Source organism: Gossypium arboreum, chromosome 1 (genome assembly GCF_025698485.1).
Source record: "Gossypium arboreum isolate Shixiya-1 chromosome 1, ASM2569848v2, whole genome shotgun sequence".
In the NCBI taxonomy this organism is placed as follows: Eukaryota; Viridiplantae; Streptophyta; class Magnoliopsida; order Malvales; family Malvaceae; genus Gossypium; species Gossypium arboreum.
Genome location: NC_069070.1, coordinates 99102643 through 99174731, shown reverse-complemented (window position 1 = coordinate 99174731; position 72089 = coordinate 99102643). Strand labels below are relative to the sequence as shown.

At 34.8% G+C, this 72089-nt stretch overlaps 1 protein-coding gene and 2 non-coding genes across 3 annotated transcripts; 2 read left to right on the top strand and 1 right to left on the bottom strand.

Moving 5' to 3' along the window:
* Positions 1 to 14265: 14265 nt before the first annotated feature.
* LOC108481965 (thioredoxin H1-like) lies at positions 14266 to 15311 on the top strand. The gene is made up of 3 exons (XM_017785068.2): positions 14266 to 14458; positions 14761 to 14883; positions 14980 to 15311. Exons 1-3 carry the CDS (start codon positions 14372 to 14374, stop codon positions 15127 to 15129), a joined length of 360 nt encoding a protein of 119 aa, XP_017640557.1. The 5' UTR covers positions 14266 to 14371; the 3' UTR covers positions 15130 to 15311.
* A 26989-nt stretch (positions 15312 to 42300) lies between these two features.
* On the top strand, positions 42301 to 42407 carry LOC128281968 (small nucleolar RNA R71). Its single transcript, XR_008272271.1, has one exon. It is a non-coding gene; the product is annotated as a small nucleolar RNA R71 (small nucleolar RNA).
* A 19271-nt stretch (positions 42408 to 61678) lies between these two features.
* Positions 61679 to 61784, bottom strand: LOC128281854 (small nucleolar RNA R71). Its single transcript, XR_008272132.1, has one exon. It is a non-coding gene; the product is annotated as a small nucleolar RNA R71 (small nucleolar RNA).
* Positions 61785 to 72089: the final 10305 nt, after the last annotated feature.

Sequence of the window (72089 nt, the reverse complement as noted above, 5' to 3'; positions counted from 1 at the left end):
TTTAGTGAATTAATTGAATTATGTTAAATTAAATGATTATGGTGCCAAGTTTATGAATTGATTTAAAAATATGTCTATGGTACATGAAGTGCATTGAATTATCATACATAAATGTGATTTCTATGATTATGGATATTATGGGAAATTGTAAGTTCATATGATTTTTAATAAGGCAATGTATAATTTAATGTTATTGCCTTGATATTAAATGAGATGTAAGTTTATATGTAAGTAATACATCAATATTACTTGTATTATGATATTTTATAATAATATTGGAAATATGTTTGTGGATAATTACTTGACTGGTGAAATTGTTGGAAAAGAGAGAAATTCGGTTGAACCTTGGAAAGATTGGATGATACAGATAGTATGTAGCTAGGTCACATGTATGGTGCTAAGTGCACATCATGTGTACAAGAGAGCTACAAGACATTATGATGTAGCTAGGTCGCATGGGTGATCTATGTGTACACCATGTAGACAAGAGAGCTACGGGATATATGTAGCTAGGTCGCATGTGTAGTACTAAGTGCAGGCTACTATGCGTACCCGATAACTTCGATCACGTGTGTAGTACTAAGTGCAGGCTACTACGTGTATTAGATAATTAGGTCACGTGTGTAGTACTAAGTGCAGGCTACTACGTGTACCGGATAATTGGTCGCATGTGTAGTACTAAGTGCAGGCTACTATGCGTACTAGATAGTTTGGCTACATATGTGGCACTTATATGCAAACTTTCCATGTATCTGAATTATATTCCGAAGTGTTCAACGGGAGACTCTCTATGTATTGCTTTGTGAGTGTTGTGATGAATAAGTGCAGGAACTTGGTTATGTGAATGATGTGTTCATTAAGTGACCAGGATGTGGTAAGATATAAACAAGTTATACATGAGGATGATTTTATGGTGATCTTCTAATCATGGGCCTATACTTGTGATGTATGAAATGTGGTGAAAATGATTTGTGATATGTATGTTAAAATGAGGTTAATACAAAGAAAGTGTGAAAGAGTGAATTAGCAATAAAACTGTTTTGGATAGTAACAGTGATGTGGTTTTGAAAAATCACCAAAAATAGTAGAAATTGAATCAGAGACTGAATGAGATATCAAATTAAATCTTAATAAGTCTATTTTCATATAAAAGAAACAGATCAAGAAAAGAAGTTCTATATTTTGATATATTTATGTTTTTTTGAGATTGGTTTAGAATGATTACGTGATCCCCTGTTCTGACTTTGGAAAATCACAAAAATTTGGAGAAAAATAATTAGAGGCTCAAACTTATATTTTTAAAATCCATAATGAGTATATTTTCAAGATAAATTAACAAGAACATTATCCGAGTTCTGTACTGTGAGATAATTAATTTTTAGTGAAGAGAGGTCAGAACTGTCAGAAAGTGAAATAGGGGAAATTTTAATGAATAAACTGTACTAATTGGATAAACCAAAAATTATGAAAATTTTATGGTGAAAAGATATGTGAGTCTAGTTTCAGGAGAAATTTACGGATCTTAATTTGGAGCTCTGTAGCTCAAATTATAAATAAGTAAGTGACTATGACTCATGTAGACAGTTTGATGTGAGAATTTATTAGTAAATTGTGAAATCGTACTTACAAGGATGCTATATACATTAAGGATGTAGAATGGAGAGAAGGAGGAGGAAAATAAATATATGTGGAATACATGGAAACTATGGTATATGAAATATTGATATAATGAAATAAATGATATGTGTTTATAAGAAAACAGAAAGAGAATGATATGTATCATGACATGTATATATATATATATATATATATATATATATGACTAGTCTCAATGTGATGCTTGTTGGGTATGGAGTTGAATTGAATTGTTTCAGGAAAACATGTTATTTTGCGTATCTGAATTGTGGTATTTTATAAAGATATGATCTAGTTTTAAATATGAATGCTTGATGATTAAGCTGAAGATATTTTGTAAGATGATAATCATGGTATAAATGTATAAGTGGTACTATAATAAACAAGGTAAAATGAGTATGAGAGAGACATGTATGATGACATACAAATGCTATGTTTGTGGTTTAATTGAGAATATTTAATCATTAAATGAATACCATGTTATATACTTTTGATTTTGTATAAGTGTGTAAGAGATTAAGGTTGACCAAAGCTTGGAAAATAGCCTAGGTATATTCCACACAGGCAGAGACACGACCATGTGTCTCAGCCGTGTATGGAACACAACTTTGGGACACGGGCGTGTGGAGCCTTAAAGCATGAAATTTTCAAGATTTTCGTAAGTTCTTGGTTTAGTCCCGAACCCTTTCTAAAGTATGTTTTGGGCTTCGTAGACTCAAATAAGGGACTATGTGTAAGTGAATGAACGTTTTGAAATATGAATCAAATTTTATGGTCCGTATTTTAGTTTAATGTTTATATGTTTGTCCGGTAACGCCTCGTACCTTATCCCGGCCTCGGGTACGGGTAAGGGGTGTTACATCCCCTCTCATGAATAAACTTATTTCGAGAAGTCCAAAGTGCCCACAACGCACAAGCAAACACCTTTCACTTATTCAAAGAATACACTTTAAAAAAATTGATTAACCACGCATTGAAATCTGAATTTTCCTCTTGACTGTTCAAGGAAAAACCTAACCTTGACCATGCTTCTTTTGCTATAGGGCAATCCCTGAAAACATGCTCCCTCACCTCCACACCATTTTGACATCTTCGACACAATGCAGATCCCATAAGACGTATGTAATGTAAATTACTAAAAGTAGGCAAATAATTATTGAAAATCTGCCAGTTTGTAATTTTTAATTTGGGAGGTAAATCTAGACACTACAGTCTTTTGTAGTAGTGGTTGAAATTTTGTTGTATATGAGTTTTTCCCTCCTATAAGAGTAGCCTGTGACCACTTCGGACAAAGTATTCTCCTGTCGGCTCCCCTCTCCAGATTATATAATCCGCTTGCTGGTTCATTGAAAGAGGAATACATAGGATTCTTTTCGCATCCCTTTCCAAAAAGGTAATGTAAATCAGCTCCGACTTCCATTTTCTCGTACTCTCATCTATTAAATCTGCAACATGATGGAGACTCGAATTAACATTTGGGTTTTGGACTTTGTAATCATGACTTCCAAGTACCCATGCATCACCCCAGATCGATACATGATGACCATCACCAATCCTCTACCCCATACCCTTCATCAGAAGCCCCTTAGTAGCCCACAGGCTCTGCCAGGTAAAAGAAGGTGAATTTCCAATCCTCACATTTAAAAAATTAGAGTCCTTGAAGTATTTGGCTTTTAATGTACGCGCTAGTAACATATTAAGATTAAGCATCAAACGCCAACCTTGTTTAGCCAATAACGCTATATTAAACAAACTTAAATTGCGAAATCCCAAACCACCTTCCTCCTTAGAATAACATAGCGCCTTCTAATTGCACCAGTGAATTCTTTTCTTCCCATGACTTTTCCTCCATCAAAATCCACCCAAAATATTTTCCAGCTCCATGCACAAAGTTTTTGGTAAAAGAAAACATGACATAGAATAAGTAGGAATGGCATGTAAAATAGACTTGATGAATACCTCTTTTCCCCTTGAGAGAGGTGCAACGTGCTCCAGCTATCAATCTTTTGCCTCAATCTATCTTTCAATGTTTGAAAAGCCCTTTTCTTTTTCCATCCAACTAAACTTGACAGCCCCAAATACCTCTCCACCGCCGTCGAACATCGAACATTAAGATTTTGTAAAGCCAAAATTTTAACATGATCATTAACATTTGAGCTGAAAAAAACTGTAGATTTGTCAAAATTAACACACTAGCCAGAACAAGCTTCATACTCACTCAGAATGTCTTTTATGACCTCAATCCCTTCTTCAAAAACCTGGCCAAAAAGTATACAATCATCTGCAAACATAAGATGTGTAATGGGAGGAGTTAATCTACAAATCTTAGCCCCTGTAATCCTCTTTTCTTGGCTCGCCAGTCTCATCAACGCAGAAAGTCCTTCCCCACAAGACAAAAATGAATAAGGGCTCAAAGGATCGCCCTGACGGAGACCTCTTATTAGTTTAAACTTTGGCCCTTCTTCCCTATTGATCAACACTATATATTGGACTGAGCTAATACAATGAATTATGAACTCAATAAAAGACTCATCAAATCCTAATTTCGTCATCATACTTTTAATAAAAGGCCATTCCACATGATCATACGACTTACTCATGTCCAATTTAAGAGCCATATAACCCCTTTTCCCAATTCTTCTATTCTTTAAATAATGGAAAACCTCATACGCCAATAACACATTATCAGTTATAAGCCTACCCGAAACAAAAGCACATTGAGAATCATCAACAAAAGCACATTGAGAATCGTCAATACACTCATCCAATACTTTTTGTAGACGATTTGCAATTGTTTTGGCAATAATTTTATAAATTACCTTGCACAAACTAATTGACCGTAAATTCTTCATATTAAAAGGATTCGGCACTTCTGGGATCAAAATCACTTGAGTTCCATTAACTTCTTCCAAGGACTTTCCTTCATTCAAAACTTCCAAACAGAACCTGCTGGTATCTTTTCCAACTATAGACCAAAACCTTTGATAGAAAATTACCGAAAAACCATCATGACCTGAAGCCTTAGTGGGGCCTATACCTTTTAAAGCTTCAACGATTTCCTCCTCAGTGTAAGGAGCTAACAATCGTTGATTCATGTTGTTAGTAATACAACAAGGGACCCAGATAGGATGTGATCCAAATTTCCCATTCCACGAGACTCAAAAAGATCAATAAAATAATTTTGGGCAATAGTTCCAATCTCGTCCCCTTCCATGGCTAATGAGCCATTATTCCTTTGTAGACCTCGAATACGATTAATTCGTCTTCTCTGAGAAGCAAATTTGTGAAAGAAAGAAGTATTCTTATCTCCCATTTGCAACCAGTTTGCTCTGGCACGCTGCTCCCAATACCGCTCCTCCTTGTCCATCTCCATGTTTAAATGCAGCTTAACGTTGAGAATTTCGACCAACGAATCATCAGTCCTCTCAGTATCATTCAAGACCTCCAATCTCCTTGTTAGTATTTTGACTTCAAACCCCTTTCTAACTGTAGTTCAAGTAGCCCACTTCCTCAGTCCCTTGGCAAGTGATGTAATACAATTCAGATAAGAACCTGAACTATTCTCCCAAAGATTCTTAATTTCCTCCTCATAAGAATCTTCAAGCACTCACCATGATTCAAACCGAAACATATTAACTCTTTTCTTCGTTCCTCCAAAAACTGTCTCAATAAAGAAAGGACAATGATCCGAGAATAAATGAGGGAGATGTCTTAGAAAATAAGATGGAAACAACTACAACCATGCGTCATTCGCAACACCCCTATCAATTCTTTCTCAAATATTATTCTCCAAAAGTCGTCCCCTTTCCCAAGTGAACCATGTTCCAGAATAGCCAATGTCCACTAACTCACAAGATTCCAGAGTTCTCCTAAAAGCCTTCATACGATACTCTTCCCTTAAAACCCCCTTTTTTTCTCATTAGAGAAAATAATATCGTTGAAATCTCCTCCAACAAGCCATGGCAAAGAATTCCTCCTTCCCAGTGTTTGAAGTAATTCCCAAGTTCTTGCTTTATCTCGTACATCAGGGGCCCCATAAAATCCCGTAAACCTCCATTTCTGCCCATCTTCCTCCTCTTGAATTTCTACATCCACATGGTTTTTGGAGAAACTTGTCAAATTGACCAAGTGGCCTCCATTCCATCCGATGCTTAATCCCCCTCGAGTTCCTTCCGCAGGTACATCCACACCATTAAGAAGATAATTTTGGGACAATAGGATTTCAACATATGCTGGAGGCAACGAACTACTCGCGGACTCCCCAATTCACGAACGTTCCAGCTTAGAGTTTTCATGGCTTTCGGACGGCTTACCCATTGGTAGCCGCTGATACAATATCAAAATGAGCTAATTGCCCATCTTTAACGAATCTTGGGTTTTGGAAACATTAGAAATCCTTTCCCCAAACCTCTGTCATTTCTTATTCTCTTCGATGGAAATTGCCTCTTCCTCCAATTCACACTCCATTCTCATCATATCCGGCCCATTAATCCCAACCACATCATTACCCACCAAAATTGAACCTTTTTTAGCCTGGCAAGATTTAAGTTGTCGACTTATTTCAAATGGAACCTCTTTGCCCAACGATTGGTGCGAATCATGTCTTTGATTCATTAAATTAGGGGATTTGGAACCTTCCAAATTTATGCCAAGATTTGAATTAAAATCTGCCCATGATCCACTCCCATAATTATTCCTTAAATCTGGCCCCAATTGCTGCTCATTTCATTTTTTTCCAAAAGAATTATCTCCCTCCTCCCTTAGCCAAATGCTACTACCTATAACCGACCTCCTCGTCTGCGCCCTCAGAGACAAATCCCAACCCAATTCCACCTCCTGTATCCCTAATTGTAATATTTTTGGGCAAAAACTGTCACCATGACCAAGACATCCACACAAGAAACAGAACAAGGTTAATTCTCATATTTAAAATTTGCGTAAGTAAAAGTTGAATTAGACAACATGATTTTCTTCTTTCTTTTCAAGGGCTTTTTAACATCAATCTGAACCCGAATACGCATAAAATTCCGTTAACCATTTGATAAATTCTTCGTATCATACTCCAGGAATTTACCTAAGAAATTACCAAATTGCATCGCCATAGATTCTTTGTGAAAACCTAGGGGCAAGTCATGCACCTGCACCCACCAGTCTGACAACACCAGAGCTAAAGCCATTAGATCTTCATTCTCTTGAAGCTTTTGGAAAATCAGAAGATGATTGTTGAACGTCCAAGGAGCACCTGTAATTACTCGATGAATATGAACTTCATTAAAAAATTTGAACAGATAACGTTTATCCCCCAGATCTGAAATTTGGACTCCCTCCAATGGATGCCAAAGATTAGCCAAAGTATTTCTTATAGCTTGGAAGTTGACCACACTGGCAGTGAGAAAACAACCAACTAAGAAAAAACCAATCGATGGATTCTGTGCTTTTTCCCCAACCGAAAGAGGGAAGGCATCCTCCTCCTCATCATCTAGACGTAACTCCTCCAGCCCTTTTTCCATGACTCCCTTTAAAACAACAAAGAGACCAAGAACAAATCCCAAGAAAATGGAAAAACCTAATTGAGGAAAATAGAGAAAAGACGTTGAAAAACCCTAGGAAAAACCTTAAGAAACGTGCCAAAGACAGTAGACATAAACGTGCCAAACAGCAGACCTAATCTCATTTTTTCAAATTTTATGTAAACCCCATTTGAGTTATTTTTAATTTTGAATTTATCAAATTGAGATATTTAATTTATTGAATTAATTTAAATTTAATTTCTCAAATTTGAGTTGAGTTAAATATTCAAATAATTTAATTAATAAATTAATGTAAATATCCATTGAATCTTTATCAATTTTGAAAATAAGCAAACTTATCCCTACAAAATTACTAAAAATTCAAAATAATATTAAAAATTAAAATATTTATAAAAAATCACAAATTTTATAAAAATAAAGTATAGATTATAAAAATTAAATTTCAAATGTTTATTTTCTAAAATATAAATTTAAGGCATTGTGAATTGCCAAATTAAGTTTATCTTTTAAATTATATTTTTTTTTGCTTATTTTGCTTTCAAAGAATTTTTCAAAATGTATTATCTCAAATTTATATGATCTAGCTAAAAATTTAGTCATATTTTCAACAAGATTTCAATTTTTTTAATTTAACTCAAACAAATTCATGTGACTTGACTCAATTTCATTTCACTCAACTTGATTAGAAAAAAATTTAAATAAACTTAGGTTGATAAAAATAGGATCCATCAACTTGACTAACTCAAAAAAATTTTACTCGATTCGACTAAACGCTCACCTCTAGATGTAATATAGATTTATTTTAATACAGTTCCTACTTCAACTTATAAACCTTCCTAGACCCTTAATCGGAGGGAAATACTCACTTAAATGCTCTCAAACCCACATCCTACTAGTTGTTGCAATAACAATATTGTCAATTAAGTTAAGACTCAATTGGCATGTAATATGATTGTTAATATCAATATTTATATAAATATATAATATTTAAAGAAGATATAGTATATATATTTAGTACTATAGTTTAAGATTTTGATTGAGTTGGTGTTACCCATCAATCGAGCCTCAACTCTATTGTGAAATTACCAAAACATAATGTTTTCACTATTTCGATTTTACCATTTTCAACCAAGGTTATATTTGGTTCTTATATAATTCTTTTACAAATTTGTTACATAATTTTTTTTCACTTGTGAGTGTACATAATCTATAAATAAAAAGCTGGGGTACAACATTTTGTCTAACTCAGAGGCGTTATAGGTTCGTGTTCTTCATTCAAAATACCAAATGGGAGAAGGCATTCCTAATAGTATCAATCAAGGTAACTACTATTTCATGTGGAGAACCCTTTTTAGGATTTGGCCTCTTCTCTGTGAGAACATACTCTAGTTAGTTGGAAATGGATCAAGCATAAGATGTTGGAAGGACAGTTGGATTCCTAGCGTTGGTCCCTTTATTAATCTCATTCCAGCTCGGAACAACATTGACATTGAATGTTTCCTCAAGGAAATGGTCACAGAGGAAGAATAATGGAACCTTGACCTCTTTCGAATCTGGCTACCTGAAGAGATTATTGAGTGCGTGTAACCCTTATCTGTGGTCGAAACAGGATTACGGAGCATTACCGGACTTTTTTCGATCAAATTCAAACATTATATGTCATTTAGCATACATATCAGAAATTAAACATAATTACACATATTGTCCCTTATATGAGCCCTCAAGGCCCAAAATACACGTTAGAAATGTATCAGGACTAAATGGGACATTTAGAGAATTTTTTATAAAATTTCAAAATTTTTCTAGATGTAAGGGACACACGCTCGTATGGCCAAGCCGTGTGGCTCGCATGGCCAAGAGACATGCCTGTGTCTTAGGCCATGTGGGCATTCGATGTAGGGCACACGGTCGTGTCCTAGCCTGTATCCTTACTTATGTAACTCTTTAACTTCGGTCACACAACCAAGCCATACGCTCGTGTGCTAGGCCGTGTGAGCATACTAATTTGTGAAATTGAGGTGCAAGGGTCAGACAACCAAGCCACACGCTCGTGTGCTAGGCCGTGTACAAATACTTAGGCATTTTTTTCTTAATTTTTTAAGATGCAGGGGACATACGGCCAGACCACATGCCCATGTGCTTGGCCGTGTGTCACACACGGCTGAGACACACGTCCGTGTCTCTGCCGGTGTGGACGAAAATAGGTCATTTCAAGGCCACTTCTCTTACCCAAATTTTTTTTATTTCAAGTTAAACATTTCAAATTGTACCCTCATAAGCCATATCAAAGCCTTCAATACAATCAATTCCTAGTTCTAAAAATGTCATATTATCACATATGTCCTAACATTCTAATTTACCACATTAATCAATTCACACATATGATTACTTATATCAATCATACTATATCAATTCATTCACCAACTTGCTTATAAATTATCCATTAATTAACCATACCTAAACATATAGCAAGCATGATAAGACTACACATACATATATATGTTGAGTGGAAATATAAACAAAATGTAATTCATAATATTTACACAAACTAACTTTACTCAATACGATTCCAACCCTATACATGCCATATAAACCTTAGTGTACATTTCAAAAATTATTGAAATGAGCTGGATAGTGTGACTCGATGTGCTGATCCGATCTCCCAACCTCACTATAATCTACAAGAACATTAAACAACACAAGTAAGCTTAATGAAGCTTAGTAAGTTCGATAGGTTAAACATAATTCTTACCGAACCTACTATAACACATTAATTTAATAAATTCACTTAATGTAATTTCCCTGCCAATCACCACTTCAATCAATGAATACACTTCTTTCGGATCAAAACCAATAGTAAATAATAAGTCTTTCAATTTTACTTACATAGGTTACTTACCAAATTTTACCGAATCGGAGAACGACTTACTGATAGGAGTACATCATTTTCAAAAGCCTGGAGGTTGAACAGAAGCATATAAGTGCTTAAAGAAACCCATAAGGGTTGAATGAAAGCTCGTAAGAACTGAATGGAAACCCATGAGGGTTTAACAGAAGCTCAATAGAGCTGAATAGAAACTCATATGAGTTAAACAGAAGCTCGTGAGAGCTAAACGGACAGTAAACAACAAAATTCGTAACAAATGCTGAACCTCGGTTTACTTGGGAATTTACCGTCAATTCCTCTTTTTTTTTCTTTTGCCACACAACGATTGTACTCAAATCCCGCGTTCCATTTAAATCAGATATTCACTTCAAATTTATAATTTAATAATATTTCATTTTCAAAAATATACTAAATGCATAATATCATTCATAAATTTAATATAAATATTAAATTTTAATCATACGAACTTACCTGGATTAAATTGTAAGATTTGTAGAAGTTTAAGGACTATTCTGCTAATTTTTCTTTTTCACGAGTATCTACGTGCTCTTGATCTAAAATATAAAATTACTCATTCATTAGCATATATTTCAGTTCCAATTCACTTCACAATTAATACCCAAAAATTTTTGAATTTACATAATTACCCTAACTTTTACAACTTTTGTAATTTAGTCCCTTAACTAATTAGTCTATGAAATGAACTATTTTTCTCAATTGATAATTTATCTAAACATTCTAGGCCATTATACAGACCTTGATAATAGAAATTTAATACCATACCCTAATATTTAACCTTTTCATAATTTGGTCCTAAAATCAATATCTATCAAAATCACTTTATAAAATCATCATACCACAAAATTAAAGCTCTAAATCCATGTTATTTCATAAAAACATCTAGTATTCATCAATGGTAATTTTAAAATTATCAATAAAATAAAAATTTAAGTAATAACTAGTTGAACCTAATTGTAAAAGTCTTAAAAATATAAGAATTACAAGAAAAGATAAGAATTAAACTTACATGAAGCTAAAATATGAAAACCAGCCTTAAGAACTCTTCAATGGTGTTTTTAGACAGAAAATTGGAGAAGAAATGGTCTAGAAACTCTAAAAATCTCGATCTAGCTATTTTAATTTTTTTATTTCCAATTTTGGCCTTAAATCACCTAATTTCGTTATTTTTTTCTACTTATGACGACTCAACCATCCCTTGTGTGCCTTTTTGCTCTTTTAGTCCTCCCTTATTTACCATTTGGGCTATTTAATCACTATTTCTTTAATTAGCAAGTTTTGCATTTTTTTCAATTTAGTCCTTTTTAATTAATTAACTATCAAAATGTTAAAATTTTCTAACAAAACTTTAATACTACCTTAATGACACTCCGTTAATATTTATAAAAATATTTACGGCTCAGTTTATAAAAACGACGTCTCAATACCTCATTTTCTAAACCACTTGACCTAATAAATCCTTATAAAACACAAATTACTAATACAAAAATCTTTTTAAAATCACATTTGACTCGTAAATACTAAATATTAAAATTTAAAAAGTTACTCATCAGATTTGGTGGTCTCGAACCACTGTCTCTGACACCGCTGAAAATTGAGCTGTTACAATGCATCGTCAGTATTCCTCCCCTATATCCCTCTACAAGTTTTGACATAGTAGCCTGGGTAGGAACCACATCTAATGCCTTCTCTATCAAGAATGCCTACAAGATTCTTAAGGAGAATTCGTGGAGTTTAAAGGATGAAATTTGGAAATTAGCATGAAAGTATCAGGGGCCTCAGAGGGTTCGATTTTTTATTTGGTTGGTTATCAAGCAATACCTGCTCACACAAGTGGAGAAGCAAAAGATGGGGTATTTAGCACAATAATCTTTGCCCAAATTGTGGGATTGAACTAGAGAAAGTCATAATACCATTAGAGACTGTAATGTAGCTAATGATATTTAGACTCAAATAATCCCAGCTGAAGAACATAATAATTTCTTTTTTGGGAATTTACAAGAGTGGCTAGTATCTAATATGGGAAATAGTCAAAAGCTCGCATTTGGGGGGATTGATTGGACAGTTTTCTTTGGTCTTGTTATTTGGAGAATTTGGAAGAATAAGAATCTCTTAGTCTTTTAAGGAGTGCCATGGAGCTTACAGGAAATTATTAAAAAGGCTTTTAGGGGACCAAGCAATATAAACACTCTCAAAACGACAATTGACATGATAGAAGTTCGGAAAAATGAGTTTGTTTAGGGTAAAAACTGGGTGAGACTACAAACGGATGGTGCGGTGAAGATTGATTCTGGATATGCTGTCGCAAGGGAAGACTTAAGAGATGAACGGGGGGAGTGGCTTTTTGGATTCAATAAACATTTGGGGAAATGCTCTATTTTTGATGTTGAATTATAGGGTATTTTAGATGACTTATCTTTGTTGCAAGTTAAACAATATGAAAGAGTGTTGATAAAAACGGATAGTTTGGAGGTCGTTGAAGCTATTCAGGATCCTGATTCGAAGTCTTAGTGTTCGACCTTAGTCAGATGCATTCGTCAGCTTTTGGGTAGCATAAGGAATTGGAGATTAGATCATATTCCTAGATAAGAAAACAAAGAAACAGATCAAATAGCCAAAATGACGTTCGACACAAAGGATGGATTACAGTTGTTTGCAGAAAATCCTCTTGTTAGCTTTGTTTAATTGGTTGTAATCTTATTTTCACCAAAAAAAATTCCACAAGTAGCTTTTTTTTTTTTTGAGAGAGAGAGCGATCCAATCCAAGAAAAAATAGCCCATCAATCTATGGCTAACCAAATGCATGAATATGGAGATTTCAAGTTTATGGAGATGGGTTAGGGTATCTCAGCGACATATGCAACATCTTTTATGGGTTTATTTGAGTGTGGTGACTAAAAAAATAATTATGTTGTCTAATGTTAGGGTTTAAAAAAAGGGGGTTAGGGTTTGTTCGTGTCATGGACAAAATTTTCTATGTTTGTGTTTGTCACGTGAAGAACAGCAAAACTACCTAGTTTAAGGTAAGCCAAAATATTGGTGGCATGAATGATCTTTTTTGAGCAAAAATGATATTGATGCTTTATTTTTGCCGATGAAACAAATAAAAGCATGAAAGTTCGCATGGAGGATGCATGTGAAAGTAGACACTTTTGCAATAGAGTCCTTTGAATTTGTGCAACCTAAAGGATAATAGAGTCTTTCGAATTTGTGCAATCTAAAGGATAAGAAAAATGAATTATATTATTTTATGATTGGTTGTTTTTAAAATGTATTATTTTGTAAATTATACTACTTTCGACAAACTTTTTTGAATTTGTTGTCAATATTAATGTAAATTAAATGGGTGAAGGTATTTGGCATGTTGCTCTATTATAGGGGTTAGATGGAATTAGTTATTTGATTAAATAAGGCTAAAATTTATCAAAGATAATATTTAGTGTTAAAAAAATAACATGAAAATAATTTGACTCATACATAGTTCAACTCCAAACAAACTCCAAATAAAATTTATCAAAATTAACATCGAAAGCTCTCATTCTCTTTTTTTTTTTTATAGTTTAGGTTTTTTTTATGAAATAACTTTAGACTCACGAATTTATGAACCAAAATCTAAATAATTTTCTTTTTCGATCTCCAACACCGATCATCAAATTGACTTAGATCTAATATATGTTCTTCTACTCATCAATGAGTACTGACCCACCATAACGATTGTTAAATTGCCGCTCAAGCCTCACTACCCGATTAAAAAAAAAAAACATTATAATGATTTAAATGAAAATTTTCTAATAGATTAATGACTCAATTTTATAACTTTTTAAAATTAAATGACCAAAGCTTAAATGTACTAATAATTTAATGAGCTTGAGTGCAATTTATCCATTTTAGACTTCTTACTTTTTTTTTTTTTTTTCAACATTAAATTTTTAAAAATAGTTGAATTTCGTTATCACATTGAATCTGATTCTTTATTATTAATTTAAACAGGTGCCGCATGTAACGTACGTGCCGTGTCCTTCCAAATTCAAAAGCGCCTTTCATACTTGGGTTCCATTTACATGGACACGAAAACGGAACCATTCTCACCGCTGACCACTAATATTATTCCGTCACTGACATATGAGAATGCGTCACGTGATTCCCGAACTTTACCTATGGCATTCTCGTAATTAGCCTCTAAACTCCTCTATATAAAGGATTGTGCACTATCGAAATTGTCAAACAAACACAAGGGAAACAAGATAAAAAGTATTTTGCTTTGCCTAATTTGTAAGCTTTGAGGTTAAGTGAAAAAACTATGGCTGAAGAGGGACAAGTAATTGCCTGCCACACTGTTGAATCATGGCAGCAGCAGCTCCAGATGGGAAACGAGTCCAACAAACTGGTAAATATCTTTTCTTTGTTGTAACTTAAGAAAACTGGTACAGAAATTGCTGTTTCTTTGTATTAGCTACCAAATTTTGCTTGGTAGGTTGTTTGCAAAAATTAGTTTTGTCTACTTAAACTTGGGCTGATTTCAGCGAAGGACTTAGTAATCTCCTGCTTAATTTGTCCTGTATAGTTCTTAGCAAGGTCCTCAGTTATGTACTAGTGGTGTATCACAAGTATTAGGTGTTGTTTATTGTGTTGTTATGATAAATTATAGATCTGTATGTATGATACTTAAGAAAAGATTTATTTGGATAGGTGGTGGTGGATTTCACAGCATCATGGTGCGGGCCATGCCGTTTTATATCACCAATCCTGGTGGATCTTGCTAAGAAGCTGCCCAACGTCATATTCTTGAAGGTGGACGTGGATGAACTGAAAGTAGGGTCTCTTAAGCCATTGCTTAATTAAAAAGCCTGTAATTTTAACTTTTGACTTGTCAAATTTTCTTACACCATGCTCTTTGTAATTGTGCAGTCTGTCGCTCAGTCGTGGGCTATTGAGGCGATGCCAACTTTTGTGTTTCTGAAAGGAGGCACCATAATTGACAAGCTTGTGGGTGCAAGGAAAGATGAATTGCAGCAGAAAATTGCCTTCCATTCATCTACCTCGGTGCAGACAGCATGAATCAACATTTAAATGTACTTGATGTCTGGAGTTGTTTATGAAACTAGGATCTTATGAATGTCTGACAGACAGACACTAAATAATGTGTGGTTGTATTTATATTTGGCTACTCTCTCTGCCTTTTGTCCTTGTTTCTATTTCAGATCTTATCTTATATTTAAATTAGTGTATGCTTTCTATAAGTTATCTATGTTTTTATACTTGTTTATCCCATATTATTCTTTTGAATTTCACCCTAGTTAGCATGACTTTCTTGGAACCACTCTTAACCTTAAACACCTACATAAATTTGTATCAGTAATCCAGAAACTTCCATATTTACTGTTTTGAGTTTTAAAGTTTTGGTTGAGACAAGTCCAGTTCACTTGCTATGTTTGCCGCCGATCCCAACGGACCCATAGATGAAGAAATAGTCCGAACTAACTGTACATATGTAGCTAATATTTGCATCCAGATAAGCATGGTCAAGAGCAACAAACCGGCAATACGACAGCTATGCTGAGAAGTGTAATGTGATTTGTTCCAGCAAGTATGAATCCCCTTTTTTCCCTAGTCCCGTAGAGTGCTCTCAATATGTTTCATTCATATTACTGTCCGTTGATGAAGACATGAAGAGCATGATCGAGAGTCGATTTTCGTCCTCCTCGTAGAAATGATTCCAACAGACTGATGTCAACACTGGATTAAAATTTAACCCAGAAGAAACTATTAGCTGAACTGAAGGTTGAGTCTGCATAACATAGTTATGGATAATCTCTTATTTTGCTCATGCTCGAGATCTCGATAAACCTCAGGTGCTTCAAAATGAAGTGCCTCACCTGGTTGTGTACCACAGGTAGCTGGTAACATTCAGATGCTCCAAGAGTCCAGGAACTGTGATTCTTGGGCTTTCCCCTAGAGAAGAAATGTCTTCATTGTAAGTCTCCCATGAAAAGTTGCACAGTTGCCTTGCTTTGGAGAGAATACATGGGCCTGGAAAACAATCATTACTAACTCTTAGATATTGTATTGAGATACTAACATATCTAATTACATTTACTACAACATTAACATCGTTGGCAGAACGACTCATTTGTGGATTATCCTACCAACAGATAATTAGAATAATCAGGACATAAAAAGCCTACTTGCTGATAGGTTCCCAAGGAAGTAACAGTAGGATCTGAAGGAACTAAAGCATGTTCACATAGTTTAATAGCTCTACGAAGCTCCTTCAGAAGACCGTGTTTAGGTCGCCGGATTAAACCTAAACGAGGAGCACTTGTCAGTCACAATTTAGAGTTCAAAGACAAAATCCATGGTAAATGTTGCTGTATGTATATACAGAAGTTTGGATCCATGAGAACGCAGAAAGAAAAGGAAATGAGAAAAATTAGTGGCAATGACCTCAGTTTTCTCACAATATTCATCAATTGGAGCATCATAGTCATAACTGGTTGTAATAAATGGTCCGTCCATAGTTGGTTCCTCCATGATACTATCATAAGTATATTGATCATTAGCCATAACCTTAAAGTCATTGCTGGCACCCTGAATCTTTTTCAATTAAAAACATGGTAACTAACCAAATAGTAGTTGATACATGAGCAACAATTTTGTACGAAATGATTAACGGTAAAAGCCAAGTCTTGAACAGGGCACCAAATTCGGTAAACCTTCTCATTATTGGGTAAAGGTATGTAAGATAGATAAAAAAAAAAAAGCTTAACGATAAATTTGGTCATTAACATTTGCATGTTTTATCAAAATGGTCCTAACTATATTTTTGAGACTTTTTTGGCCATGAACTTTTGATTTTTTTTTCAAACTGCATTTTTTAACAGATTTAATGAATAAATTCGAGGTTTCAATCATTTCTTTCTTTCAAAATGTTTCAATCTTTTGTATATTTATTTATTGAGAAGTTTTTTTATTGAGTTAATTTTTTTGATAATTATGTTTATTTTCTTTAAATTAAGAGTTATTTTTAATTCAATGTATTATTTATTTATTCTATTATTTCCATATGTAATTGTCCTATTGGGTTATCTAAGTAATAAATTACATCTCATTAAAAATATTCCACATATAAAATTTCACATCATTCCCTTTAACATTTTTAACGGTATTTTCATTAAATCTGTTAGAAAAAACACATTGAAAAAAAGAACAAAAGTTGATTGCCAAAAAAGCTCAAAAATATAATTAGGACATATATCATGAGACCTTATTGGTATGAGGTAGTTGCGCCAAAATGGATTCCTGGTCACATTAGGAGGAAGTTCAGAGTGTTCATACCTAAACAACGGGTGGATGGCTTCCTATGAGAGGAACAAGTAGTCTTACCCAAAGATGTTAAAGGGCTAGTGACTTGTCGAGGCGTTACTTTAGATGGAGTGAATGAGAAGGTCAACGATTTGTTTGGTGCTAACACGCGTCTGAGTGGTGAAGGGGTATAACATTATTAATAATTTTTATAGGTTATTTATCTTATATATATTGTTAAATTAATTTGTTTTAAAATTAAAATTATGAGTAAACTACACAGATAGTCATCCAACTATCAAAAAGTTTCAGTTTAGGCACCCAAAATAAAAAAAAAAATGTTTACAATTTAAGCATCCACGTTACATAATTCAGTTATTTTGGTCACTTCGGTTAAAATCACGAACACAAGCTACGTGATAGCTTAAAAAAATTTGTATAGTAACAAATTTAGCCTTTAATTTTACATATTATATAAATTTATTCATAATTTTAAAAATTAATCCTCTAAATTTATAAATAATCTCAATTTGATCCTAATTATAAAAAATTAAAGAAATATATAAAATAAATAAATATTCTAAAAGAATAATTTTTATACAAATGACAATGCTACGTGGACATTAGCAAAAATAAAATAAAAATTAAAAACTTTTAAAAAGTAAAAATTTAAAAGAATATTTAAATTTTTTATTGAAATATGCATCTAGATTCGTTTAAGATGGTTTTTCTAAATTATATAGTTTAAAAATATTAAAAATTAATTTTCTTTAAAAAATTGATGTTTATTGATGTTTTAATTTTATTGGTACCTTTAATTTCAAAAATAAAAATAAAAATTATTGGTACCTTTTATTATGTATAAAAATATTTTATAAAATAAATAAAACAATTTAATTTTATTAATCGTACATGTAATTTTTTTAATGTATGAATATATCCAATTAAAAAATGTATCAGTTATTTTATTACATGTGTAGCCTAAAATGTGTATATATTATATTATAGCCTAAAATTTTAAATAATTGAACATATTCATACATTAAAAGAAACTTTACACATACTATTAATAAAAATAAAATTACATCCTTAAAGGTACAAAAAGAATTAAAACATTGATACACATCATTTTTAAATAAATAAATTTTAATATTTTTAAACTATATATAATTTAGAAAATCATCTCCAATGAATATGGACAACTGTATCTCCGATTCATTCGAACTTAACTTTTAAATCGTTTTATTATTTTTAAATTTATTTAATATTTTTATAATAATATTTTTTTACAAATTTATAACATTTTTAAAAATTTAAATTTTTTAAAAATTTAAATTTTAAAAGAATTTAATATTCCTTTTATTTTTTATTTTTCAAAAAATTAAATTTTTTATTTTTGTTGACATGACATTTGGCGTTGCACTACCACATTAGCAATTGTCGTTGACATGAAGCATCACATTAGCGTTGTTAACAATCACGTCAACGTTATAATGGTCAACGTTGATCAAAAAGTCTATTTAGTTAATTTTGTTAGTTCAAAGGATCAATTGGGTGCAAAAGGTCGTAAGGACTTAATTGATTTTTTTAAAAACTATTAAGCTTTTTTTTTAATTTATTAATAATTACACATGATAATTTTTTATACTAACGAGTAGCTTATTCTTAGATATGCCACGTAGGAATGTTTCCTTACATTGAACATCAAATTGTTATAGTGTATATATATATATATATGATTAGTCCGACTCATTATTTTTTGTTAAGTATACATGTCCAATGCATATTTGAACATGAACATAAAGATATCAGTCTTCAGGAACTTTAAGATACACAAGAAAACAAAAAGAAAAGTAAAATATACTTATGTCTGATAAATAGGCATATTTAATACTTCTACTCAAGTTAAAGTTCAAATAACCTGGTAGATAGAAATTTAGACCAAAGCATCCATTGGCATCTTAGGCTCTTACCATGCTTCCATGTCTTCTCTTTTTGAAAGCCAAATCCTAGCTAAAACTAGAAATCAACCATAAAAACCAAATATAAGAATCTCTTACCTGAGAGAGGATGATGGGGAGCTTTTGGTTCCAGGAACCATGGAATTAACTAAAATTACAATTTTTTTATCAAAGCATTTACTCTTAAACAGGGTAAAAAGTTTTTAAGTTTACCCAAAATTCCACTCTGTACAAACATAAGGTCTAATGTGAAGATGAACATATAATCCCACTTTTTTGCACTGTCTTAATAAAACATACCAAGTCACATCTCTCTACGAAATTATACTACACCGTTCCAAAAATAAAATTACTCGAAGGACAGAAAATGATTAAGAAATAAACTAAAAAAAGAAAACCCAAAAATTCAAATATGCCCAATTAAGATCTTAAGATGGTACATTGCCAGGAAAAAGTTCATGTCCATTCCAAAAGACGTAAGTGTCTACGGCATCCAAGCCTTCATCTTTAGCCTTATTTATAAGATTCTCCCACATCTAAATCCAAAAAAAAAAAAAACCCCAAAATTCAATCTTCGTTTCCTCTTTTTCTAGGTAAAATAAGAAAGAGAAGTGAAAACCAAATCACCCCTGGGGTGCTTCTGTGATAATGAATGAAATCAGAGATGGGGATTCTCCTTTGTCCACTGATGAGAATAGCTTTGTTATCATAGGTAATGTTGCATTGTATCAACTTAGAATTCACTAACAATGCTGCAAAGAATAAAACCAACGGCTTGAAAACTGAGCTTGTTTCCATTTCCCTTCAATAAAAGAACCTGAATTGGTGAAGTTGGCAAGTGAAAGAATTGCTCCAAGAAACAATAGAAACTGATTCAAAACAGATTAGCGTAAGTGGAAATGCAAAGAGGAAGAGAATAGGGAAGAACTTAGGAAAAATCTCTATCAATTTTATTGGTTTAGCTATAATTACTCCCAACAGGAGCCCAGTTCAATTATACAAAGATAAACTAAGGACCTCTAGTTTTGTTGTTACTAATCAATTATACAAAGATAAACTAAGGACCTCTAGTTTTGTTGTTACTAATAAAAATATCCTAAACAACTTCTCCATTAGTTGTCAGTTAGCAACAGAAAATACAACTATATAACTGCTTACAACAACTTTAAGGAAAAGTCAACAGTTAATCCTAACTCATTAACATTCACCCTTCTCCTTATAGCTTGTTGAATCTATAAAAAAATGAATAAAGAATACAGAACATAAACCCATACCTGAAACACAATTAAGTTGAAGTACCTTCTTGCTGAGAAGGCAGTTAGTACCACTCCTAATTTCTCCCTCAATCAGCAAAAATTTGGAGCAGACAAAAGGCTTGGTGAGCACATCTTCCACTTGACCACATCCATCATCCAGAAACTTCACCAACGATCAACTGTCCTTTTGCCACCTTTTAATGAACTAACAACAAATCTAGTTCTATGTCATTGAACTTTTAGTGCATAAACGGATTTGCTAACACAACAATCGCACTTGTATTATCAAACCAGATTGTTGACTTATCATCCATAGGAATACTGAGCTCCATAAGTAATGACTCAAGCTACATAACATCAACTGTGCAAATGCTAAGTTGTGATATTCAACTTCCGTTGTTGAATGAGAAACTACTTGTTGCTTCTTCAAACACCATGAAACATGATTTTCTCCAAAGATTACACAATACCCTATACTAGAATGACGATCATCTATGTCTGACCCCCAATTTACATTAGCAAAGCTTTCAATAGACAGTCTAGATGCTAGTTTAAACATAATACCATAATCAATTGTACCCTTCAAGTACCTGTGACACCCCTAATGTGACCCTAGTCGGAGAGTGGTTTCGGGACCACGAAACCGAGTCACAAGAATAATTAGGTGTTATATTCTGTGCTTATTGTATGTGGAATTTGTATGCGTAAATATTTCGTGTCTTGATTTTTATTAATTAGGTGCAAATTTATAAGAAAGGACCCATGTGCTAGGACTTGAAAATGTGATAGGTGTATTTTTAAGTGGCCTAATAATGCATGAAGTGAAATAAATGGAGTTGCATGTCAATTATCCCATTTCCTAAGGTGGATGGCCGGCCATGACAAATTATGGGCAAGGAAAACATGTTTCCAACATGTTTGGCTAGTGAGTTATGTAGGAAGTATTATAATAAAATGAGCATAAAAAATGAAAAAAAAGAGAAAGATGAGCTTGGATGCCCTTGTTGCCGTGAGTAGAGGAAAAGAGAGGAGAAATTTTGTCCATCCATTTTCACTTCTTGGCCGAAAATACTAAGGAAAAGGGGAGGATTTTTGCTTCATGCTTGGTTTAGAAGAGATCTAGAAGGAGATTTGGCTAAATTGCATCAAGATTAAGGTATGTATGAGGTTGTGTTGGGAGTTTCATGCATGTTTTGGTTGCTAACTTGATGTGCATGTTAGCCATGGCTCAAATCTTTGTTATGCCATGGAAATGGTATTTGGCCAAAGTTGTTATGGTGATAAAGCCATTGCATGCTAAGTGTGAAGCTTGATGATGATGCATGCAATGATGGATTGTCTACTCTTGAGTAAGATTTTGAGTTTTCTTTTGTTCAACCATGATTGAAGTTAAAAGGGCATGATTGTCATATTCGCCATGATGCATTCATGAGCATGATTCATGCTTCTTTCATGTTAGTTAAAATTTGTGTTTTGGATGGCTATGGACACCTTGAAATTCGCCATGCTCATATATGTATATATATGTTTGCACATGATGTTTTGGTTATGAAGGAAGTGATGAATATGTTTGTTTAAAGAAGAAGATGTTGAAGAATAATTGTGAAATTGCAAGCACATTCGCCTAGCACACACATGAGTGCTTGATGCTATATTATAAGTTTTGAGCTACAATATGCAAAGCATTAACTAGTAAAATGCATGCTGTTTTTGTGAGGTATTAAGTGCATAATTGGCCTCAACATGTACATGAATATTCGGCCTTGGGTAGCCTATTGAAGGCCTTAGCTTTTCCTTGATGCTCGAATAAATTGTATTGAATTGCTTGATGTAGTATAAAATGTGCATGACCATTGTGTATTCAAGCTAAAGGGTGGCTATATGACCATTTAAACTCCTTGTCATATTCGCCATAAGCTAGCACAATGAGGTTTTAATAAATTGAATTTGTTTGAATTAGCTCAAGAGCTTAGAGGGCCACAATTGGACAAGGGAAGGAGAAAGTGATCGAATAGCCGTAAAAGCCGTTCGACAACATCCGAGGTAAGTCCTCAAGAAGTGACCCTACTTGAATTATGTGAAATGATGTATGGATGTGTATTGATTATTGATTATGTGTGTATGAGTATTTGAATGATACCGGGCTAAGTCCCAAGGCGATTATGCTAGTGATCATAATTGTGTTTGAGCCTTAGTAACGAAAATGAAATATGTATGTCCAATGATTATTGATGTATGTGCGCATGAGAAATTGAATGATATCCGGCTAAGCCCGAAGACGTTAATGCTGGAAATTATATCCGGTTAAGACCGAAGGCAATTGTGCTAGTGGCTACATCCGGCTAAGACCAAGGCATTCGTATGAAGTCATTCTATCCGGCTAAGACCAAGGCATTTGTGCACGTGGTTATATCCGGTTATATTCTGAAGAATCTTGGGCTGGAGGTGAGTGTTGGTTGCTGTAATGAATTCAATTAGTACGCTCGAAAAGCCCAAAGAATAAGGTACGTTTATATGTGCATTGGAAAGTCGACATGTTTGAGCAACATTCGCTCAATCCTCTAATGAATTTCAGCTATTGAATTGATCGATACTTTGTGAAAGTATATAATGATGAAGTGTGAAGTAAGAATGACTATGTGAATGTGTATTAATGGAATGATGCATTTGGTTATGTGAATGTATTGCTTTAATTAAAGCTGATTATATTCCTTGAGACTTACTAAGCATAAAAATGCTTACCCTGTTGCTTTGGCTCTCTGTTTTATAGATTTCGCTCGATAGCAATCGGATTCGGGATCAATAAAGTCGAAGTCATCCACACTATCAACGCCTCTATTTTGGTATAAATTTTGTTTGAACTTTGAAATGGCATGTATAGGACTACCCCTTGTTGGTTTAAAAATGTGGTGATGTATATGTATACGGCCATGCGAAAATGGCTCGTAAAAGGAAGCATGAACTTAGACTATTTTTGGTTTGTATGTATATATATGGTGTCATGATGTGATTATGGATTGGAAATGGGAATGTTGGTCACATGATCAGCCATTGGTATGGTTAAAATGATCATATATGAACCTATGTATGGCAAGACTAGTTGGTTCATGGAGACTACAAAATAGGTAAGACCTACCTTAAAAACAGAAGCTGCCAGCTGCAGTGACGTGAATGTGAAAAATCACCAAAATTTGTAGGAATGGTATTAAATAGTGAATAAGCTATGTAAATGAACCTTGATGAGTCTATTTTCATATGGAAGAAACGAAATGGTCATAGGAGTTACAGGTTAAGAGATATGAAAGCTATTGTGAGACAGGGCCAGAACGGTTTCTGGGTCCCCTGTCGCAACTTTAAAAATTTACTATAAATTATCCAGAAAGAATTAGGAGTCATGCCTTATATGTACAGATTTCATTTTGAGTCTAGTTTCATTAGAAACAAACGACACCAGTATTAAAGCCCTGTAAAGAGAGATATTCAAGTTATAGCGCGCGAAGGTCAGAGCAGTCAATCCCTGTAACATGGGCGACTTTAACTAATAAACTGTACCAATTGGTCCAACAAAAAATTCTAAAAATAAATCCATGGATGGATATATGAGTCTAAATTCAGGGAAAATTTACGAAACCAGTTTCTGAGTTTTGAAACTCGAGATATGATTTTTAAGGCGACGGTGATGCAGTTTTCCAGCCTGACTGGAAATGTCAAATTGGTGGCAAAACATGTGAACTTGGCTTGTTAACCCCTCGTGTCCGACACCGGCGATGGTCTCGAGTTCGGGGTGTTACAGTACCTCAGAATTCTCTTTATTACCTTGAAATACAAGTCCAATAGATTAGGCATAAATTGGCATATTCTGTTTTCTACAAATGCAATATATGGTCTGATTATCACTACATATTGTAAAGCTCCTGTAATGCTCTTATATTCTCTTACATCAGTAAAAACATCCCCTTTAGTGAAAAACAAGTTACCATTTATTACCATTGGTGTTGGCTGACTTTTAGCTTCTTCCATCTAGTTGTATACACTCGACCCGATTAGAGGATTTGGATGAAAGACGCAAAATTTGTTGCTGGAGTAACTCAAACAAACAAATCAAATAACAAACGAAGCTAAAACATATTATTCATGGAAATTAAAACATGTTATACATGTGAAATGAACTTAAACGGACCCTTATACAACAAACTAGGGTTAAGGATAGTAAAAAAATAGGGCCAGATTACAAATCCTAGGTTAATGGCAAAATACAAAGCAATATCTCAAAACAGTCGAGACATGCCTCCCCTATATCTCAATTTTTGCTTCAAAGTTTGACATCTCGAGGCAATGAGACCATGTCTCGAGACAAACCCTCATGTATCACGACATTGGGTTGAAGGTGTTGAAATATGTATGTGATATCCCGAATTACGGCCTAATCAGAATAGTGGTTTTGGGACCACAAATCCGAGATAGAAATAATTATTTTATAATTATTTTGAGGTCTATGATATGATTGCATGATTTTGTGAAAGTTTTGTGAAGAAATTCTATGCATAAAATGCTTAATTTGAAATTTGGGACTAAATTGAATAAGTTGCAAAACTTGCATTCTAGAAGTTTCTAGTATGAAATTGCTTTAGAATATTAATTAAGAGGCCTTAAATAGCAATTTGAACAATTTTTAAGTTTTTGTACAAAAATTGGATATGGATGAAATTTTTGAAAGTTTAGTAAGGAAGGGCATTTTGGTCATTTGGATTTTAATGAATTAAAATGGGAAAAAATCAAGCAAAAATCCATTCATCTTCTTCCTGTTGCTGCCAAATTTCACTTGCTACCATAGCTAGGGTTTCTTCAACTTCTAAGCTCAATAGTAAGTCAATCCTAGCCCCGTTTTTAATGTTCTTTACATTTTTAAATTTCTCGTAGCTCGGTTTACCTATTTCTACCAATATTTTGAGCTAGGGTTTATATTTAAAAATTTACCCATGAATGATATGCATGAATTTTGATGTTTTATGGTAGAATATGAAGCTTGAGATTGTGTTAAACAACTTTTGCTAAGTGATTTTTTACGTAAAAACGACTAAAATGACGTAATTGGTAAAAATATCTAATGTTCATAAATACATGATAGAGTGTGAATTTGATGTTGCATGTCATAAAACATAAGAAAATAGGGTGAAGTTTAATTTACGAGATTTGGGGCAAAAATGTAAATATTGAAAGTTTAGGGGCAAAATTGTAATTTTTCCAAAATATGATTTTGGGTTGATTTGAATAATATGAGTCCTAATTGGGCTATATTTGAAATGATAGAGTAAGGAAAATCGAAATTCGGGCTAAAATCGGTAAAATACCAAGTTGTGGACAAAATGGTAAAAAAGACCATTTTTGCATACGAGGTAAGTTCATATGATTTTAATAATGCAATGTGTATTTTAATGTTAATGTTATGATATTACATGAATTGTAAGTATACATATATGTGAATAATTTGATATTATGTAAATGATGCAACATTACTATATGTCGTTGATGTCTTGATAATGGTATGATGATTATTGTTTACGAATTGTTGCATGCTATGGTTATTGTTGAATTATTATAAAAATTATGTGGAATACTTGAAAAATATAAGTTGCCACTGGAGTATCAAGATTGACATCACGAGAAAGATGGAAAAGGCGTATGATCGAGGAAAGAGCCCGTTTGAACCTTAGGAATAGGTTAGGATACAAGTGACATGTCACTAGGAAATTGAGATCTGAACTCGTTGAGTTGTGGTCCGAGTTCATGAGAATTATGAGGCATCCGAACTCGTTGAGTTTCGTTTCGAGTTCACCTATGGATGCAAGCATCTGAACTCGTTGAGTTGTGTTCCGAGTTCATTTGGATGCGAACACCCGAGCTCGTTGAGTTGCGTTTCGAGTTCATTATAGGTGAAATTATGGTAGCTTTGCTACATAAACCGCAGGCTATTGGGTTTATCTAGCTGTGGGCTTTCGTGTATCCGATTATATTCCGAGTGTTCAACGGGTAATTACTAACATGCTTTTTAAGATAAAACACTATAATTGTACAATTACACATGTTCAGGTTAAGCTATTTTATCGAGTTACAGTTACTAAATTATTTATATATAGATCTACGAAACTCCAAATTAAGTTCCGTTAATTTTCCTTAAAACTAGACTCATATACCTTTCTCCCATAAAATTTTTAGAATTTTTTACTTAGCCAGTTAGTATAGCCAGTTAGTACAGTTTATTAACTAAAGTTTCCCCTGTTTCAGTGTTCAGCTACTCTGACCTCTGTTCACTACGAATCAATGTTCTCTCTATAAAGAATTCAAAGGGCTATGAAGTTTATTTATCTTAAAAATAGACTTAATAAGGAATCTATACATTAAATTATAACTCCTAATTATTTTTTCACAATTTTTAGTGAATTTCTCAAATAGGAACAGGGGATCTCAAAGTCATTTAGACTCTGTCTCACACCAATTTAAATATCTCATAACATAAAATTCAATTGCATGTACCATTTCCTCTATGTGAAACTAAACTAATTTAGATTTAATCTAATATTTTATTCAGCCCCTAACTCAATTTCCACAATTTATGGTGAATTTCCAAAGTTTCATCATTGCAGTAACCCAAAACTGCCAAGGCTAAATTTACTCAATCACAACTATTATTCACTAAATTCATACAATATCATTTCACCCATCATGGAAAGAACACATAATTATGCTTACCCCTCCTCTCCATTTCTTTAGTATTGGTAGGTCGGTTCGGGGTTGGAGATCGTAGGAGGCAGAATTACACTATCAAGCTATCACTTTTGGGAGAATTAATTCAAATATTAGAAATATCAAGTGAGTGACATGTATAGGAAGCTAGTTTTATGACATGTATTATTATTATGATTTGGCCTAACCTATTGATCTACGTTGAGTTATCGTATATGGCCATGGGATGTAGCCCATATTCACTATGGTTTGTAAGCTTAATTAATCATGTCATGTTCTATGTTTCTGTTGTGATGAGGTTGATAGTCATGGATGTTGGTTAAAGTGAAATATGTTTAAAATGAAAGACTTGTTTTTGCGTGAAATTTTCCAGGTTTTTCGTAAGTTCTCGGTTTAGTCCCAAAACCGTTCCAAAGTATGTTTTGGGCTTTGTAGACCCAAATAAGTGACGTTATGCATGTGTTTGAACAATTTTGAATTAAATGAAATTTTAGGGCCGATTTTCGTTTGTGTGCATGTTTAAGTCCGGTAATGCCTCGTATCTGGTCCCAACGTCAGACACGGGTAGGGGCCGTTACAATGTATATATTTTAAATTTATTTAGATAGATAAATCTTATTTAGGTAGATAAATTTTATTCATATTCTAGGAATATTTTATTTTATCTTCTAGTAGTTTATTAGAATAAGGGAATTATTTTCCCAATTAGGATTAAAAACTTTCATTAAGAGCTCTCTTGAAAACTTTCATAGCATCTGAGCTAGGTTAAATCTCTAGTAACATCATGGTTAAAACAACCTTCACTACAGATAAGAGATCTAGCAACCAAACAGAGAAAGAAAGTTCTACCGTTGAAACAACTACCAAGAGTACAATGACTCAAGGGACAGAGGCGTCTCACCTTTCTTTTCAGTTGACATCTCACAAGCTGAATGGCAAGAATTATCAGGAATGATTGTAACAACCCGATTTTGAGCCTAGTTGGAACAGTGGTTTTGGGACTACAAATCTGAAGCCAAGAAAATTATTTTATTAACTTTTTTGGGATTATAGCATGATTAGGAGGGTGTATGGAAAATTTGGTGTAGTAATTTCAGCGTTTGAGGGCTTAATTTAGAAAAAAATGACTAAATCGCATAAAGTGCAAAAGTCCTATTTTAATAGCTAAAGGTGCCAAATAGCTAGAGAACCTAAGTTGGAGGCCTTTAAAAGATAATTAGACCCTAAGATAGGGCATGACCAGCCATAGGAAGCAATTTGATCAAAAAGTCCAAGTTTGGTGGGTTTGGTGACTAAATTGATTAAAATAGAAATAAAATAAGAAAAAGATGATATCACATTCTCATCTTCTCCACTACCACCAATTTTTCAGCAATTGTTAGGGGATTGAGCTTCAAAAATTTCAACAACTGATTCCTTTTGCAAGTAAACGATTTTTATGGCTTTTCTTGAATATTTTTGTACTTTTGAGACCCTTGAAGCATAAGCTTTCAAATGAAGGTACTATTTTGCAAAATGATTAAGATTTTAGGGTTTTTACATGAAATGATTTTTAATATTTACTGAGTTTTTATGGAAGAAAATGAGTCTTGGGTGTCTTATAACCAACTTTTGTGAAAGGTGTTAGCATAAAAACACCTAAAAGGACTATTTAGCATAAGTTGTAAAATAGATGATAAATGTGTGAAATAGTGGGAATTTTGAGTTTCTATAAGATTATAAAGGGTTTGGTTAGGCTTAAGATGTGAAGAAATTTAATAAAAATCGATTTTCGGGCTTAGGAGTAAAATGATCATTTTGCAAAAGTCTAGGGGCAAATTGGTCATTTTGCCCAATTATGTATTGTAGAGTGCCTAGATTAACAAAGTGACTAAATAAGTGTATTTTGTTGTTATAGATCAAGAAATACCGAATCCGAACATAGACCGGATGAAAGCCAAGCAAATAGACTAAACCGACTAGTCGCAACATTTTGTAATCCAAGGTAAGTTGTATATAAATAATACAACTACATTGATAATGCATGTGTTTGAATTGTATTGAAATTATTATAGCATAAATTACTTGATTGTGGAAATGAGATAATGTGATGAGAATAGAGATAGTAGGATTCCCAAGTGAACCTTAGGAAATAAATTGGATATTCGTGCCATGAAGTTTGGGTCACTCGTGTGAGCTAGTGTAAGACATGTCTGGGACATGCATCAGCCACATTAAGAGAGCCAGTGTAAGACCATGTCTGAGACATGACATTGGCATTGAGACAAGTGCTACAATAAGACATGTCTAGGACATGCATCGGCCTCGAGATGTAAGCTAGTATAAGACATGTCTGGGACATGCATCGGCTACGAGATGTGTCAGTGTAAGACCATGTCTGGGATGTAGCATTGACGTAGATATGATAGAACTTGTGTAAGACCATGTCTGGGACATGGTATCAGCACCTGACTCCATGTTTGAGGCTAAATGAGTATTCGATAATGTTCCAAATGGTTCAATGGTGAATGTATAATTTCAAGTTAACAAAGAAAGTATAACCGTGTTGTGAGTGGTACAGGTACCTATATGATATGTATGAAATGTGAGCTCGATATATGCTATATGAGGTGTATTGAATATTGATGAGTAAGTTGTGCTTATGCCACTTGCGTATTATGATACTTGTTGATGAATGGTAAAGTTATGTTGTATATATATTTATGTGCAACTTACTAAGCTTTATGCTTACTCCCTCTCTTTTTTCATTTTCTTATAGTGTCGCCTATCTAGCTCAAGGATTAACGGAAGTTAGAGATATCGATCACACTATCAATCAAAGCTTTCGGTATAGTTTGATTTATATTTTTGAATACGACATGTATAGGGAACTAGACTTTTGTTTTGTGTCATTGAGAGCTGGACAAATGCATCGGCTTGGATTGGAAACCCTTTATTTTGTATTAAGCCTTGAATGATGGATAATATTTATTTTGATTTATATGGAAAGATGTTATTTTCATGGATGAGTAAAATGCACTAATGGAATGTTATTTTTTGTGGTTGATTTGGTTGCATGAGATAACCTTGTATTGGTTTCGGTTGCTTATGTGTAGGTTGTGTATTTAAGGCTTGGTAAATAGCCTTACATTGTCCACACGAGTAGACACACAGGCATGTCTCTAGGCCGTGTGTGACACACGGTCTACCCTATGGGCGTGTGGTCTGGCCGTGTGTCCCCTGCTCGTAAAAATTTCAAGTTAGTATGCATGATAGTAAACACATAGGTGTGTGTATTGGCCATGTGACATTATGGGGATGCTGATGTCAGAAACAGAATATCCATGTTTTTACACACGGGTTAGGACACGGGCATGTCATGGCCGTGTGAAGGGCACGGACGTGTGCCAGGCTATGTGATAACCCTTGTAGGTGTGCATTTAGAATTAATTCCACACGAGTGGAGAGCACGAGCATGCCCATGTATTGGTTAGGCCGTGTGAGCCACATGGGCCATTAGTACGACCATGTTGAATTGGTCACACGGCGTGTTGCCCCTCCTATACGGGCATGTGTCCCTATATCTAGTAACATTTTTCTGAGTTATGGGAAGATCCGAATCATTCTCGAATGGTTTTAAATGAACATTTGGAGCCTCGTAGGCCTTTGTTATTAAGTTCTTGATAAAGATCAAAAAGTTTTAATTTGACCTAATTTTGGTGACTCGAAAATGTGATAATATACGTGTTTAAGTTTAGGTAACGCCTCGTATTCTATCCTGGCGTGGGGTACGGGTGTGGGGTGTTATATTTAGTGGTATCAGAGCTATGATTTAGTCAGTTCTAGGACTATCCTAGCATGAGTATGGGTATAGCTATACATGTCATAATTGTATATTGATAGTGTGACGACTTCTGATGATTATAAATTATATTTATTATATAGTAAATAGATGCTGATAGAGCCACGGCAGATGACGTGAAGAGTAGTGCGCCAACTCCCGCCAAGAGGACCGTGCTAGTTAAGAGTGAGCCCATGACTATAGGCCAAGACGGAGGGGCTAGAGAAGTCTATCTCCGAATGATGAACGTTCGATACACGGAGTTCATTCATGCGAATCCGAATGCTCCACCTTCCCCACCTCCTCCGATTCCTCAGTATGCTCTTGTAGCTCCGCAAGGAGCAGATGTGTTTAGGAGAAAGAAGCCTTTGGTAGATAAGATAAAGAAGCTTGGGGCAGAGGAATTCTAGGCTAGCATAGATGACGACCTGGAGAGAGCAGAGTTTTGGTTGGAGAATACCATCAGGGTTTTAGATGAACTGTCGCACACGCATGAGGAGTGCGTGAAGTGTGCGGTGTCACTCCTATAAGATTTGGCCTACCAATGGTAGAATACTCTCATGTCTGTCGTACCGAGAGAAAGAGTAACTTGAGAGTTCTTCCTGGAAGAGTTCTGAAAGAAATATATTAGCCAGAGGTTCATAGACCAAAAGAGGAAAGAATTTTTAGAGTTGAAGCAAGGCTGTAAGATAGTGACGGAATATGAACGTGAGTTTGTGAAACTCAGCAAGTATACACGGAAGTGCGTGTCCTCAGAAGCCACCATGTGTAAAAGGTTTGAGGATGGTCTTAATGAAGATATCTGATTATTTGTGGGCATTTTAGAGTTAAGGGAGTTTGTGGTACTCGTTGAGAGAGCATGTAAAGCAGAAGAGTTGGTTAAAGAGAGGAGAAAGACGGCTATGAGTCGCGCGATTCAAGAAAGAGACAGATGGGGAAATCGCATCAGTCCTCATCTAAGAAATCTAAAGAATTCACTACCTGATCGAATGCTTCGGTGGGGTTCTCGAATAAAAATAAGAACCAGCAGATTACGGCTTCTAGGGCCCAGACCACCTCCGTCGTGAGTGTCGGTAGTGCTCGGCCAAATAGACCAGAATGTTCGCAATGTGGTAGGCACCATTTTGGTGAATGCCGTGGTAAAGAAAGAGGGTGCTTCAAATGTGGGTCATTGGACCACTTAATCCGAGACTGTCCCGAGTTAGATGACAAGGAGAAAAGCATGATGTGAGAGCGAGTAGTGTTCCTTTGAGGGGTAGACCACAAAAGAATCCTAGGAGCGGGGCTACCAGTAAAAATGCGCCAAGAGATGTTGCAGTGAGGTCAGAAGGTAGAGCTCCTGCAAGGACTTACGCTATTCGTGCTCGTGAAGAGGCAGAGTCTCCCTTCGTGATTACGGGTACCTTTTCTGTCCATGATATGTCTATTGTTGCTTTAATTGACCCAGGGTCTACCTACTCTTATATTTGCACAGAATTGATATCCCGTTTGAACCTGCTAGTAGAGTCCACTGAAATTGTAATAAAAGTGTCCAACCCTTTAGGCAGACATGTTCTAGTGGACCAAGTGTGTAGGAATTGTCCTTTGACAATTAGAGGTCATTGTTTTTCGACTAACTTATGTTATTGCTGTTTGACAAATTCGACGTGATCCTTGGGATGGATTGGTTAACTTCTCATGGTGTTGTAGTGGACTATGAGAGAAAAGTTATTGAGTTGAAATGTGAAGACGAGAATATTCTTCGGGTTAGGCCAAATGAATTGGATAACTTGCCCGTGATAATATCGTCTTTGACTGTTTAGAAGTATTTGAGGAAATGATATGAGGCTTATCTCGTTTTTGTGCTGAATACTCATTTGACTGGGTTGAAGATTAAATCTGTACTAGTGGTTTGCGAGTTTATAAATGTGTTTTCGAAAGAGTTACCCAGATTACCTCTAACTAGGGAAGTTGAATTTGGTATCGAATTGGTCCTTGGTACGACACTTATCTCGATCGCTCCATATAGAATGGCTCCGACGGAATTGAAAAACTTAATGATATAGTTGCAAGAGTTGATGGATAAGGGCTTTATGAGACCGAGCTATTCACCGTGAGGTGTCTCGGTACTTTTTGTGAAAAAGAAAGACGGGTCGATGAGGTTGTATATTGACTATAGACAGCTCAACAAGGTAACTGCGAAGAATAAGTATCCTTTGCCAAGAATCGATGATTTGTTCGATCAGTTGAAAGGTGTCACCGTGATTTCCAAGATTGATTTGAGGTCTAGCTACTATCAGCTAAATGTTAAAGAGCAAGATGTACCAAAGACTTCGTTTCGGACGAGGTACGTGCATTATGAGTTCCTCGTTATGCCTTTTGGCTTAACTAATGCCCTGACGGTGTTTATGGATTTGATGAACCGTATTTTTTGACTGTATCTGGATAAGTTCGTCATCGTTTTTATCGATGACATATTGATTTATTTGTGTGACGAGTGTGAACACGCAGACAATCTGAGGGCTGTTTTACAAATCCTGAGAGATAAGCAGTTATACGCCAAGTTCAGCAAGAGTGAATTTTGGCTTAGAGAGGTTGGATTTCTAAGACATATTATGGCGGATGATGGGATCAGAGTTGACCCAAACAAGATCTTGACTATTGTTGAGTGGAAACCGCCAAGAAATGTGTCAGAGGTTCGAAGATTTTTAGGTATGGTTGGATATTATAGACGATTTGTAAACTGATTCTCTATGATAGCTACTCCGATGACAAGGTTGCTGTAAAAAGATGTCAAGTTCGAATGGGCCGAAAAGTGCCAACAGAGTTTTGAGAAATTAAAGGCTTTGTTGACCAAAGCCCCAGTGTTAGTACAGCCGGAGTTGGGCAAGGAGTTTATGATATAAAATGATGCCTCTTTGAATGGTTTGGGTGTGTGCTTATGCAAGAAGGTAAGGTTATAGCTTACGCTTTGAGACAGCTGAAGCCACATGAGAAAAACTACCCTACGCATGATCTAGAGTTGGTAGCCATCGTGTTCGCATTGAAAATTTGAAGACACCATTTGTATGGCGAGAAATGTCGAGTATTTACCAATCACAAAAGTCTCAGGTATTTGATGACTCAAAAGGAGTTGAATCTATGACAACGAAGGTGGATAGGGAAAATAAAGGATTATGAGCTGATAATTGACTATCACTCGAGAAAGGTGAAGTAGTCACCGACACTCTGAGTAGAAGGTCATTGTCTGGCTTGAGGGCCATGAATACTCTGTTGACCGTGTCTAATGATGGTTCGGTACTAGCAGAGTTGAGAGCTAGGCCGACATTCCTACAAGAGATCCGTAAAGCTCAAAAAGGTGATATGGAGTTGCAAGCTAAGATAGCATAGTGTGAGATGGAAAATGAATCCGAATTTTATATTGATACCGATGGATGTATAATGTTCAAAGATTGAGTTTGTGTACTGAAGGACAATAAGCTTATACAGAAGATTCTACGAGAGGCACATAGTGGTTGCTTGTCCATCCACCCGGGTAGTGTAAAAATGTTCAACAACCTGAAGAAAATATACTGGTGGTCGGGAATAAAAAGAGACATTTCCGAGTTTATTTCCAAGTGTCTTGTGTGTCAGCAAGTGAAGGCTGAACACTAAGTACTTTCAGGTCTGCTTCAGCCTATCACGGTCCCTGAGTGGAAGTGGGATCGGATTATTATGGATGTCGTGACGGGTTTGCCATTAACCCCGAAGAAAAAAGATGCTGTTTGGGTTATTGTGGATAGGCTAACAAAGTCGGCACATTTTATACCAGTGCATACCCATTACTCCCTTGAGAGATTTGCTGACTTGTATGTTTTTGAAATTGTGAGGTTGCACGGGGTACCCTTGTCGATCATTTCAGATAGGGACTCGAGATTTACCTCGAGGTTTTAGAAAATAGTTACAAGAGGCTTTGGGTACAAAGTTGAGTTTTAGCACGACATTTGATCACGTGATTTCGTGATAGGTTTTAAATATTTATAATTAATCGTTCTTGAAACTAACTATTATTGCAATGTAGGCAAGTGTACCTATTGAACAGTAGTAAAGTTTTAGCAAGACCGGATTGTCGAACCCAAAGGAACTAAAAGTACTAGTAATGACTATCTTTTTATTATCTAGCCTAGGAATAAAGAGGTTTTGTTTTAACTAACTAATTATCTAAAATAAGAACTCATAGAGAATAGAATTGGGGAATTGCTTTTGGGAAAATTGATTGAATTAAGACAATACCTAAGGAAAAATCCACCTAGACTGCACTTGTTATTCTAGCTCCGAATCAGACGATTTATTCATTTAACTTGTTCCGTAGAGATCCCTTAGTTATGTTATTATCCCTATTCAAGACTAATAATATCTAATCCCTAGATTGAATAATTGAGACCTTTCTCTAATTAACACCCTAGCGTTGCATTTACTCGATTTATGGATTCTCTTATTAGGTTTCACCCTAATCCAGCAAAATCTTGTCACCCTATGTCTAGGCGCGCAAATAACTCCACTTAATTATGACAAATGTACTCTTAGACAGGGTCTATTCCTCCTCTAAGTAAGAGCTTATCTTGAATCAGTATCCTGGGATATCAAAACAAGAATTAAGAACACATAATTAAGAACAAGCTAAATATTTATCATACAACTCAAAAAATAATAACAAGATCCGTCTTAGGTTTCATTCCCCTTAGGTATTTAGGGGATTTAGTTCATAACTAAATAAGAAAACATCTATGAATAAGAAAGAATACAAAACATAAAGAAAACCCAAAACTCCTGAAGGGGAAATTGATGAGAGATCTTCAGTCTTGATGATGAATCCGGCTTCTAAGATGGATCAATCGGCTTCCTTGGAGTAATTCCTTACTCCCTATTCTGTGTCTCCTTTTTCTTCCTCCTCTAGGGTGTATTTATAGGCTTTAGAATGCCTAAGAGCCCTCAAAATTAACCTTTTTTGAATTGGACTCAACTTGGGTCGGTAGGGACATGTCCGTGTGCGATTATTTCAGGCTGTGTTCGAGCCTGTTAGAATGGCACGGGCGTGTGTTATACCTGTGTGAGTCATGCTTCGATTCTGCCAAATTGACACGGCCGTGTGGGCTGCCCGTGTGAGGAAGTCCAGGCCGTGTTGATTTCGTATTTTGGCCTATTTTCTCTATTTTTGGCCCGTTTCTCTTTCCTTTTGCTCTTCTATGCTCTTCTAAGTATAAAACATGAAATTAAAACATTAGGAGCATCGAATTCACCAATTCTATTGGGAAATCATTCATAAAATGCGTTTAACATTGGGTAAAAATATGTATAAATTGCGGTTTATCAAATACCCCTACACTTAAGCATTTGCTTGTCCTCAAGCAAAATTCTCAACTCATAATCAAAATAAATTCTTCTCAATTTATAATTTCTATCGATAATATCTCAAAATAATCCATAGGTAATCATACATTGAGAATGCAACTAAAAGAACATAAAAGTTTCAAACATTCCAAGTTGAGTATTTAATCATGCAAACATAGATGTCTCCCCTCATCTAAGTAATGACCATTGATTCAAAATATCACAGAGTTTCACATCCTCGCTACAGATTCACTCAAATCACTCGAGGTGTTTAAGGACAATAAATGAAGCACTCAATAGTCAATAATGAAAAGTCATTACCATAGGCTTGTACGAAAATCAAATCTCCACGACTATAAATTGAGATGAAACCTCAATAAAAAGGTCTTTAGAAGGTTGTGACGAGGCTTGGTTAGGGGGTGTGGTCACAAGCTGAAAGAAAGGGTTAGAATCGAGATTGAATTAAAAAATTGCCTAACTAGAAAAAGGGTTAATCATCACTTGCGTACAACAGGGCTTCTTCTCAGAATATGGAATTACTAATGTGTATACATTTTTTTTAGAACAAGTTAAATAACATAGAATAACTATTAAGCACAAGACATAGCTAAGCAATTTCTTCAACTCAAATCTCGACAAAAATATTGATTAATTTAGGGGATTTCAACAATAATGGGTTAAGGGTTAATATTAAGGGTAATACAAGAAATGGCTTGTTAGGCTCAAGAGGGTTTACTAGGGGTTAAACTTGTGAATTCTAACTCAAAGTAATACCTAACTTTGGGGAAACAACCTAAGATTTTAAATTTTTAAAAATCAACTTTATCATGCTTGATTCTCTAATGTCTTAAAGTTTAAACAATCAATGCATAAATCCCTATGTTTTAATTCAAGATATATCAATCAAAATCATAAATCAATTAAAATTTATCCTAAATACGATATAAGAGCTTTCTCAGAGAACAAGGCAGCCATTCAGGGATTTTTCTGATAATGAAATAAATACCCCCCACATTTAAGATGTACATTGCCCTCAATGTAAAAAGCTAGATATTAGAATATAAAAATAAGATAGGGATAAAAGTGAAACTTTCTGTATGATGAATTCCTCGAACTGGGGTTTTTGCGAGAGTGGAGGAGGATACTCTGGCGGTGGTAGAGGTTCATTAGTTCATAAGTCCTGCACCAAAAGAATATTATATCTAGTGGTAGTTATGGTCATGGTTGATCAGGACATTGCAGTCGTGGAGAACCTTTCTTGGTGGAGTTTTTAGTTCCTATGCGATGATGAGCTTAAGAGCTCTATATAACTGGGATAAAATCAGGACCTTTTTAGGAGTTATTGGGAAGAATTATTACTCATAAAGAAATAACCAAAATTGATAATTAAAAATAAAATTATAAAATCTAATAAAAATAAATAGTAGTTTTAATAAAAATAAAATAATAAAATAATAAATAAATGTTTTTAAACATCTTCATCGCTGGATGGTTTGCGAGGTGAGACTGGCAATGAGATGTGAAGGTGCTGACAAATCTGCTGCAAAGTGGCATCAATGTTGTCAAATAGTTGAAAACACTGCTACTCGAACCGAGTGAGGCGCTCAGAGATGTCAGCATATGAAGCCGCCGCATGAACTGGACGAGAGGATGGTGGTGGCTGGGATGGTGGGTCTTCATGCTGTAGAGGGACATCATCAGGAATGTCCTCGTAGGCCTCCTCCTCGGTAGATTAGGCGAGACGATATTGAGAAGGGTAGGTTCCTTGACGCTTTTCGATCATCCTCATGCTAAGCATGCTCGAGATGCCTTGTGGAGACATCTGGCCAATGAGGGTTAAGGATGATTCTTGGGCTGTGGTGCTGAGGAGCCCGAAGTGTCGAGCCAACCGAGTAACATAGGGGCCAATGGAGATGACCCCCCTCTTATGCCACTCTGTCTGGTGCTGAACCGCGAGGGCGATGAAATAGGCAAGGTCGATAACGTGCCCATGCGACATACACCATAAAAAGTAGGCATCGTGAGTGTTGACGACGCCAGTGCTCTCTCACCTTCCTATAATCGTGTGAGCCAAAATGGCGTGTAGGTACCTCAGGGATGGTGGGAGAACTGATGCCTTGGAGCGGCTAGGATTGTAGGAGGCCGCACCAGGGGCCAAAGTGTGCCAGCACTTAGAGGGAGCGAAGTGTATGTGGGGAGTGAGAGCATGTAGTTCATTTTCCTCCTTGAAATCCTCCGTATATAAGCCCAGTGCAGCACCGAACTCTGGGACGCTTAGCTGGCGGATTAATCTGCCTAAGCAAAATTGAACCGTGCTGGGATCATCGTAGTTCGTCATTACGGTCTGAAGATGGAACATTGAGCATAGTCGTGAGCTCGAGGTATGTTGGCTCGATGATCCCAAAGAATAGCTCCGAAGGGTCGGTGGTTAGGAGGGCCCGAATTGCGTCAGCCAACTAAACTTGTTCTACAGTAGCCCAGTCGATGCAGCGGCCCGCAATTAAAGGTAGGGCCCAAAGTATTTGGAAAAGTTCTTCCTAGGGCTCACGGGGGAACTGTAGGAGAGGGTGACGAATTTTCGCGGTTGGACCCGCAGAAGATGACGCTCCCTTCCGTTTCTTGGAAGCAGGTACGGCGATTTTCTTTCTTCATGAAGTCGACATGGTACCTGCAATCAAAACCATTAATTCATCTTGAAGAATGATCTAAGTAAAATAAAGACAAATTGTAAATAATAATCATAATTTCAGCAACTACTAAGACTAACAAGTTAATCAAAGCAATCAATTGTATGGCGTGAAAATGGCAACAAATTTCATGGAATGCAACAAGTGTGACGGATGAAAAATGTTAAGACTAAAGGCATGAGTATGTCTATTGTTCTAATCATAAATATTTATGTTTATTGTTCTAATCATGAATATTTAGTTCTAACTAATCAAATAAAGTAGAGAAATCATATAAAGAGTAAGAATTTGAACATGAAAATGATAATAGCTTGCTCTATGAATTAAATGTGAGTGATAGAAAGATGAAAATAATCATGAAAAATGCATAGTTCTATGATAACTAACAGGAAAAATAAGTGCAATTAAAGGGAAAAAGTAAACAAACGCTAGAAAAGGGAGAATGAGCGGCAAAAATTAAGTTGGATGCGTCGCACGGGCATGGCGGAGAGGTCGTGTGGACTTGCAGCGGCTATGGTTAGGGTTTTTGGGTAGGGAAGACAATGAATAGTGCAGGGTTTTTATAGTTTTTGGGCACACGGCCAGGTAACACACCTGTGTTCCCCAATTTTAGCCTGTGTGATTTACGAATTTTGAATTTGGGCGCGTCTGACATTTAGTACACGCCTGTGTTCCTTGGAACGACCGTGTCTAGCTTCATTCGCTTATCCTACGCCTGTGTATGCAAGGTCCATGTCTGTGTTAATTTAACAGGTTCGACCATGGGTACTAGACACGGGCGTGTTGCACGCCTGTGCTGTTTTAACAGGTTCACCCATGGTTCTTCCACACGGGTGTGTCGAACGCCCGTGTTGTTTTGGCAGGTTCGACCACGGCCATGTCGCATGGCCGTGGCGTTTTATCGTAGCCCGTGTTGGGGAAATCTTTTGCCCTGTTTTCACACGAACCTAAGCACGCCCGTGTGCTTGGCCGTGTCTTTGTGGAAAAACCTGTATTCAAGATCTCTATTAGTAAGTGAGGTGTTAAATACTAAAATTTAAAGAAATTAATATTGTTAGTTCTCTAGTTGCCTCCCGAGGAGCGCTTATTTATAGTCTAAGCTTAACTTACCTCTCCATTGAATGGTCATGGTGGTTCGAGGAGTTTATACTCCTCATTCATGTTATTATTCTCATCAAAATAAAGTTTCAGATGGGTGTTGTTTACTTTAAAAGTGCCGAACTTGGGATGATTTACCTCAACTGTACCAAATGGGAAAATGCTAAGTACCGTAAGAGGGATTTCTTCATTCGGTGTGGTAGTGACAATGTGAGGATCTACGGCATCTAGTAAGCCTTTATCTCCAACTTTAAGTTTATATGAGAAGGTGTTGAGCTCGTTCTGGCGTAGTTTTGGTTTGTCATGTATTCTCGGCTTATGCGTCTGTTATTCATTTGGTTCCTCAATTTGTAGCCTTCGATCTTCATGTATAGGTTCTCTGCTATTGCTTGGGAATGACTCATGTACTTCCTTCAGACTCATTTCCTGTAAAGTAGGTTGAACCATATTGTCAGTTTTAGTAGAATGGTTTAGACGATCACCTTCAATTTCCAATGTGTTGCCAGAATTGCGAGCTTGAAGGGTGATTGTTTCGTCTCCCACTCGGAGTGTGAGTTCACCTATGCCAACATCAATGATCGTTTTAGCAGTTGCTAAAAAAGGCCTTTCTAGAATTAAATGAGTGTTGCTATCCTCTTCTATGTCTAGAACAATGAAGTCCATGGGAAATATAAATTTATCGATTTTAACTAGCACATCTTGAATAATACCCCTAGGGAATCTTATAGTTTTATCTGCTAATTGAATTCTCATCTTAGTGTGTTTGGGTTTCCCGATACCTAATTGCTTAAACATTTTGTCGGGCATGACGTTAATACTAACCCCTAAATCAGCTAATACATTATTAACATCTAAACTACCAATTAAGCAAGGAATTGTAAAACTCCCTAGATCTTTTAGTTTGTTGGGTAATTTATTTTGGAGAATAGCTGAGCAAAATTCGTTCAGCTCCACATGCGACGCCTCGTCCAACTTCTGCTTATTTCCTAAAAGCTCCTTTAAAAATTTCATTGCGTTTAGAATCTGCGATAGAGCTTCAATAAACTGTAAGTTAATATGTAATTTTTTTAAGAGTTTAAGGAATTTACCAAATTGTTCATTTGAGCAGTCTTTCCTTGTCGCGTTGGGGTATGGCACACTACGTTTATATTCGACAATGACTGGTTTGTTTTTATTATAATCTACCTCACCTTTACCTTTGCTTACCACCGTTTCTGGCCTCGGTTCTGGCTCAGGCTCAACAAATCCTTCTTCATTTTGAACATTAATCACGTTGAGCTGTTCCCTTGGGTTAGGTTCAGTATTACTTGGCAAGCTACACAATAGCAAGCTACCTTGTGGTCGTTCGGAGATTAGTGGAAAGCTGGCCTATCTGAGTTTCGAGCTCTTGGATTGACGCTTGTTGATTTTTAAGTGTCGTTTCAGTGTTCTGAAAATGGGTTTCTGATACCGAGATAAACTTTGTGAGCATCTTTTCAAGGTTCGATTTCTTTTCTTATTGATAGGGTGGCTGTTGGTAGCCCAGAGGTGGTCGCTGATTTTCTTGGTCTCCCCATAAGAAATTTGGGTGGTTCCTCCAACCTGCATTATAAGTGTTACTATATGGATTGTTTTGAGGTCGAGGATTATTACCTATGTAATTTAATTGCTAATTATCCATGTTGTGGCCATAAGGTTGGTATTTCGAATGGCTTGTTCCACCTCCACTTGCTTCACACTGCATTATTGGGTGAACCTGTGAAGAACTAAGAAAACTATCAATTTTCTTATTCAAGAGTTCTACCTGATTAGGGAGCATGGTGACCAAATTAATGTTATAAACACCGGCTATTTTCGTTGGCTTTGTCCTCATGACTTGCCACTGATAGTTATTCAATGACATCTCTTCTATGAACTCATAAGCATTTTCAGGTGTTTTATTATTGATGGTTCCGCCCGCAGCTGCGTCAACCATTCGCCAAGTCGAAGGATTCAAGCCATTATGGAATGTTTGAACCTGAAGCCAAAGCGGTAACCCATGGTGAGGGAACCTTTTCAAAAGGTCCTTGTATCTCTCCCATGCATCATAGAGTATTTCTAAATCCACTTGTACAAAAGAAGAGATATCATTACGTAATTTAGCCGTTTTAGCCGGCGAAAATATTTTAGTATAAATTTTTCATTTCTTCCCAAGTAGTAATTGACCCTCGTGATAACGAGTTCAACCACTGTTTAGCTTTGGTCCTCAATGAGAAAGGGAATAACCGAAGATGAATGGCATCATCAGAAACACCATTAATTTTAAATGTATCGCATAGTTCCAAAAACTTTGCTAAGTGAGCGTTGGGTTTTTCATCCTGCAAACCATCAAACTGAACAAACTCTTGTATCATTTGAATTGTGTTAGGTTTCAGTTCAAAGTATTTGCAGCTATAGTAGGTCTAACTATGCTTGATTCAGTTCATGTTAAAGAAGGTTTAGCATAATCATACATAGTGCGTAGAGTAGGATTTTGATTAGCCACAATTGCAGGAGGTAGCTGATTGTCTTGGTTTTCAGCCATCTCTTCAGTTGGGGGTTGAGTATCATCTTCTTACTTATCCTCTGTGTATCTTAGGCTTCGCCTTGTTTCTCTTTGGTTTCTGTGAACTATGCGATCTATTTCTTCGTCAAAAAGTAGTGGTCCTGACGGGTTTCTTCTAGTCATAAACTATAAAAAAAAAACCTGCCAGAAGAAAAATAAAATTAGTAAATTAGAATAAAATTAAAAATAAAATTAGATTGCAAGAAAAATAAATGCCTAAACTAATAAAAATTGAGTGTTCCTAATATTTTAGTTCCCCGACAACGATGCCAAAAACCTAATCGCGTGATTTTGTGATAGGTTTTAAATATTTATAATTAATCGTTCTTGAAACTAACTATTATCGGATTAGGAAAGTGTACCTATCGAACAATAGTAAAGTTTTAGCAAGACCAGATTGTCGAACCTAAAGGAACTAAAAGTACTAGTAATGACTGTCTTTTTATTATCTAGCCTAGGAATAGAGAGGTTTTGCTTTAACTAACTAATTATCTAAACGAAGAACTCACAGAGAATAGAATTGGAGAATTGCTTTTGGGAAAATCGATTGAATTAAGACAATACCTAAGGAAAAATCCACCTAGACTACACTTGTTATTCTGGCTCCGAATCGGACGATTTATTCATTTAACTTGTTTCGTAGAGATCCCTAAGTTATGTTATTATCTCTATTCAAGACTATTAATGTCTAATCCCTAGATTGAATAATTGAGACCTTTCTCTAATTAACACCCTAGCGTTGCATTAACTTGATCTATGGATCCCCTTATTAGATTTCACCCTAATTCGGCAAAATCTTGTCACCTTATGTCTAGGTGTGCAAACAACTCCGTTTAATTATGAAAAATGTACTCTTAGACAGGATCTATTCCTCCTCTGAATAAGAGCTTATATTGAATCAGTTTTAATGATGAATCCGGCTTTTGAGATGGATCAATCTGCTTCTTTGGAGTAATTCCTTACTCCCTATTCTGTGTCTCTTCTTTCTTCCTCCTCTAGGGTGTATTTAAAGGCTTTAGAATGCATAAGAGCCCTCAAAATTAACCTTGTTCGAATTAGACTCAACTTGGGCTCGGCAGGGACACGCCCGTGTGCGATTATTTCAGGCCGTGTTCGAGCCTGTTAGAATGGCACGGGCGTGTGTTATACCTGTGTGAGTCGTGATTCGATTCTACCAAATTGACACAACCGTGTGGGCTGCCCGTGTGAGGAAGTCCAGGCCGTGTTGATTTCGTATTTTGGCCCATTTTTTGGCCCGTTTCTTGTTCCTTTCGCTCTCCTATGCTCTCCTAAGTATAAAACATGAAATCAAAGCATTAATAGCATCGAATTCACCAATTCTAATGGGAAATCATCCATAAAATGCGTTTAACATTGGGTAAAAATAAGTATAAATTACGGTTTATCAACATTTCACCTGGAAGCCGACGGCCAATCGGAAAGAGTGATTCAGATTTTAGAAGACATGTTGCGGTGCTGTATCCTCGAGTTTCAAGGTAGTTGGGAAAGGTATTTACCATTGGTTGAATTCTCTTATAAAAATAGTTACCAGTCATGTTTGAAGATGGCGCCTTATGAGGCTTTATATAGGCGAAGTGTCGAACGCCCTTATATTGGACCAAACTCAGAAAGAGTCAGATTCACGGGGTCGATTTAGATAAGAAGACTGAAGAGAAAATCAAAGTGATTCGTGATTGTTTGAAGGCCGCCTCAGACAGACAGAAATCCTATGTGTATTTAAAACCTAAAGAGATCGAATTTCAAGTCAGTGATTGAGTGTTTTTGAAAGTATTCCCGTGGAGGAAAGTTCTCAGATTTGGTAAAAGAGGCAAGTTGAGTCCTCGTTTCATAGGACCTTATGAGATTTCTGAGAGAGTAGGGCTGGTTGCTTATCGATTGGCTTTGCCACCAGAATTGGAAAAGATTCACGACATGTTTCATGTGTCCATGCTACGCCGATATAGATCAGACCTTCGCTTGTGATTGCGCCAACAGAGGTTGAGATGCATTCGGACCTGACTTATGGCGAAGAGCCGGTCAAGATTTTGGCTCGAAAAGTCAAGCAGTTAAGGAATAAGAGTATAGCACTAGTGAAAGTTTTATGGAATAGACATGGAATCGAGGAAGCCACATGGGAACCCGAGGAGACTATTAGAGGTCAATACCTGAACTTATTCACCGGTAAGATTTTCGGGGACGAAAATCCCTAGGGGTAGAATTATAACAACCTGATTTTGGGCCTAGTCAGAACAGTGGTTCCAGGACCACAAATCCAAAGTCGAGAAAATTATTTTATTAATTGTTTTGGGATTATAGCATGATTATGAGGGTGTATAGAAAATTTGGTGTAGTAATTTTAGTGTTTGAGGGTTTAATTTAGAAAAATGACTAAATCGCATAAAGTGCAAAAGTCCTATTTTAATAGTTAAAGGTGCCAGATAGCTAGAGAACCTAAATTGAAGGTCTTTAAAAGATAATTAGACCCTAAGATAGGGCATGGCCGGCGATAGGAAGTAATTTGGTCAAAAAGTCCAAATTTGGTGGGTTTGGTGACTAAATTGACTAAAATAGAAATAAAATAAGAAAATGACGACATCACTTGCTCATCTTCTCCACTACAACCGATTTTTTAGCTATTGTTAGGGGATTGAGCTTCAAAAATTTCAACAACTCATTCCTCTTGCAAGTAAGCGATTTTTATGGCTTTTCTTGACTATTTTTATACTTTGAGACCCTTGAAGCATAAGCTTTCAAATGAGGGTACTATTTTGCAAAATGATTAAGAGTTTAGAGTTTTTCCATGAAAGGATTTGTAATGTTTGCTGAGTTTTTATGGAAGAAAATTAGTCTTAGGATTCTTATAACCAATGTGTTAGCATGAAAACACCTAAAAGGACTATTTTGAATAAGTTGTAAAATAGATGATAAGTGTGTGAAATAGTGGGAATTTGAAGTTGCTATAAGAGTATAAAGGGTTTGGCTAGACTTAATATGTGAAGAAATTCGATAAAAATCGATTTTCGGGCTTAAGGGTAAAATAGTCATTTTGCAAAAGTCTAGGGGCAAATTGGCCATTTTTCCCAATTATGTATTGTAGGGTGCCTAGATTAATAAAGTGACCAAATAAGTGCATTTTTTTGTTATAGATCAAGAAATACCGAATCCTAACCTAGACCGGGGGAAAGCCAAGCAAATAAACTAAACCAACTAGTCGCAACATTTTGTAATCCAAGGTAAGTTGTATGTAAATAATACAACTACATTGGTAATGCATATGTTTGAATTGTATTGAAATTATTATAGCATAAATTGCTTGATTGTGGAAATGAGATAATGTGATGAGAATAGAGATAGTAGGATTCCTAAGTGAACCTTAGGAAATAAATCGGATATTCGTGCCATGACGTTTAGGTCACTTGTGTTAGCTAGTGTAAGACATGTCTAGGACATGCATCAGCCACATTAAGAGAGCCAGTGTAAGACCATGTTTGAGATATGACATCGACATTGAGATGAGTGCTATAGTAAGACATGTCTGGGACATGCATCGGCCTCGAGACGTAAGCTAGTGTAAGACAACGTAAGCTAGTGTAAGACATGTCTGGGACATGCATTGGGTACAAGATGTGTCAGTGTAAGACCATGTATAGGACATGGCATTAGCACTTGACCCCATGTTTGAGGCTAAATGAGTATCTGATAATGTTCCAAATGGTTCAACGGTGAAGGTATAATTTCAAGTTAACAAGGAAAGTATAACCGTGTTGTGAGTGGTACAGGTACCTATATGATATGTATGAAATGTGAGCTAGATATATGCTATATGAGGTGTATTGAGTATTGATGATTAAGTTGTGCTTATGCCACTTGTGTATTATGATACTTGTTGGTGAATGGTAAAGTTATGTTGTATATTTATTTATGTGCAACTTACTAAGCTTTATGCTTACTCCCTCTCCTTCTTCATTTTCTTATACTGCCGCCTATCTAGCTCAAAGATCAACGGAAGTCAGAGATATCGATTACACTATCAATCGAAGCTTTCGGTATAGTTTGATTTATATTTTTGAATATGGCATGTATAGGGAGCTAGACTTGTGTTTTGTGTCATTGAGAGCTAGACAAATGCGTCGGCTTGGATTGGAAACCCTTCATTTTTTATTAAGCCTTAAATGATGGATAATATTCATTTTGATTTATATGCAAAGATGTTATTTTCATTGATGAGTAAAATGCACTAATGGAATGTTGTTTGTTGTGCTGATTGGGTTGCATGAGATAGCCTTGTATTGGTTTCGGTTGCTTATGTGTAGGTTGTGTATTTAAGGGTGACAAAGAGGCTTGGTAAATAGCCTTACATTGTCCACATGGGTAGACACATGGGCATGTGATCCGGCCATGTGTCCCCTGCATGTAAAAATTTCAAGTCAGTATGCATGATAGTAAACACTCGGGCAGAGACACGGCCGTGTGTCTCAGCCATGTGATGGGCACAGCCTAGCACAAGGGTTTGTGCATTGGCCGTGTGACATTATTGGGATATTGATGTTAGAAATAGAATATGTATGGTTTTGCACACGGGCTAGGACAAGGGCGTGTCATGGCCGTGTGATGGGCACGGGCATGTGCTAGGCCTTGTGATAACCCCTATAGGTGTGCATTTAGAATTAATTCCACACGGGTGGAGAGCACGAGCATGCCCATGTATTGCTTAGGCTATGTGAGCCACACGGGCCATCAGCACGACCATGTTGAATTGGTTACACAGGCGTGTTGCCCATCCCACATGGGCGTGTGTCCTTGTGTCTAGTAACATTTTTCTGAGTTATAAGAAGATCTGAATCATTTCTGAATGGTTTTAAATGAAAGTTTATAGCCTCGTAGGCCTTTGTTATTAAGTTCTTGATAAGGGTCAAAAAGTTTTAATTTGACCTAATTTTGGTGACTCGAAAATGTGAAAGTGTACGTGTTCAAGTTTAGGTAATGCCTTGTATTCCGTCCCGGCGTAGGGTACGGGTGTGGGGTGTTACAATGGTCACAGTCTGTAAAATTAGCATGTGATGGGTACAGCAAGCTAGGTCATTTAACTGGAGAAGTCAAGCAACCACAGGTGTGTGATCCAAAAATGAGTAAGTGGAGGTTAGAAAATTCTATGATAATTGCGCGGCTTATTAATTCCATGGCTTATTAATTCCATGGAAGCGTCCGTAGGTAAACCTTTTGTTTTTCTCCTGACAACTAAAGATGTTTGGGACACTGTGAAAGACACCTATTTAGATTTAGAAAACGCTTCACAGATCTTTGAGTTAAAAATAAAACTTTGGAAAGCTAGGCAAGGGGAAAAGGAAGTTATTTTTTATTATAACGAGATGATGTCTATTTGATAAGAACTGGATTAGTAATGTAATGATAAATGGGAGTGTCCTAGAGATGGTGTAAAAGCTATGAAAAAAGAAGAGAATGAAAGAGCTTATTTGTTTCTGGCTGGTTTAAATAAAGAATTTGATGAAGTGAGATCTCAAATCTTAGGTAAAAAACCGCTTCCAAAACTTCGTGAGATTTTTTCTAAGGTTAGGAGAGAGGAGACAAGGAGAAAAGTAATGTTAAGGCCAGGATTTGAAGCTAATGATGATAATTCTACTTTTGTAACTATTAGAAAAAATGATGATAGTGAGAAAAGGAAAAAACCTTGGTGCGATCACTGCAAAAAATATTGGCACACTCGAGAAACGTGTTGGAAGCTCCATGGGAAACCTAAAAATGGAAGAAAAAAGAGTGGCAATGGTTGTGGTTCACAATCAGGGGATAGTAGAGCTTTCCAAACAACTAATTAAAATTATAAGGGCCAAAGTTCTCTAGAAGGGTTTCCATTCATTAAGGAATAATTAGAGCATCTACACAAGCTTTTTCAATCACTACAGTTTCAGATAAATTCTTCTATTCCTAACTCATCCAATAATCCTTCTTCCTTTTTTGCCCAATCAGGTATTGATTTTTCTATTTTTTTTAGTGTCAAGCCTTGTAAAACAAACATGTGAATCATTGATTCTGGAGCTAGTGATCACATGACTAGTAGTAATTTTCTTTTTTCAACTTACACACCTTGTGCAGGAAACAAAAAGATCAAAGTAGCAGATGGGTCGTTCTCGGCTATAGCCAGGAAAGGCACTATTAAAATTTCGTCTTCCTTGGTTTTACATGATGTTTTACATGTGCCAAATCTAGTTTTTAATCTCATATCGGTTAGTAAATTATCCCAATCCTCGAATTGTCATGTTATATTTGACTCCTCTATGTGTAAATTTCAGGACATGGTCTTGGTGAGGATGATTAGCAATGCTAAAAAATTTGGTGGAATTTACTTTCTTGACGACAACCATCTATGTCAACCAACAACTACTTTATGTTTAAATTCTGTTTCTAATTTTGATAAGGTTATGATTTGGAATTGTAGGCTTGGACATCCTAATATTTACTATTTAAGATATTTTTTACCTAATTTATTTAAAAATAAAAGTCCTTCTTCATATCACTGTGAATTTTGTGAATTGGCTAAACATCATCAGTCATTCTTTCCACCTCAAAAATATAAAGCCTCCAAACCTTTTTCGTTAATTCATAGTGATGTTTGAGGACCTTCAAGAGTCTCAACTTTTTTAGGAAAACATTGGTTTTCACATTTATTGATGATCATACTCGTATTTGTTGGGTGTTTTTATTAAAAGATAAGTCTAAATTTAAAAATGTGTTTCAGTCTTTTTATGATATGGTGAAAACACAATTTGGTGTGAAAATAGAAGTATTTCAGAGTGACAATGGTGGGAAATTTTTTAGTGACCAATTAGGTTTTTTCTTAACCAAACATGGAATAGTCCACCAAAGTTCTTATACAAATACACCACAACAAAATGGGATTGCAGAAAGAAAAAATCGACATCTTTTGGAAGTAACTAGAGCCTTGATGTTCACTAGTCAGGTACCATGTTATCTTTGGGGCAAAGCCTTGTTAACAAATATATATCTTATTAATAGAATGCCCAGTAAAACTCTAAACTATAGAACTCCTTTTTGTCTCTTTAAAGATAACTTTCCTAACTCTAAATTGATTACAGATTTATCCCTCCGAGTTTTTGGGTGTAGTGTTTTTGTTCATCTTCACAACCAAGGTAAACTAGATCCTAGAGCAAAAAAATATGTCTTTGTTGGCTATACTTCTAATAAAAAGGGTTACAAATGTTATGATCCAATTGATAGGAAGTTTATTGTTACCATAGATGTAACACCCCTAACCCGTATCCGTCACCGAACTAGGGTTAAAGGCATTACCAGATGAATCGAAACATTTAACTTTCCTTTCATAATCATTAAGCATCAGAGATAAACATCAATATAGAGTCCCTTATATAGGTCATCGAGACCTTAAACATGCTTTAGAAAGGGGTCGAGACTAACCGAACACATACAGAATTTTTCTAAAACTTAAACATTTTTCAAATAAGTACAGGTCACACACCCGTGTAAACAGGTTGTGTGCCTTACACAGCATCAGACACGCCCGTGTGTCTAGGCTGTCTCAAAATAGGGCATACATACTAACTTGGTCACACGGCCACAAGACACATCCATGTGTCTTGGTCATGGTCGAATCTGACTTGGGCCGCACAGCTAGCCACACGCCCGTGTGCCTTGGCCGTGCTCGAGTTTGACTTACAATTGTGGGGTACCCTAGGGTACACACAGCCGTGCAACATAGCCGTGTGTCGCACATGGCTGAGACACATGCCCGTGTCTCTCCCCATGTGGACAAAAATAGACCATTTGAATAACCAATTTGCCACCCCAATTGGTCAAACCTACAAGCAATAAAACAAGCATATTTGCACACCAATTTCAGCCAATCTCAATACCAAAACTTCTCAACATTGACCATTTCTTTTAGTCATTCAAAACATACCCATATAATTGCACAATAGCATTACATATCATATGCCATTATCAAACTATAAGTTCAAATACAAACTAGCCATATCACATGGCTAAATATCTTCATCACAAAACATAAACCAACCATTTCTAGCCTATACATGCCATACTTCAATATATATACATTATCAAAAGTACCAAAATAAGGTTTGATAGTATGATGATGATCCTCGACGATCCCTAAGCTCACAGTAGCTTCGATATCTAAAAAAAAAAATGCAAACATACACAGAGTAAGCTTTCAAAAGCTTAGGAAGCTATATACAAATAAACTTATCAACATAAACTTATAAACATCAAGAATACATGTACTTTATGACCAAGATACTAACATATATCACATGGTTCATCTATAATTCATATGTTCTCAAAGATACATGTACTTACCTTTCATTCTCAACATAATGTACAATTTAAACATACCTGAATAGAGTATGCATTTCACAAAGTCATTCATTTCTCAAAATGCCTGTTTGAACTATTCAAAAACGTAAGGATACGTGGAAAGCTCGGAAAGCATATACAATTCCAACGTCCCAGATGTGGTCTTACATGTAATCAAACATCGATGCCACTGTCCCAGACAGGGTCCTACACGAAATCAGATACGATGACGATGTCCTAGACATGGTCTTACACGTAAAACAGAAGTCGATGCCAATGTCACAGACATGGTCTTACACGATAACACATATCGAAAATCCTATGTCATGGCATATGTATCCTAACTATTCCTAAGGTTCGTATGAGGCTTTTCGAATGTCGAAACTTTGTCGATATTTTCTCGAATGACATATATATATAGTTTGAATATTCATTCATCACAATTCAATATCATATGAATAATAATAATTCAATTCAAATACGTTTATTTGTATACCGACTTACCTCGTATAGATTCGGATGAATGAAATCAATTACTCGAAAAATTTCGACTTTCCCCGATCTAACTCCGTTTTTAGTTCTTGATCTTAATCATCAAATCAAAGGCCTAACCCTAGGTTGTGTTTTTCTTTCTTTTTCTTTTGCTACATTCGGCCAATAAAGATGATAATGGCCAATTTTATGTTTTTGTTTCATTTTAATCAACATAATATACTAAATTACCATATTAACCTTTATTAATTAACATATAATTCATATTCATTAAAGCTATTAATTTCCACTCATATGTTCAATGGTCTTATTTCATCATAAGACCTCTCTTTTAATTAGACAAATCAAATAGGCACTTTAATAATTAGCATTCAAATTTTTACATTTTACGCGATTAGGTCCTTTTATCAAATTAAGCACACAAACGATTAAATTTTCATACAATACTTTCACACATGCTAATTCACATATCATAAGCACAGAAAATAATATTTAAATGTATTTCTAACTGAGATATGTGGTCCCAAAACCACTATTCTGACTAGGGCCTAAACCGGACTGTTATAATAGATGTCACATTTGTTGAAACGCAGTCTTATTTTGATTCTAATCTTCAGGGAGGGAATTATAGTAAGGAAGATTCTATAATTGATCAAGAAAAGACTAGGAATATACAACATAAGGATTCTAATAATGGGGAAGGCGAATTTATGATTAACACAGAAATTAATGATGTTAGTGTTGTTAAGAAAAATGAGTATGAATGTGTTGAGTCTGATCATGAGAATAAAGAACAAACAAATGAGTTAATTGTTTACTCAAGCAGAAATCAAAATCAAGAAAGTGGACTCATACTCAAGAAGAAATCAAAATCAAGGAAGTGGAATCCACCAGATTCATCACCAAGAATCTGACCCACAAGATCTTGTCAAAAGTCCAGGTAAAGCTCATAATCCAACCAATGAATTTTCTGATTTAGATATTCCAATTGCTAAAAGAAAAGGTGTTAGAAATATTGTCAAATATCCCATGTCTAACTTTGTACCCTATAAAGCCTTGTCTTCAACATTCTCAGCTTTTGTTTTGTGTCTCGATACTGTGAAAATACCCAAAAATGTGAAAGATACTTTATAGGTTCTTGAGTGGAAGGAGGCTATTTTAGAGGAGATGTGTACTCTTGAAAAAACAGGTACATAGGAAACAATGAAATTACCTATAGGGAAAAAAATAGTGGGCTATAAATGGGTGTTCACAACCAATTCAAACCAGATGGATCTTTAGATAGATACAAAGCCTGATTGGTGGCTAAAGGGTACACTCAAACATACGTGATAAATTATCTTGAAACATTTGCTCTAGTAGCGAAATTAAATTCCATTAGAGTTCTTTTATCAATTGTTGTTAATCTTGATTGGTCTTTACAGTAGCCAGATATGAAGAATGCTTTCCTAAATGGGAAACTTGAGGAAGAAGTTTACATGGATCCTCCTTCAGGTTTTGAAGAAAAATTTGGAACTCAAGTATGTAAACTCAAAAAATATTTGTATGCTCTAAAGCAGTCTCCTCGAGCTTGGTTGGAACGGTTCACTCAAGTTGTTAAAAAACAATGTTACTCACAAGGGCGAGCTGATCACACAATGTTCTATCGACATTCACAAAAATGTAGAATAACAATTATTATAGTTTATGTTGATGATATCATTTTTATAGGAGATGATGTAAATGAAATAAGGCGTCTCAAAGAGCATCTAGTATTATATTTTGAGATCAAAGACTTGGGTTCTTTGAAATACCTCTTGGAATGAAAGTTGCTCGACCAAAGAAGGGTCTTGTGGTTTCTCAGAAATAAGATGTGATTGATCTTTTAAAAGAGGCTGGGATGAGTGGTTGCTGCCCAGTTGACACACCAATTGATCCAAATGTAAAATTCAAAAATAAAGAAGGTCAATTAGTTGATAAAGGGCAATACCAAAGATTAGTTGGTAAGTTAATTTACTTATGACATATAAGGCCAGATATAGCTTTTACAGTAAGCTTAGTGAGTCAATTTATGCACTCCCCAATGAAGAAACATAAAGAAGTAGCATTTTGAATTCTAAGATACTTGAAGAGTTCACCTGGAAAAAGCTTATTCTTCAAGAAATCTGAACAAAGAGGAATTGAAGCTTATACAAATACAGATTGGGCAGACTCAATAACAGATAGAAGATCTACATCAGGATATTGTACATTTTTTTGGGGAAACCTTGTGACTTGGCAAAGCAAAAAACAAAGTGTTGTAGCAAGAAGTAGTGTAGAGGCTGAGTTTAGATCAATGACTCAAGGAATTTGTGAAATGATGTGGTTAAAAAGAATTATGGAAGAGCTGAGGAAACCAATAACTTCACCAATAAAGTTGTATTGTGATAGCAAAGTTTCCATTAGTATTGCTCACAACCCAGTCCAGCATGACAGAACTAAACATACTTTATCAAGGAAAAGATTGAAGAAGGCCAAGTGTGCATGCCATTTGTTCCTTCAAAACAACAGATTGCTGACATACTCACCAAAAGGCTCTCTAAGACAAGCTTTGATTTTCTTGTAAGTAATTTGGCATGATTGATATATATGCACCAACTTGAGGAAGGGTGTTGAAATATGTATATATTTTAAATTTATTTAGGTACATAAATCTTATTTAGATAGATCAGTTTTATTCATATTCTAGAAATATTTTATTTTATCTTTTAGTAGTTTATTAGAATAAAGGAATTATTTTCCCAATTAGGATTAGGACTCTTTTCTCTATTTAAGTTCAATTCTTTAGTTAATAAAAAATATAACAGTTTTATTAAAAGTTTTCTTGAAAACTTTCAGAAGGATATCTAATTTAGCTTCAATGTTTGATGCCTTGAGACAAGGACACCATATCTTGAGACCTGATACTCTATGCCTTGAGACATGCCTGGTCTGTCTCTAGACCTCTGCCAAAAAATGTTCTTATGGTCTCAAGACAAAAGAGTAGAAGTGCAGAAAATGGCATTTTAAGATATGCTAATGGTCTCCTACATGCCCTTAAACATGTTCAGCATGTTACCAACTCATTGCACCAAAATATCATCAGGCAAATATTTGCAACATGTAAAATATACTTAAAACATGTCAATACCTTCACCAAAGTTCAACAAAGATATCCAAGATACTAACAAAATAACCAACACATGCCAAGTAACAAAAACATCCAAAACATCAACACTTAAAGTTTTTAGACATGAGAGTCAACTAGAGACCTAGGTACATGCCCCTTATTACAAAAGACTCAGAGAAACATTACAAAATTAAGAGGAAAACTAGGATTTGAGTATTTAGACGCTAAGAGGAACACGAGTCAAACACAAATGGACTCGTAATGCCTGCGCATGGAAATAAACAATCCGCATGCTAAGTATGGAATACTCAATGATGCTAACATAACCAAAAACATAGTATAACAAAATTAAGCAATATAACATACTTAAGCAACAACATAATACAATCAACAGCAGCATGTAACTTCAGCATATCAATATTAACACAATTTAACAATTCCTTTAACAAGCTATCAAGAGATCGATACAAATCAATAGTTATACCACTTGTGTCATTGTTCATTTCTTATATAGTCCAGTTAACACCAATTGATCATGTTACTCAAACTTTACAACATTATACCACAAGTCTTCATTAAAATTATAACCCTATTAACCAAACATGGGTGCAAGCATGGATACATGGATTAAAACCTAACACTTCACAATGATGCTCACAAGTGCCAATCGGGCATAAAAGTTCCCATGGATGTAAACACATTCTCCTAACACTCCACAATAATGCACACAAGTTCTAACAGGTATATACGCGCATAGGTTCCTAATGAGATACACACAAGTGCCAAATGCTTCCTCCTATACCAATCCTATGGCATGTCAGTATACCCGAACCATACCTGACATTGTTTAATAGGGCATTTCAGTATTAAAACACACATTGAAAATAACAAATGTTATTCATAATTAATGTAAATCATCATTCATTACTTCAAAACATAGCATCAAAGTCATTTCACATCATAGTCGAGCATTTTCTTCTTATCACACTATAAACATTCAAGTCATAGCATAATAATATATCATCAGCAACGTCGTCTTAAAAAAATCACTTAAAGAAATTATTCTAGGAATTTAGTTAAGGCTAGCTTAAATCCGCCAGGTTTCAACAACTTTTTCCTTACCATTGGCCTTCGATGACTCAGACATGTCATTGGCTATAAAAATCAACAGAAACAATAAAATAAAATTAGAAAACATAATTCAAGCATTAAAACCTACTAAAACTAAAATGATATACAATTTGATATAGTAGAACTTTTTCACTTTTATCGAAATATGAAGAGAACTTTATTCTAACTTAACCAGACCTAAAATCTAACCTTAGAAACAATATTATTCACTCCTAAAAACTTTAAAAACTCACTAAAATGGCAACTCAAATAAACCTTAATTCAATCTCTCTTTAACTTAAATTTTAACTATCACACTATATTCTAAACTCATTTCTAATAACAATCTAACTTAAAAAAATCAAAAGAAGTTTGGATTCAAGCTTTCTCTCTTTACATGGAAAATATTCTCAAAAATAAAGGAAAAATGAAAATAAAATCAAAACTTGTGTTTTAAGAATCATAAATTGAGAGTATTCACTTTACCTTACTGTCGAAATCAAAGTTAAGTAAAGAAATTAAAATAAAACTCAACTCCTCTTTTACTTTAAAATCTCCAACGTGAGAAAAATGAATCTTTGTTAAAATGTTAAGATCTAATAAAAATTACTTACCAATTTTGAAATATTGAAGAAAAAATCATAAATTGATGGAAAAATTTTACGAAAAAAGCCGAAGAGAAATTTTGCAAGTTTTTTGGAAAGTAATAGTGTGAATGGGAATGGCTAATCGTTCCCTCCCAAAAAATTTTATAAAAAGGAAATTTTGTCATTAAGGGCTTGGACAATTTCCAACTTATGGGCCTCCATCTCTCGAAATCATACTTTCAAATATTCACACATTAACCCCTCTAATATTGTTTATCTTACAATTTAGTCCACATGTATTAGTTAATAAAACTCTCAACATAAACCCTTAAAATTTTTTAGTTAATGTCTAATTACCAAATAATAACTCTCTAATTCTCTTATGTACCCATTCCTAGAAAGCCTCAGTTTGAGAAATCCAACCCAAAACCAAATTTCTCAACACCGACAAAAAATCTAATTGTTACATAAATTTTCTTCAACTCCTTAAGAATGTTTTTTTTTTTCTAATTAAGAAACAACCTTTGTTTAATGGCATTTAAATCATTTACAAACTTCTCAATGTCTTCTTCATTGTCACCTATGACAATAATATCATCAAAATACACGAGCAAATACATAGCTCCTTCGGTCATATTTCTTATAAGCAAATATACATGTGGCTTAGAATATTTCTTGTAAGACCTTTACAATTGAAAAACATCCTTTTTCATAATTGTTGGATTTGGTGTATTAAGAGTAGTATATTCATTTTGTATACTTGTATTTTTTGAAGAAATTGGTTTAATAAAAATATCCATAAATTAAATTAATACCATTATATACTGTCCTCAATGGTTTTTGCACGCAGAGCAAAATGAAATTGACTCACTGGTTATCTAACGTTTAACTAATACTAAACAGTATTACTTGGTTAGATCATAGTACGAAAAGATAACTTAGATTAGTAAATGAAACTAAACATATCCTTAGTCTAATTGGAAATGAGCAAGCTGATTGAAAGACTAATCTACCACCTGCCAAGTCAAATTGGGGAGATTTTTGATCTTGAGGATCAGAGCGAATGACTCCTAGAAGATAAAGATATAGATGTGACTAACTGGAGTGACAATACATCGACTAGGACCCAAGTAGAATAGATCTTAAATTCGTTTATGGATTTATTCGTTTGTTACATTCATAATGTGACATACCTTAATCCTGAGAAGATAATGGACTATGTATGCGTGACTCGTATACTTTAATATAAGTAAAAGCTTGAGTTCAAATAGATAAGAAACTGAAAGTTGGTGCATTAGGTATAGGCCTACTACAATATGTAGCATAATTTAAAATAGTGGAATTCATAACCTAAGAAATATGTAAATGATATCCTCTTATTAGCATTACATGATAGATGAAAAGTAAACATGGTCATAAATCGTTTGTCTTTGTGATAAATGACTTAATTACTATTTGATAGTAACTAACTTTTCATGAAGGAAGAGGTAATGATTACCATGAGATAAAGTAAGATCATATTGGGAAAAAAGAGTTTATCCTAAATAGATTAATGATATTCTATGAGAGTAACACATTCATGACAAGATCATTAGACGAGCACTGTTTGAATAGCTTTTGTAGTGGTAAGTAATTAGGGAGAGTTAATCACAATACTAAAGTGGAATAACTTCATGACTAAATGAGTTTATAGTTAATAGATGAAAAGTGGAACTTAATTATAAATCATTTGAGCCCTAATTATATATGTCTAATCAGTCCTCTAAGTATAGAAATGACTTAGGAATTAATTTAATTTTTTCAAATTATTATTTAATTAAATATTGAAGTTCAAAATAGAATTAAATCAATTAGTTGGTATGAGCCTGTTGAATATGAGAATTAAATATATTTTCTCATAGATTCTTTTACGGTATATTATGTTGAGAAAATTATTTAATTAGAAAATTAATTTATCCGATTAAAGTAATTTATAAATAAGATTTATTTTGAAAAATAGAAATACATGTATTGGGTTGGATTAAAGTATAAAGTGTCAAGTTAAAGGTTCAAGAAACTCATATAATTGGACTTAATACAGGAGAGACCTAGACTCCTCTTATATTACATATGAGGGGCAACATTCTTAGTGTTGCGAAATGTGCTCATATTGTAGTAAACATGTAACTATTTTATATTTATTTGAACGATAAATAAATAAATAAAGTTAACTTCACATTTCACTATTACGTATTTTGTATTTCTATCTTTTATATTTTGCATGCATAGCAAAATTGTGACAAACAAATATTAACTTATTGATTGTCTAAGTTCAAAATGAAGATAAGTGGCATTGTAAGAACATTTACTGTGCAAGAAAGACAACTTACTTCAGTTGATAATCTAAATGAGTCCATAATCCCGTAAAAGAATCAAAGTGAGCATTTGATTCAAATACAGAAAAGAATTATTATGTCGTTTACAGTTCCAATTGGGGAGATGGCTAGTATTGGCTATCAGAGTAGTTGATTCCACGAGTAGAGACATAGATGAATTCATTGGTAGAACGATACACTGGTCTCGACCCAAGATGAATTAATTTTGAATCCGTTTGTGAATTAATTCACTTGTGATGTTCATGGTGTGATTTACCTAAATCCTGAGTTAGTCATTAATCATGCTTATGCAAGTCATGCGCTTTGATATAAGTAGAGGCTTATGTTCTAACGATGATGGAGCCTATAGCCCGTATGTTAGGTACATGACTTATGTATGGCATGACTTTATTAGCACCAGTGGAATTCATAGCTCAACTAAAGAGTTAATGATATCCTCTCATTGGTATTGTGTGGATTGATAAATATGGAACGTGTCCACAGGTTACTCGTTTTCAAACAAGCAATTTATCTCAATCATTTGTTGACAGTGACCATATTAATCATTAAGAAGACACAATGATGACAGTAAGATAAAATAAGATTGTATTGAGTGAACAAATTTAACTCAAAGGAATCAATGATATCATATGAGAATAACACATACATGACGAGGTCATTGGACAAAGCAGATGAATGAATTGCTTTCGTAAAGAGTATACCATAAAGAGTTTTCAATCATGGTACTTCTTGTGAACTGACTCCATGATTAAGTAATTGCGAATTACTGAAACTATGCTTCTAGACATAATTGCAATTAATAGAGCCTAACTGTATATGTTCGACTGGTCCCACCCGCTAGCTCAACAAAAGCTCGATCGGATTGCATTTGAATTAGAAGAAAATTCTACGACTTTGGAAATAATTTAATTGAGTTTATTTATTTGATGTGGAATTAAATTAGGTGGTCATAAGAATTGTTCAACTAGAGAATTTGACTAAAAAATTTTCTTGAAAAATTAAGTTGGAAAATCTAAGTGATTTTTGGAAAAATTAATTTTGATAAATGATAAGTGTCAAAAGTAATACATTTGAATCTAGTTCTTAATGCATTTTTGGGTGATTAATCAATGCAAAATGGTGAATTTTATGCTCCTCATCCTTTAAATTAATGTTTCTATACTTAGGAGAGCATTTGGGAGCAAAACTAGTAAAAACGGAGTGAAAATCAAACAATTTGAGCAGATTTCAGAAGTTATACGGGCTGGACACATTGTCGAGTGAACCACATGGGCTGCCACACGGCCATGTGCTAGCCTTTGTGGATTTCACGATTTGCACTCTAGACACACGGGAAAACAAAATTTTTAGGTTTTTCAGGCATTTTAAGACCTATAAATACCAAATATAAGAAGAGGAAAGAGATCCGTAAGAGAATATTAAAGAAAACAACTCAAAAAATGCCATTTTAGTCGACTCTGAAGCAGATTTCTATCAAGATTGAAGATCTCCTTTTAATTTCTTTGAAGTTTTTATGAGTTTCTTTATTTCTTGTGGTTATAATGACTTTAAGATGTTTTTATTTGCGATTATGAACTAATTTTCTAAATACCTAGGGGAGATGAACCTTATGATGAATTCTGTCTTTTGATTTCTATTTTACACAATAAATACTTGAATTTTGTTCTCAGTTATGTGTACTTAATTCTTGATTTAATATTTTTGGATTATTAATTCATATTTGATGTGCTTAATTTAGAGGAGGAATAGACCATGTTTAAGAGTAGATCTAACATAATTGAGTGGAGTTGCATGCAATCCTAGAAACAGGACAACATAAATCTACTGGATTAGAGTCAAATCTAATAAGGGAATCTATAGATCGAGTTAATGTGATAATAGGGGTTTTAATTAGAAAAAATTTTTAGTTAATCAACCTAGACTCAGTTGCTTTTAGTCTTGAAGAGAGATATTAGCATAATTTAGGGGTTTTTACGAATCAAGATATTAAATGAATAAATTGTTTAATTCAAATTGATAATGACAGATGCAGTCTAGGTGGATTCTTTCCTGGATATTGTGTCTCTTCTTGGTTATTATTCGATTATTTTCTTGATTTGTTCTTTGCCAAGTTTTTAGTTAATTGATTTAGTTAATTTTAGTTTAATTTAATCACTTCGATTTGTTGATTGGATAATAGAAAGACGGTAATTACTAGTACTTTTAGTCTTCATGGGAATGATATCTTTGCTCACCAATAATTTTTTATAGTGAGATTGAAAGAAGTGCTCGCAGAAATTGTAGAGAGGTTAGAGAAGCAAGGCAAAATCAATAGAGTAAAGTAGACAATCACAAGGAAAAGAATATTATTGTGGAGATGGGTGGTAATCAAAATAATTAGCTACCTCCTGCAAGACTTGCTCCTCGTACTATGTATGATTATGCTAAACCCACTCTAATTGGAGCTAAATCGAGTACTATTAGGCTGACTGTTAATGCAAACAACTTTGAGATCAAGCCAAACACAATTCAAATGGTGCAACAATATGTTCATTTTGATGATTTGCAAGATGAAGATCCAAATGCTCATTTGGCTAACTTTCTGGAGATTTGTGATACTTTCAAGATCAATGGCATTACTGATGATGACATACACTTACGGTTTTCCCATTTTCATTAAGGAGTAAGGAAAAATAGTGGTTAAACTCTTTACCACGAAGTTCTATCCCTACTTGGGTGCAGGTGACTGAAAAATTTTTCTTAAAATATTTTCCACCGGTTAAAACAACTAAGTTGAGGAATGAGATCTCTTGTTTTGTTTGTTTGATATTGAGACTCTTTATGATACATAGGAGAGATTCAAGGATTTGTTGAGAAGATGTCCTCACCATGGATTATCTTTTTGGCTCTAAGTTCAAACTTTTTACAATGGTTTGAACCCATCGACTAGAGAAATGATTGATGCAGCAGCTGGCGAAACTTTAAATAACAAAACACTTAAGGCAGCTCAAGAATTTATTGGGGAGATGGCACTGAATAATTATCACTGGCAAGTTACGAGAGTAAAATCTGTCGAGGCAGTCAGAGTTTTTGATATTGATGCAGTTTCTATGCTAGCTAATCAGGCTGAAGCTCTTCGTAAGAAAATTGATTGTTTAAATTTAATCGAATAGAGCGGGGATGCTTAATTCAGAATATTAACCCTTCAAGTCTAACGTGGAGCTTAAGCAAGTCGACTTTATGGGTAATAATTCTATATCTCAAAATAATCCTTGTAGCAATACGTATAATGTAGATTAGAGGAACCATCCAAATTTCTCATGGGGTGGTTAAGGAAATCAAAAGTCACAATTCCCTCTAGGTTTTCAGCAACCTTATCAGCAAGAAAAAAAAACGAATCTTGAAGATATGTTGGCCAAATTTATTTTGGTGTCAGAAACTCAATTTCAAAACACTAAGACAGCTTTGAAAAATTAGCAAGCATCAATCCATGAACTCAAAAATTAGATTGGACAGCTAGCTAAACTTGTTTTGAAAAAATAGCAAGGTAGCTTACCTAGAAACATTAAACCCAACCTAAAAGAGCATGTTAAGGCAGTTACATTGAAGAATGGGAAGGAGTTGTCTAAACTTGAAAAGCAGCTGAAACAAGAAATTGGTAAGAAAGATGATAGGGTGGCAAAAATTGAAAAAAATTCAAACATCGGTACTTAAAGAATACAAACCACTGATACCATACCCAGCAAAATTGAAGAAAGACTGCATGGATAAACAATTTGGTAAATTTCTTAAACTTTTTAAACAATTACATATTAACTTACCTATTATTGAAGCTCTTCCGCAGATTCCCACATATGCAAAATGTTTAAAGGAGCTTTTAACAAATAAAAGGAAGTTTGAAGAACTATATACTATGGAACTTAATGAGGAGTGTTTAGCCATTCTCCAAAATAAATTGCCCACCAAGTTGAAAGTGTAATAGCCCAAAATTGGGTCTAGTTGGAACAGAGGTTTCGAGACCACAAAATCTGAGATATAAATAATTATTTTATGATTATTTTGAGGTCTATGATATGATTGCATGATTGTGTGAAAATTTCGTGAAGAAATTCTATGCATAAAGTGCTTAATTCGAAGTTAGGGACTAAATTGAATAAGTTGCAAAACTTGCATTCTAGAAGTTTCTAGTATGAAATTGATTTGAAATATTAATTAGGAGGTCTTAAATAGGAGTTTGACCAATTTCTAAGTTATGGACAAAAATTGGACATGGATGGAATTTTTGGAAAGTTTAGTAGTAAGGGTATTTTGGTCATTTAGGGGTAAAATGAATTAAAATACAAAATTAAAAGCCAATTTTGCTCATCTTCTTCACCATGGACGTGTATACCAATGGATACTCCATGTCTAGGGTTTTCAAGCTTCCCAAGCTCAATTGTAAGTCCGTTCTAACCCCATTTTTCAAGTTCTTTACGTTTTTGGAGTCCCGGTAACTTGATTTAGCTTATGCTAGCAATAATTCAACCTAGGGTTTATATTTGGAAAAATACCCATAGGTAAAATTTGTGTATTCTGGTGTTTTATGATACAATATGAGGTTTTAAATTATGTTAGACAACTTGTGCTACTCGGTTTTAAGTGAAAACGAGCAAAAGGGCTTAATTGGTAAAAATACCTAATAGTCATAAGTATAAGTTAGAGTGAGAATTTGATGTTGCCATAGAAGGGAAAAGTGATCATCATGTCATAAAACATAAGAATAAGGGATGAAGTTTATTTCCTGAGCCTAGGGGCAAAAGTGTAAATATGCAAAAGTTTAGGGGCAAAATTATAATTTTACCAAAGTTTGATTTAAGGACTGTTTTGAATAGTACATTAATTAAATAAGTAAAATATGATGTTTTGGATCCCGGAAAACGAGATTTGAACCTAGAATGAGAGAAAAATCGAAAATTGGGAAAGTTGGTAAAATGGCCGTTTTAATATCAAGGTAAGTTCATATGTATAATAAGCATTAATTTATGCATGTTTCAATGTAACATTGATATATTCACTATGATCTTCGAGGTGTTGAAAGTATGTAAGTTGGTATGATAATAATACAACAATAATGTCAGTAATTTATATTTGAAAGTTAAATTTAGTGAATTAATTGAATTATGTTAAATTAAATGATTATGGTGCCAAGTTTATGAATTGATTTAAAACTATGTCTATGGTACATGAAGTGCATTGAATTATCATACATAAATGTGATTTCTATGATTATGGATATTATGGGAAATTATAAGTTCATATGATTTTAATAAGACAATGTGTAATTTAATGTTATTGCGTTGATATTAAATGAGATGTAAGTTTATATGTAAGTAATACATCACTATTACTTGTATTATGATATTTTATAAAAATATTGGAAATATGTTTGTGGATAATTACTTGATTGGTGAAATTGTTGGAAAAGAGAGAAATCCGGTTGAACCTTGGAAAGATTGGATGATCAGATGGTATGTAGCTAGGTCACATGTATAGTGCTGAGTTCACATCATGTGTACAAGAGAGCTACAAGACATTATGATGTAGCTAGGTCGCATGGGTGATACTATGTGTACACCATGTAGACAAGAGAGCTACGGGATATATGTAGCTAGGTCGCATGCGTGGTTCCAAGTGAAGGACACCATGTAGACAAGAGAGTTACGAGATAAACTAGCTAGGTCACATGGGTGGTACTAAGTGTTCACCATGTGTACAAGAGAGCCGAACTATATGATGGGTGGAGCTATATGCTGAAACAGTATCGAGGATTGATCCGAAGTGTTCAACGGGAGACTCTCTATGTATTGCTTTGTGAGTTTTGTGATGAATAAGTGCAGGAACTTGGTTATGTGAATGATGTGTTCATTAAGTGACCAGGATGTGGTAAGGTTATAAACAAGTAAGTTATACATGAGGATGATTTTATGGTGACCTTGTGATCATGGGCCTATACTTGTGATGTATGAAATGTGGTGAAAATGATTTGTGATATGTATGTTAAAATGAGGTTAATACAAAGAAAGTGTGAAAGAGTGAATTAGCAATAAAACTGTTTTGGACAGTAGCAGTGACGTGATTTTGAAAAATCACCAAAAATAGTATAAATTGAATCATAGACTGAATGAGATATAAAATTAAAGCTTAATAAGTCTATTTTCATATAAAATAAATATAGAAAGCAAAGGAGTTCTATATTTTGATATATTTATGTTTTTGTGAGACTGATTCAGAATGATTACGTGATCCCCTGTTCTGACTTTGGAAATCACAAAACTTTGGAGAAAAATAATTAGAGGCTCAAAATTATATTTTTAAAATCCATAATGAGTCTATTTTCAAGATAAATTAACAAGAACATTATCCGAGTTTTGTACTGTGAGATAATTATTTTTTAGTGAAGAGAGGTAAGAACTGTCAGAAAGTGAAACAGGGGAAATTTTAATGAATAAACTGTACTAATTGGCTAAACTAAAAATTATTAAAATTTTATGGTGGAAAGATATGTGAGTCTAATTTCAGGGGAAATTTACAGATCTTAATTTGGAGCTCTGTATCTCGAATTATAAATAATTAAGTGACTATGACTCGTGTAGACAGTTTGATGTGAACATTTATTAGTAAATTGTGAAATCGTACTTACAAGAATGCTATATACATTAAGGATGTGGAATGGAGAGGAGGAGGAGGAAAATAAATATATGTGGAATACATGGAAACTATGGTATATGAAATATTGATATAATGAAATAAATGATATGTGTTTATAAGAAAACAAAAGAGAATGTTATGCATCATGACATATATATATATATATATATATATATGACTAGTCTCAATGTAATGCTTGTTGGGTATGAAATTGAATTGAAATGTTTCAGGCAAACATGTTATTCTGCGCATCTGAATCATGGTATTTTATAAAGATATGATCTAGCTTTAAATATGAATGCTTGATGATTAAGCTGAAGATATTTGGTAAGATGATAATCTTGGTATAAATGTATAAGTGGTACTATAATAAACAAGGTAAAATGAGTATGAGAGACACATGTATGATGACATACAAATGCTATGTTTTTGGTTTAATTGAGGATGTTTAATCATTAAATGAATACCATGTTATATGCTTTTGATTTTGTATAAGTGTGTAAGAGATCAAGGTTGACCAAAGCTTGGAAAATAGCCTAGGTATATTCCACACAAGCAGAGACACGACCATGTGTCTCAGCCGTGTATGGAACACGACTTTGGGACACGGGCGTGTGGAGCCTTAAAGCATGAAATTTTCAAGATTTTCGTAAGTTCTCGGTTTAGTCCCGAGCCCTTTCTAAAGTATGTTTTGGGCTCCGTAGACTCAAATAAGGGACTATGTGTAAGAGAATGAACGCTTTGAAATATGAATAAAATTTTATGGCTCGTATTTTAGTTTAATGTTTGTATGTTTGTCTGGTAACACCTCGTACCTTAGCCCGGCCTCGGATACGGGTAAGGGGTGTTACAGAAAGACCCAGGAAGTTTTACTATTTATTATTTTATTGGTAGTTTAAAAATTGAAAAGCATTGGCTGATTTTGGTGCTAATATTAATTTGATATCTTATAAAATGTTCAAGCAACTTGGTCTTAGGGAACCAAAACCCACTAGTATGAGTATTCAATTAGTTGACAAATCTATTAAATATCTTAGGGGTATTATTGAAGATTTACTTGTTAAAGGATAAATTCATATTCCCTATTGATTTTGTTATACTTGACATGGGTCAGGATATTGAGGTGTCTTTAATTGTAGGTTGACCCTTTTTAGCCACTACTAGAGCTATTTTTGATGTAGGTAATGGTAAACTTCTCTTAGGGTGAGTGACGATGAGATCGTTTTTCAAATTTATGATGTCATGCGATTTTCTGGAGAGCAAGATGATTTCTGTTATTTTATCGATTTTATTGATCATGCTATTCAAGGTTCTTTCTAAGAAATTGTTCATAAGGACATGTTGGAACTGTGTCTAGGAGAGGAGGTCGATGGAGATAATGCTATGATAAATGAGATGAGATTTGATCTAGATACTAATGAGTCTCCACTGAGATAGAAAAATTATGAGGCTATTGAGGTAAGTAAAGAACTGAAATTGAAACCCTCTATCGAGGAATCTGCCAAATTAGTATTGAAGCAATTGCCAAACCATTTGGAATATGCATTCCTTGGGGAAATTTTGACATTTTTGGTGACTATTGCTTTGGATTTAAAGCCGAATGAGAAAGATGAGTTACTGCAAGCGTTAAAGGAGCACAAAAGAGCTATAGCCTGGAAAATTTTAGACATCAAAGGGATCAGTCCTTTTTGTACCCATAAAATCTTAATGGAAGATGAGTATAAGCCATGTGTGCAATCTCAAAAGAGGTTAAATCCCAATATGAAGGAAGTTTTCAAAGCTAAGGTAATTAAACCTCTAGATATTGGAGTTATTTATCCTATTTCTGATAGTACTTAGGTGAGTCCTGTACAGGTTGTTCCTAATAAAGGATGCATAACTGTTGTGGCTAATGAAAAGAATGAGTTGATTCCAACAGGAACACTCATAGGAAAGAGAGTTTGTATCTATTATAGGATGTTCAACGATGCTACAAGGAAAGACCATTTTCCTCGACCATTTTTAGATCAAATGTGGGAGAGATTATCTGGTCATGTAACACCCTTTACCCGTACCTGAGATCGGGACAAGGTACGAGGCGTTACCAAACATTTACTTAGGCAATCACGTGAAACTGGTCACTAAACTTTCATTTTAAAAACAAAAAACCATTAAACAGAATCACATTGTCCCTATCGTCGGCCTTCGAGGTCCAAATCGTACGCTAAAAGCGATCCGGGACAAAACCGAGAACTTAAGAAAATTTTTATAAAAATTCCTAGGGTTAAGCCTCACACGCCCGTGTTCCCTACCTGTGTGGAATTAATTGAATTTAATTTCCATTTCAAACCTACAGGGGTTTTCACACGGCCGAGCACACGCCCGTGTCCCTGGCCCGTGTCCCTCACACTGCCAGAACATGCCCGTTTCATCGCCCGTGTTCAAAAACCTGGACATTTTGTTTATGATGTCATCATTCATTTTGAGGCACAAGGCCAAGACACACGCCCGTATACTGGGCCGTGTCCTTCACACGGTTGAGACACATGATCATGTGTCTGCTCGTGTGTTTACTACCATGAAAACTGACCAAACATTTTAGATGCAGGGGACACACGGCCAAGCAGCACGCCCATAGGGGTTGACCATGTGTGACATACAGCATAGACACATGCCCGTGTGCCTACCTGTGTAGACCTTTTTAGGGCTATTTTCTGAGCCTTGGGTCACCTTATAACATCCATACATCCTTAGAGACTTCAATGGTGTGTATCATGGCCTAAAAATACTCTTAAAGATCCTTAACATATCTCATTGCATGTTAATCTTATCTCATCGGTTTAGTACATGCTAATTTATCCTTTTCACTTTAGGGATTAACATAGCAAATTTTACACTTGGGCCGTATTATGCCCAACATACCATTATATGCTATGTCCACTCTCAAATTATTAGGTCCCGTTATTAGCATTCATCTATAATAAACCTCATCATCATACCTCATGAAACACTTAAACATAAACATGCATCTTAGTAAGATTATAACCTACATCAATATGAGCCATATCTCATGGCCATATGCAAAAGAATAAGTATACCATATGAGCCCTTACATTGGCTAGCCAAATGACACATATAACAAAACAACCAAAAACCCTATACATGCCATTAAACAAAATAAAAGTATCTATATACCGAAACGGGACAAGTCGATAGTATGTTAATTCTCCAACCGTCTTCCAATCTTTAAGAGTCCACGAGCTCTGGAAGACAGGGAAAAGAAAAGGGCGTAAGCATTTATGCTTAGTAAGTCTGGATAACTAGAAAGTAAACTTACTGGCTAATTAGCATACAACCATATTTAGGTAATAAATCCAACAAGAATGAAATAGCTTCCCTATCATATGCATTCAATCATCAAGTTAGTCTCATAACAATACATCATGTCATTATTCTTAAATAAGCTTATCAACTCAATATTTCCATTCTTATTCCTCATGTTAATCCCATTGAATTTCTCAAAAATCTCGATGGATAACCATTTACCGTCAAGTCATACAAGTTATCATCTCAAATATGCACTCCCGTGAACCTTATATCTTACGGCGAGATTACCAGTCCAGGCTAAATCCCCGTAGTATTAACTCATAGAGCAATGCCGAGATTACCAGTCCAGGCTAAATCCCCTTTTACGACAATTGCTCTCATAAGCTCGGATCTGAATTGCCAGTCCAGACTAAATTCAGTCCTCAATTGGATTACCCGTCCGAGCTAAATCCTTCATGTACTCATATTCTTCGGGAAGCTCGATTATTTAAGGAACACCCATCCGGACTTGATCCTTTCTATCTTTGACATCATCGAATTACCTTTTCAGGGTAAATCCTTTTCTGCAACACATGCAGGATCTCATATCATGTAAGCATAAATTTTATCCATTGGATTTCCCTTTCTATTCAACTGGGACATTTATCATCTTTTCAATGACACCACAACGTTTATGGATTATCAACCAATGAATATTTAAAATTTATCATGCATTCAAGAAACTTACATTTAAGTACATTATTAGTTCACTTCCAGTTATACAAACTTACCTGGTAGTCGTTTCGGATTTGTGTCTCGGTTATTCTAAAACTTTTTGTTTTCCACGGTCGACCTCCAGAATTGGTTCATCGGGGTCTATATTAATAAAATTAGACTATTATTACATCACATTTCTCAATTTAGGCCTATAACTCATCCCCGGGCAAAATGACCATTTTGCCCCTAACATTTAAAAAATTTTCAACTTAGTCCTCAGGCTCGTAAAATGAAATACATGCAATCCTTGGTTACCCAAGCCTAGCTGAATGTATTATAGACTCATACTAGCCGACATTTTCCTCTATTTCACATTTTTACCACATATTTTGTACCTTTTGCAAAAAGGTCCCTTTAGGGGTTTTTCATGAAAATCACTTAGGAAAAGATGCTTAACACACATCTAACTTCCCTATTCCCCCATAAATCATCAAAGAAAAAACATGTCACACATGGTTCATTTTACATACATGAACCCTAGCTTAAAAATATGGGTAGAAATGGAGAGAACATGTTACAAGGATCTCAAAAATATAAAGAACATTAAAAACGGGGTTAGGGAACACTTACTATTGAGCTTGGAAATGTTGAAAGCCCTAGATATGGAGAGCTTGAGAATTTTGGCTGGTACAATGGAGAAGATGGCTGATTTTTTCCTTCATTTTCCCTTTTTATTGATTTTATTACCAAATGACCAAAATGCCCTTCCTTACTAAACTTCCAAAATTTTCTATGCATGCCCATTTTTGTCCAAAAACTTAAAAATTGGGAAAATTGTTATTTAAGACATTATAATTAATAATCTAAAACAATTTCATACAAACTACTTCTAGAACCCAAGTTTTGCGACTTATTCAATTTGGTCCCTATTTTCCAATTGGATACCTTACACTAAGAATTTCTTCACGAAACTTTAACACATGCTTAATTTCATATTCTAGGCCTTATAATAATCATAAAATAAATATTTTAATGTCAAATTTGTGGTCCCAAAACCACTATTTTGACTAGGCCCAATTTTAGGATGTTACATGTCACATGTATTATTACTTCTTAGATGGGTTTTCTGGCTACTTCCAAATTCCAATAACTCCAGAGGATCAAGAAAAAATGACATTTACATGTCCATATGGCACGTTTTCTTACTGAAGAATGCCTTTTGGATCATGTGATGCTTCTATTACTTTTCAGCGTTGTATGTTAGCCATCTTTGATGAACTCGTTGAAGATATTATGGAGGTATTTATGGACGACTTCTTGGTATTCAATAATTCTTTCTATCTTTGCCTTTATAATTTAAAATGAGTTTTGATAAGATGTGAGGAAATGAACCTTGTGCTTAATTGAGAAAATTATCACTTCATGGTTCAAGAAGGGATTGTTTTGGGCCATAAAATTTTTAGTAAAGAGATCAAGGTTGATAAAGTGAAAATTGAAACCATCAAAAAATTACCTCCCCCTAATTCAGTTAAGGCTGTTAGAAGTTTCTTAAGACATGCTGGGTTCTATAGAATATTTATCAAAGATTTTTCTAAAATAGCTAAGCCTTTAACTAATTTGCTAGAAAAAGATGTGCCACTCAAATTAATGTTCTAAAGGAAAAAAATAATTAATGCCCTAATTATAGTCGCACCAGATTGGAATTTACCTTTTGAACTAATGTGTGATGTGAGTGATTTTGCAGTAGGTGCAGTTCTTAGACAACGAAGAAACAAGCATTTTCAACCTATTTATTATGATAGCAAGACTTTGACAGAAGCACAAGAGAATTACACCACTACCGAAAAAGAATTACTAGATGAATTTGATTTAGAAATTAATCATAAGAAAGGGGCTAAAAATCTTGTAGCAGACCACCTCTCGAGACTCGAAAAACCCTATCTTAAGTAACTTAATAAGAATGAGATAAATGACTCATTTCCTGAAGAACAACTCTTGGTGGTAACAGATTTTGAAGGACTTTAGTTTGTAGATATCGCAAATTATTTGGTTGCTAACATCTTACTAAAAGAGTTGACTCATCATCAAAAGAAGTGATTCTTTACTGATTTGAAAAACTATTTTTGGGAGGATCATTTTCTCTTTCATATGCATACAGATTAGGTTATTCGAAGCTGTGTTTCGAGACCAGAAGAGAATAAAATTTTGGACCATTTTCTTTCGAGACCGACAGGATGACATTACTGTGGGATTAGGACAACACATAAAGCACTTGAATCAAGATTTTATTGGCCCACACTGTTCAAAGATGCTAACAAGTATGTTACTTCTTGTGATAGATGCCAGAGAACAGTTAATATTTCCAAGCATGATGAAATGCCTCAAACTTACATGCATTCATGGGGTATTAATTTCATGGGACTGTTCCCTAGTTCTTATGGTAATAAATATACGCTAGTAGCGGTCAATTATGTATCACAATGGGTCGAAGCTCAAGCTTTACCAACTAATG

What these genes read in the sequence shown, in the direction of transcription:
- LOC108481965 (XM_017785068.2), top strand. Translation starts at nt 14,372, where the DNA reads ATGGCTGAAGAGGGACAAGTAATTGCCTGCCACACTGTTGAATCATGG. An exon ending in GAAACGAGTCCAACAAACTG is followed by an intron (nt 14,459 to 14,760) that starts GTAAATATCTTT and finishes TTATTTGGATAG; the next exon opens with GTGGTGGTGGATTTCACAGC. An exon ending in TGGACGTGGATGAACTGAAA is followed by an intron (nt 14,884 to 14,979) that starts GTAGGGTCTCTT and finishes GTAATTGTGCAG; the next exon opens with TCTGTCGCTCAGTCGTGGGC.